Consider the following 72,089-nt stretch of genomic DNA (forward strand, 5'->3'; position numbering starts at 1 on the left):
GGTTCCATTCTACGTTTACGCCCATGAAACAATGTGTTAAGCGTCATTGAGCGATCAGTTTTAGATTTAGGTCATCATATAATCATAAATGTATAGCTATGTCATTGTAATGTTAGCTTTCATTTTTCTGGGTGTAGAGCAGCTAAAACCGCTCCCTTTCTAATATTTCGCAATATTATCAGCCTTAAATAGGCCATTTAGCAAATGTTTGTGTAAAATTTCTGTGATATACTGACGAGAGCTTTTGTTAAGAACTTATTATCATAAGGGATTTTTCTATTATAGCCATGCTGTGGTGGGGGGTAAATGAAGGGTATGGTTTTACAAATTAAAAAAAATGACAATCACTACGTCGATAAAAATAATCATGATAACTTTTTCAGGCACTTATATTTAGATGATTATTTATATTTTTCCCGTTAAAAAAATATTTCAGAATTGAGAGGTTAATTAGAAAAAACCCAAAGAGCCCCTGATGAGTAGTTCTATTTGTAACATCGCCAACCCAAATTTTAAACATACCAGCGATTATATCCCTGACTGTATTCAGGTATATCATTATGTGTATAGGAAACACATGAGGTATTGGTAACTTTAAATACCAGAATGAACCATACAGTTGGTCAGTCAACCTTGTAACATATGTCTGTCAGTTAACACATGTAAGTGTGCCAGATTAAAAGGACAAAATTATTTAATGGTATCATGATGGAGATTATTAAGATATAATCAATGAAATGAAATCCGTGCACCTAATAAAGTTTTGTGATCCTGTCTTTTAATAGGATGTTAAACTATTAAAAACAAAACTAAATCTAATTAATTCAAATTAATTTCATAATTCTCTAGAATCAGTTTAGCAAGAATATCTTCTCCGTGCCAAGTAATTAACTTAATAAGAACAGAAAGGTTTTTAAATTGATATATATATTATATATAATACTTATACATGCATGGAGACGGGAGGAGTTGTTTAATTGTACGATTCGTTGGTTTAATATTCGAATAAACAAAAATCCGACAAATCTCCATTAAGTTAAAAAACATAATACATTTTTTTCCTGCTTAGCTTTGCCTTATAAAAACTAAAAACGAATTTACGACAATAAGTTTTTACAAAATTTTGAACAATGCTTAAATTTGGTTTGAAAATGGTAAGGTATTGGTTTAAAATCAAATGGTTTTGACCGTGTCAGGCTAATGCACTTGATAAGGACTATGGTAGGTGTAAGAGGAATGCAAGACCACAACCACTCAGACACTGTTTGTATACTCCAAGGTTATCGTCTAAACAACGAGATTATCTTATTTGGTTCCATTCTACGTTTACGCCCATGAAACAATGTGTTAAGCGTCATTGAGCGATCAGTTTTAGATTTAGGTCATCATATAATCATAAATGTATAGCATGCTTTTTATTCTGGCAGTATATACACATAAAATTTTGTAAAATGATATGTTTATATTCAAATCTTCAACATATTCTACGAGTTTATCGATATTATATAATTCAACGAAGCTATCGACCCGGCTAAACAATGAAACGTTCTAAATATTTAACCCGTACACCTTGAATGAAGCGATTCCACTGTAGTAAGATAGTGTAAATCATAATCATGATCAGGACTACCTTAAATTCCAATAATATCAAAGAGAGATATGTTTATTGTACTATAACACTTCATGGCAGGTATGTAAACGAAGTATGTATACCTTAGTTGTGTACACCTAGCCATATACATATACATTAAAATAATGTAGGTCAATATCGATCGAGTTATGGGGCTAATTGGTATTATGCCTCTCTATATTTTCATCTGGGTATGACTCTTTCAAAGATTAAACTGATTTTCCTGACTTTATTCAGTATTTTTGTTTTGTTACGCAATATTTTACCAAATTATACAGAAAATGTAATTTACGTACCTTATTATCTCAATAGGAAGCGAAGTCCACTACTGAAATTCCACACGGGTTGTTGCTAAAACAGAAAAAACCGGACAGCGCTGGGAAGCAATGATGCGAAACGGTTGTATAAATAGATTATTGACAGGGAGAACGAGAACGCTTTTCTCGTCGACTGACCTGGATCATGAACTTTAAATGAATAGGCGTGGTTTTAATATTTGCCGTAAGTTCTCTTTGGTTGAACTGAAAATATACCATGTAATATGACGTTGTAATATAAAGTAGTAACTTGACACGGTTTGTCAAAGAGAAAATGGAACCTTCTATCGGGAGTCATTTTCATTGGACTTCTTGTCATAGAGATTGAATTATGAAGAGTAAAGGACCAGCCATTGTTGTTTATCTTTGAGATCACATTCTTTCTTATTTTGTTAAATGTTTTCATTTAAGTGAACAAATAAAAATAGTAGTAATCACTTCTCCATGGGTTAGAAGTGAATTCCCCTTCTACACAATGTAAATAAAGGTCTTTTCTTCATGTCCTTTCAATGGTGTCGACCGTTGAGAATGTACTTTGAACACCATACGGGTCGTTAGGCCAGATGAGTTTAAAAAGCTTTGCAAGGCCATTTTAAATATGATCATTTGAGCTCAGATAGAAATAGCCTGTTCTTTGTGCAGCAACATATACTTGGTATTGATCACCCTTGACTAGCCACCCGTATGCCGCGGACTGGGCATCGACAGCGGTCTGGGGCAGACGTTCATCATAAATGTGTGGATCAGTCCTGATTTATTATGACTTAGACCTTTTTTATCGATTTATCTATATAAGATCTTTTGAGAATCAAGCATGTTTAGTATATGCAGTAAATTGATGTTAAAAAAACACGCAATTACTGGAGAGATGTAATCCTAATACGCTGATTAGAGTAGGGTTGAATATATCCATGGTTGTACAGATTGCACAAGCATGGTGAATTATAAATAGACTTTGAATTATGTAGACTTACTAATTAGTCGCATGACAGTATAACTGGTTCTACCAGCTGGGTGAAGTCTAATGTCTGCTGGGTGGTGTAGTCGGTAGTTAGAGGTAAATGACTCTAAAAATGAGTGACAATCAAACCTCTGTTTTACTGCATGTCGTAATAGCACGATAAAACAACAACATCCTTTTATTTTCAACAGAACTGTTGATGAAAAAATGTGGAAGAAATTCTAAGATCACATAATCAGTATATTATCAAAATATAAAAGCTATTTATTCCATATTTGGAAAAATAGATTGTTCAATATATATGTACAAGACTAAATGGAATCATCATTGGAATAGTGCAAATACTCAATGACATACGGATTTTGCTACTTATATTCCACTAGTATAAAGAATTACTCGCTAAATGGCCAATGTTAATACATAAAAATGATACATAAGGAAACTTACAATATGTATCAAAGAATTACGTTTTTCAAGAATCTTGAAATTTCGCTGGGCCGTTTACAGAAGTGAACTTGTGGGGACCGCAATGCACCCTGGGAGAGATTGACGTTTAAATGTTCATAAATGGCTTTGTATTAGTATCTTTCACACGACCTCAATATTGATTATTCTCGACTACCCACCCGTAGGTTGGAAAACAAGTATCGGGACCGGCCGACAATCAATGTAAAATGCTAAAAGGTGTTTGTGTTAGCTCATTATGACATGGACTATGGTCAATATGCAGAGAATGTTACCAGAAGGAACCTTAGGTTTCATTGGTTACCATCAAAATTAACAAATTTTGCGATGAATTATCGACTCGTACCAATGAGATATGTTAGTACTCGATTCAATTGGCTTGGTTGGTTTGCTGTGTAGGTCATCCGATAGAACTAGCACACCGGAGGTCAATGGCTCTGATGGCGAAGACTGAATAAACACCCTAATGACAGTACCCGTCCTAACATTCTCCAAGAATACACTCGTCTCAAGTTACGGCGCCGATGTATTTGTATGACATTGCATTTTGTTGGAATAAATTCGTCCAAGGTTATGAATTATATGTATTGGAATGACCTTACATTTTATTCCAATACACTCGTCCAAGTTTATGGCTACAATGTATTGGAATGACCTTACATTTTAATTTAAATAAAATTTAAACTCCTAACATTCCTATATTTTCTTATTCTTCTATATGTTACACCCAGCAAATATATTTATTTGATTATTTGTTGCATAGTGTGTGCATGTATCGAAATGAAGAAAATTTAAACTAAAAATATTTAGATCAAGTAGTCACCCCATGGTGTCTTTTTCCACTGGGTCATTTTTCATAGCTTTATACCCTGATCATGAGGACATATATTATAAATCATCATCTTGTGTTAAAAACTTCTTTCTTCGTGATATCTATATCGGTCTAGTTACAACACTGGTCTAGCAGGTTTTCCTTTGGTGTTGTCATATCAACCTGAACGTTATGTAGAGAGCAGGAGCAGGCATACATTTTTTTCGTCCTGGTTCATGTTGACGAGTGGGAAATCTGATACTACTTTCACGCCGATGGAAAATCAAGCACATTTTGCTTAGTTTAAATAACATTATCTCAATAAAGATATATGTCAAAGTAGGCTAATATGTTTGTAAACCTGACGGTACTGTATTAAGAAAAGGTATGATACTTGAAACAATGATTATTAATAAAATCTTGATGAAAATCTGAACATGTTTCCTTCGTCATCACTAGTTTCACATCCATGTTTATATAACTCTAGTGTTGTTGTTTTAGTATAGATTGAGGATTGGTTCACACATAACGTAAACAACTCCATAGTCACACATAACGTAAACAACTCCATAGCTAATAAACCAAGAAATAAACAAATTAATTGGTCCACACATAATGTAAACAACTCCATAGCATATAAACCAAGAAATAAACAAATTAATTGGTCCACACATAATGTAAACAACTCCATAGCATATAAACCAAGAAATAAACAAATTAATTGGTTCACACATAACGTAAACAACTCCATAGCATTTAAACCAAGAAATAAACAAATTAATTGGTCCACACATAACGTAAACAACTCCATAGCAAATAAACCAAGAAATAAACAAATTAATTGGTCAACATATAACGTAAACAACTCCATAGCATATAAACCAAGAAATAAACAAATTAATTGGTCCACACATAACGTAAACAACTCCATAGCATATAAACCAAGAAATAAACAAATTAATTGGTCCACACATAACGTAAACAACTCCATAGCATATAAACCAAGAAATAAACAAATTAATTGGTCAACACATAACGTAAACAACTCCATAGGATATAAACCAAGAAATAAACAAATTAATTGGTCAACGTATAACGTAAACAACTCCATAGCAAATAAACCAAGAAATAAACAAATTAATTGGTCCACATATAACGTAAAACAACTCCATAGCATATAAACCAAGAAATAAACAAATTAATTGGTCCACACATAACGTAAACAACTCCATAGCAAATAAACCAAGAAATAAACAAATTAATTGGTCCACACATAACGTAAACAACTCCAAGAGCATATAAACCAAGAAATAAACAAATAATTGGTCACACATAACGTAAACAACTCCATAGCAAATAAACCAAGAAATAAACAAATTAATTGGTCCACACATAACGTAAACAACTCCATAGCATATAAACCAAGAAATAAACAAATTAATTGGTCCACACATAACGTAAACAACTCCATAGCATATAAACCAAGAAATAAACAAATTAATTGGTCCACACATAACGTAAACAACTCCATAGCAAATAAACCAAGAAATAAAACAAATCAATGGGTCAACACATAACGTAAACAACTCCATAGGAAATAAACCAAGAAATAAAACAAATCAATGGGTCAACACATAACGTAAACAACTCCATAGCAAATAAACCAAGAAATAAAACAAATCAATGGGTCAACACATAACGTAAACAACTCCATAGGAAATAAACCAAGAAATAAAACAAATCAATGGGTCAACATATAACGTAAACAACTCCATAGGAAATAAACCAAGAAATAAACAAATTAATTGGTCAACACATAACGTAAACAACTCCATAGCAAATAAACAAAGAAATAAACAAATCAATCATAAATAGAGACGATAAAAAAATGAAGCGAAATTTACCGTAGACGATTACATATCTAGAATATCCTTGTTTAAGTATTCGACATTGGCTTTTGAAGTGGTAATTGATGGTCACATTTGTTCCCTGTTTAATTACCTAGGATTACAAAACGCTCCTGGTGTTCCAATATAACCAATGCGACCGATTCGTTTGGCACGTCCTCGTGTATAGGCTCGAAGTGGAACCAATACGGTCATCAGTAAACCAGTATTGCACTATATTAATGCGTGTTAATCTTCTTATGAATCCAAAGGAAGAAATAGTAATATTGGGCAAGAATGACACTCAAACCCAGAAAGTCAGAATCCTGAATGAGGAGATGTGATCCCAGCAATTTGAACTAAAGAAGCAGAGAAAGGAGATATCCTATCAAATTACCAAGTTTGAATATAACACCAGATCAGAGTCAGAGTGAACATAGAGACACGTCAACTAGACAGTACTCCCCGTGGAATACCCTAAGCATGGACGTACAATCTTTTTAGGCTTTGTCTGGTCGTTAGAGAGAAAAAAGTACTTGTAATGTATAAAATATCATCAGAGACCTCAGGACAATACTCATCATGACACTGAATTTTTTTTTGGCCACAACGTGCAGTTAGTTAGCCTAATACGTAATGACAGGAAGCATCTTAATCTGTTGATGAACCTGGAAGCAGGTTTTGCAATATGCTGCAATACAACAATATGTAAATTAGTGTTGTGAACATCTAAAATCATCACATGGAAACGAACCTGTTGCAGTGGTGGTCCAGGGGGAAATAATCCAAGACAAAGCCAACAGCAGAACAAATATTTGAACAATTAGAGTCAGTAGTGCGCGGATGTAGAACCACGTGCACTATCTTGGTAGGAAATCTGGAATTAACTTCGATAACAACCACAGTTTCTTCTTCTTTGGCGTGTAGAGGACATGTACTGTACTGCACATGTAAACAACATCAACAAATCCCCTGTATTTCCAACATTTGACAATCGTTAGACTGTCCTTATGTGTATAGACCTCAATCCTACAACATACAGTTCCTATTCCATGGCCTTAGCACAAGGCCAACGGCACCACATTATAGTCCCAACGGAACTAGCAAATATAACGGAAATAAAACAGGCCCCAAGGTCACGAAACATCCTTATACGTCCAGACTTAGGTTTAGACTTACAAAAAGGCACGTCATTTTTGATTGACTATGTGCAAAATGAACCCCATGATTGTTTAATGATCCCGGATCCAGAACACCAACTGTTTTTGCAACATTTGGTATTGTAATATTCGAGATTCGTGGTTTTTTCCCACATTATCACATGTACATATATAGCCATAATGTATGATAACCATATGTTACAAGTGTAAATTAAAATGGGCAAGAAATGGAATTGTAATGATCCAACTTTATACAGATTACATTACAAATACGACAGTAAGTAACTTCGCTCTCGGAATGCCAGGGAATCGCTAGAGAAAGGATTAATACTATTCATAATTTGCAGGGAGGAGGTAACTTGGTTCGGCAGGAAATCGGTAGGGAATACGATATGGTACCGATTGTACATTTAATTTAATGTAATTGAAAAATTATGGACATAGGCTGATAGCCTCTATGTCCATATCATAGGCCATTACACAGATTATATGTTGTGAATGATAAGTACATTTGCGGTTTGCCCTGCAGGTAGGGCGTTAGAATTGTACCTGCTGCCCCTATTGCATGATCGTAAAAGGCGACTAAATTTAGGATCTTATCTTTTCTCTTCTTCCTTACTGACTTTATCTTTCCTAATGCCGCCCTTGACACCGCCTCACTTTTGGCCTTGAGTTGAGCGTTCGCCCCTGTGAGGAAGGCTTTTGGTTCTGTCCCCTGGCCGAGACACACCAAAGTCTATAAAAGTGGTAGTTTCTTCTCCTGCTTAGCGCTCAGCATACAGGGAGTGGGACGACTGGTTCCCTCGTTGTTAGTATAATGTGACCGGGTGGGTTGTGTTTTGGTGTCTTCGGCGGCATGCTTCAGTGATATAGCACTATAAAAAGGGCAACAGTTCCACTATACAAGAAGACAAAACACGAATATACCGCAGTCTCCCCAAACACGCACCTCGCACAACATACACGCAACACACCGCATACATGGGAGACCGTCCTTACATGACTATAGCTGTTAATAGGACGTTAATTAATCAATCAAACAAACAAAACATTTGAGGTCCAAAAAAACATCACTCATTACTATACTTGTTGTCTTTAGATGGTTTTCCAGCAGGATAGAGAGGTCTTTCGTGGTTTCTGCGTTCACGACCTATTCTGGCAAACCGTTCCAGACATTACCAATAACATTCATCATCCCTGTTGTTGGTGGATGTTGGTGTCTTTTTAAATTGTTTTATCATCTTTACTATCACTGATGTATATTTCACTAAATTTAGACTTCTATCCGATGTTACATGTGTCTACATTGTATATGCAATGCTGTTTGGTGTTGATATGTTTCTGCTTGAAACAGATAAAGATGAAGACATCATATATAAGTACAAGAAAATATTATATATCGTCATTGTAACAAGACAAACTGTCAAAGACATCCACTGTCGCCGCTATCGGTGATGTCGTAGATGAGAGGTTGAGTCTGGGGAACTCGCTCTGCATTTTAGTGATAGAAACGTCTTTTTATCTACCCTCCAACTATGTCTCTTATTATAAGAGATTTACAATAAAGGGGAATAACTCGTATAAGTTAGAATTACAATTATCTCCCTTACAATATACCAAGTAATCTACTTTCACCCATATAATCATATGTATACATAACATCCCCACCCACAAAATAAAATTGGGCTCACACAATTTTACCATGGGTTTAGTAGATTACAATAGAAAATGAAGTGGTATTTAGAAATAATGAAATTAAAATTTTACAATGCCATAAAACTTATAATAGAGAATTTGTTACGTTTTGTTGTAGTACAAAATCATTTTCATACAATGCAATTCTATATACCAAACACTCATGCTTACACTTTCCATGGAGCTCAAGATGGATCATACATACACCATACAGACAAAATAGTAACTTTAGATGAAAGAGATTTAAGACACACAGAATATATAGTCATAACTAGTTAAACCAGAGATACCTTGGATCGAGCTCGAGATTTTTTAAGACATCGATAGGAAAGATAGACTAGTACATATATTTATCATTAAGACACAGTCTAGCAATCCTTACTTTTTGTTTTTACTCTTACCTGCATTGGTGAGAGCAGAGGAGCTCCGAAAAGTGTCAAGGTCGCTGGCGACCCAAATCAAAATGGCACGAAATGAGCAATGCACGTCCCGATTAAAGTAGTATTACAACTTGTAGAGAAAAGGAGACGTGTGAACACTGGTATGGATGAAAAGATTGAACCTTTATGAAGATATCTTTATATATATACATATACAGTTGGTAGTAGACTAAAGGTTACACCCTTGTGCACACGGAGTGCACTACGTTTAGACTACAGGTAGACACGGAGTGCACTACGTTTAGACTACAGGTAGACACGGAGTGCACAAGATTTAGACTACAGGTAGACACGGAGTGCACAAGATTTAGACTACAGGTAGACACGGAGTGCACTACGTGTGAACACGGTGTCCACTACAGGTGGACATCGTGTCCAGGTACTTTCAGACCTAGACAGACAAGAATTATGGTGATGTGTTACAGCAAGGACGTATATGAATATACTTATAAATCCTTGGTTACAGTTAGGGATCGGGGAAGAATACGTTCTTCAATTTTTTTTTAATTACAACATCTACAATTTAATATACAGTATGTATAACTATATAATACGATATTTTTTAGTATACATGAATAAAACCTTCTCACTGCAAAAGTTTAAGTATATATCTATTTAATTTTATATCAGTAGTTTCCATTTCATATCTTAAATAGTCTATATTACGTTTTCAAAAGTCAATGTTTTATGGGTAGATTGCATTAAAATATATATATATATATCATTTACATGAAATAGTAAATACAAGCATTTTCACAAGTCAAAAACAACTTTGAGTTGCAGCAAAAACCAGTCCTATTGTGCTTTTGAGACACTTTTTCTTTTATAATAAGCTATCAGTAATACGATCATATACTTGGTAATACATAGCTTTTAAATAAAAAGATTTGGTGCCTATCAATCCGTTGTCTAGCGATACCCTTGTAGATCGTCTTGCATTAAAATACATACACTTTTATAATACTTTTCTTTGCTATTTTAAGTTCTAAAAGTATTGTACGTAAAAATAGCTCAATTACATATCCTTTATTAAAAACTGAACGTCTTTAAAAGATCATGCAGAAATTTGAATTAAATCGTCTTCAAACGACACTTATTGTTGGCTAGTCTACCTACAAGTACTCAATTCATTTTGTTTTTATTCTTAATTGCCTGTAAACACAATATGTTTATGATCCCACCCCGCAAGTTATCTTGACCGTATATTGCGTAATGGTCCAATAATTATAACGTGTCACACATACAGGTAATCCACAGTATAATCCAGCTATAGGTGACCATCGATAGATGGCCAGAGGGCAGAATCGTTGCCTTCTGTGTTTGCTCGGCTTTATGAGAATGGGGGCAGTATCATTGTACATGTGATAATAAACTTAGGACCTACCGAACGTATAAAAATAATCTTGCTCCGGAACCATATGTGACGTTAATAATGAACTATAAACATCGACAAACCTTAGCCAAATTTCGTTGTGGGAACTTGAAACTTAAAGTAGAGATGGGACGGTATTCTCATCCTGTTATACCTTTACAGGAGAGAAAATGTACTTTGTGCAATTCAGGCTCTATAGAAGATTAGACTCATTTTCTGATTGATTGTGACTTTTATTCAGATTCTAAAATTTTCTCTATACAACAAAGCATCTTTTTATTTACCAAACTTCATAAACCTTGATTCTTCTCTTAAATTACAATTTCTTATAAAGAATACGAACCTACAATCCACGTTAGCGTCCACATTATATAACATGTACAGACGAAGATTATGTTTTGATTTTGTTTAATAATAATATTTACTAGTACATGCTTTTAAGAATCCCAACCTAGATAATAATACTGATCATGTATCTCATTACCGATATACGATATAACTGATACCATTTTACGATTTTAGATAAGTGAAGCTATGCTCTTAACCCGTGACGAATTTTTTAACTGGATAATTTGATACTTTTTAAAGGGACAATTCAGTCTAAGAGAACATTAAAATTTGTATATATATCAGATAAAACAACTTCTAATGGAAATTACATCAGTCAGTTTTACTGTGATATGCCTGAAACGCCTATGGTGGTGACACGTGTGTGAAATATTCAAACTTGCTCGCTGTCCGCCATTACACACTGTGGTCGAACTTCTTGTATGCCGAACCCTGTCCCTTGCTCGTAAAGTAATGCAACTTATGGCTAGAACTGCTCAAATCGCTCTGACAGTAGTGTGTTTACCTTATTAGGTGAATTGTCTTGCCTAAAAATCATTTTATCACCTTCTCAGTGGTTATGTAGTTCATTTGTTTAACGTGCGTGACTTTGGCTCGGGTATGGGTACAGAGTTAATATTGTACCTGCTTAATCGTATTGATCAACGATTTGATATTTCAACGATATTAATTAAAATACTTAACAATGTTGTGGAATTTGTCAATGTTTTACGTTATATGTTTCATAAGAAATTTAGAACAATACATTTATGCTATAGTTTGCTTATTGGTTATGTAAAAGAATTTGCCTGAGTGAATTGTCTCTTTAAATATATACTGTATATATATATATATTTATTAAGTGTCTCGTAAGTCGGATCTGGCTTGGCATTTTTACTCTAATTGGTAAATTATTTATCATGGCTGTTTTTACCCTGTTGTAAAAAATGTGTGACACTCTAATAAATAAAATATTGTATTGTATTGTGATTTTAGAATTGTTTCAATGGAAGTTTGTTAAGACACATAAATACCATTCTTATTAGATACATGTACATGCATGTTGCAGAGCCTGGGTAAACATGTACACCGTTTCCCGGGCGTAAATCAAGCATGTCTGTCACAACCTTGAATTTACCAATAATACATGTATATATTATAATCAAAATTAATTTAGATTAGGTACTTATTCAACATTGTAATACGGTATTTTATATACATAGTCATGATAATCAGGTTTCTGATATATGTAAAAAGCCAGTGTACAAAATAAATAAATTCATGAAAAGATATTGGATGAAATATGATTAATAAATCATATAATAAATCAATAAATGTTTTAGTTAATTATACATTTGGTATTTTGATTATTTTTAATTTTAATATATAAAGCTTCATTATCAAATAAATTAAAATGCACTACCAGTTAAAATACATATCCCTATTGACTAGCATTGTTGTATAACTGTACGTATTTGTGTGATGAGTACAATGTATGTATATATGTAGAGAGGCTGCCACCTGCGTACAGCATGCTATAAATGGACCTCCTGGGGTTGGGACAAGGTACTACATGTATACAGGTGTTGTTAGCTGTGATACACTTGACTGAACATATTGAAGGATGCAAAAAGAAGGCCCCAGGCCCCTGGCCCCACTCTGAACAATGTTAGGTAATTTAGATTATCATACCCGTGTGGTTGATGGAACAGTATGAAGTCCAAGTGACCATGGCAACTGCAGTCCTAGCCTAGGGGGTCTACCTTTCGAGCAGTCAAATTTAAAGTGTACAATATATATACTACATGAATGGATCATACATTGTTATCACGTAATTCACGCGGTTTGTAAAAGAAGGTCAGAATAGGATATTGTCAAATTATCAGAGTTTCTAGAATTAAAATAATTGTGACAAATTCAGAATCTAATCAACAACTATGAATCTACATGGGTAGAAGTTGGATTTATTATCAGGCATGTGACCTACATTTTAGCGATTAGTCCTTTGAACAGTGTTGATATATATATATGCCCGATACTAAATTTTTGCTGCTTACAGGTTCCTCAATCGGTTGACACAAAAAAATGTAATTTCTAATGCCGACTTTTAACATCTATGGACGATTTCTCATATTTCCAATGCTTTGCAACGCGCCAGGTTCCATAAAGCAAATTATGCATACATTGTACGTATTATATATTTGACAGGGTTAAAACTATTTCCCGCACCTTGCCGTTTAGAAAACTACTATATTACATACATACATAGTTAAACATTTTTTGAAGAATTTCATTTGTTTATGTTTATATGTCCTTGCTTTTATTATTCCCATCAATATATCCTTTTTAATCAAAATATTTTGCCGATCAAAATATCTCTTGGGCGACGATCTGCCAACACACTGGAATTCTTACTCCACGCAAGGTTCATCAGTTTATGTGTTCGAAAAAGAATAAAACAGCTTTTAAGTTAAGATACAGGTAAGAATTAATTGGAAGGTTTATTTTTCACTAAGGTTTCATTTAGAATTTTTCCAAGCGTAACTTGTTTGTAACAGAAACATATATACATAGAGATTGGCAACTTCGCCAATTTTACGATAGGCAGATGTACCTCTCTATGTCCCTAGGGGCTTTTAGATAAACTCTTAAATAGTTAAATACAGCAGAATAACTTTGATATGTTATAAAAGTTAAGTAATTTTCAGATGGTTTGAGTACGATTTTGGAAAGAAAAAATAATATTTTAACTTATATGTTAATAAAACAAAATGCACTTCCGGTTTTGAATGCCTGATTTTCGAAAAACCAGGTAAAATTGCTCATTTTCATACTTTCAAAAATCATATTAAATAACATCAATTGGGAAAACTGATCACATCAAACCATGATATAATGTTTAAACTTTGTGTTGATGCAAAAGTATCATGTTTAAAAGAATACACTTAAATGTAGTTAGCCAAGGGAAAATGCCTATAAACTGGAGGTCCCTCTGCCTGTCAACATAGACAAAGAAGGAGTTTCCAATCTCTATGTATATATATTTCTGTTTGTAATCACGAGAGAGTGTGATTTTGTAATCACCCGAGATAGACTGGTTTCCGCCTCAGTTACCTCCCTTGCGTACGCTTCACTGAGGACCGGTAGCGAGTAGACATCGTACGGTAAATAGACTGGTTCCCTTCCCTTAGTTCTCTACTCTCCGCCACGGCTGACGGTCCGCTCACTAGGGTAGACTGGTTCCCGCCTCAGTTACCTCCCTTGCGTACGCTTCACTGAGGACCGGTAGCGGGTAGCCATCTTGAGTGGGAATTCCAACTCCAGAGTAGTGCGCATCATTTCTGCGCATGATATGTCATCATGGAGACGGCTACTTCCGTTAAGAGAAAATAACGTCATTAACGTCGTTCCTATGAACACTCTAAACTCTGTTAGCACGAAATGATTTCAAAACTTAAGATCTTATTTACTTTTGTTTATATATCGTTCAAATAAATTATTTATTCTTTACGTTAAGATCCGTCGCTTCGTGCGTAAAGGGGTTTCCCACGCCTAAAAAAAAAGTGATGCAGGCGAACCGGATATGTAGATTGACCAATCAAAAAAATCATCATGGTTACCCGCTACCGGTCCCTAGTGAGCGGAGCGCAGCCTGGCGGAGAGTAGAGAACTAAGGGAAGGGAACCAGTCTAACTAGGGACCGGTAGCGGGTAACCATGATGATTTTTTTGATTGGTCAATCTACATATCCGGTTCGCTGGTATCACTTTTTTTAGACGTGGGAAACCCCTTTACGCACGAAGCGACGGATCTTAACGTAAAGAATAAATAATTTATTTGAACGATATATAAACAAAATTAAATAAGATCTTAAGTTTTGAAATCATTTCGTGCTAACAGAGTTTAGTGTGTTCATAGGAACGACGTTAATGACGTTATTTTCTCTTAACGGAAGTAGCCGTCTCCATGATGACATATCATGCGCAGAAATGATGCGCACTACTCTGGAGTTGGAATTCTCACTCAAGATGGCTACTCGCTACCGGTCCGCATACGCAAGGGAGGTAACTGAGGCGGGAACCAGTCTAATCTTGAGTGAGAATTCCAATTCCTATGAACACACTAAACTCTGTTAGCACGAAATGATTTCAAAACTTATGATCTTATTTAATTTTGTTTATATATCGTTCAAATAAATTATTTATTCTTTTACGTTAAGATCCGTCGCTTCGTGCGTAAAGGGGTTTCCCACGTCTAAAAAAATGATACCAGCGAACCGGATATGTGGATTGACTAATCAAAAAAATCATCATGGTTACCCGCTACCGGTCCCTAGTGAGCGGAGCGCAGCCTGGCGGAGAGTAGAGAACTGTGATTTTGTAATCACCCGAGAGTGTGACTTTGGATACTGCCTTGCGCGATGCTGCATCTTGTGTTGACTTCCTGTTTCCGGTTTTTGAGAAAGTTTTCCTATTCTACATATCTTGGATGATTTACATAGAATAACGTTACCGAGACACCTCTATCACAAGAGTTCGCTTCGCGAACGGGCCGACGCTGCGCTCTCTAATATGACTGAAGGCAAGGCCTTAAAGGGCGCAGCCAGATGTTTTAATATGAATCTACTTGTTTATTTCATTTTCTATTTCATGTAGAAGACATAATTTAGAAATAAAAGGATTGTCTAGCATAAACTCAAAGAAATGAACTCAAAGATTCGGATTTTTCTGTGTCCATTCAAGGCCTGGAGTGCCGCGTATGTAAATCCTATGATTTTGCGCCATTTGTTGACGTAATGTGACGTCCTGATTCCTTGTGCTCATCTTCGCTATATCTTGACTACATTCTATAGCTTTTAATTTTCAAAGTGTTATTATTATTATTTAAAAAAATAATAAAAAAAAATGTTCAACAACCCCTGTTATACATTTGCATCAATTAGTTAAATATATATTTACTGGAGAGAGCAGTACCGGGTAAACGCACAACCTCCCCAAAATGGCGGCAACAAACTGAAGCTGTCAGTGTGTAGGATTGAATTTCGAAGATAGTGTTTTTTCATATATCCGTTACCTTAGAAGTGCTTTGCACTTCGTGCCCCTGAAGGGCTGCGCCCTTATAACAGTCATGGGATTTTTTTTTTCAGAAAATACGAGATTTGAAAAACATTATTAAAATATCAGGATATTTACTATAAAATAGATAGATATCCTGATCTTTTTAATAATTTTCAAATCTTGTATATTCTGAAAAAATCAAATGACTTCCGTATATTTATCAGTCCATCCACCAAATATGAAAGACTCATTTTCATTGAGTTGGCCCCCTTTGATGATAAATACAGTAAAAAAAAATAGTCATCATATACATTACATATCGTACGACTTCTCTCTCCCTTTTTAACTGTCCCTTTTTAACTGTCACCATCAGACAGCTATTAATCCCTTCTTGATGAGCTCACTTACCGATTCAGCATCATTTGCTAGGCTCACTTGTCAGCGCACCGCAGACTGGTCATTCACTCTAATACAAAAAACGGAACTCCAAAATCGCTGGATGGATCGCTGGTTGGCGTATCCTACGAGAAGTCACCTAACAATGTCATATTAGGGACCTCCGATCCGCTAAATAACGATGGATACAGAGAAACGTAGATGTATTGTAGTATAAGTACACTGTAACACTAGATACATTTGTATCAGGACAAACATACGGGAAGGCCAATCAGGGTTTAGGGGAGCTTTGATTACACCTTGGTACATTATGTACCTGTGTTTGAAAGAGGAACGAAACATACAACAAGAATTGAACTTCATTTTATATAGCAACGAAAATCGATCTTTCTAAATATCAATATTTTTAATACATATATCTTTGCACCTCTGTCCAAAATTAACCTATAACTATTTAACAGAACACCTCGAAGTACGTTTAGAACATTCATAAATTACTTGGATTTATATCGTCACATACACAAGTAGAGTTGTGATTTTATCGTTTTATATTGTGTCTGTGTGAATGCAATCTCGGTAACTCTGATTACTTTATATTAATAACTGCAAACCCTTGTGATACTTGTTATCGCCACCGATAGTGGCAACAATGGGTTAGACAGGTCCATGATAGTTTGGCTTGTTACAATGTGACATATTATAACATTTTCTTGTACTTATATACGATGTATTCAAAGCCTTATTTTACGTGTACAGTGTCATGAACTGTTTCAAAATGAAAAAATATCGACGAGATTAATGTACAAATCATTACAGATTAATGTTCAATATGTGTATACCAACAAGTATTGCATCACACATATGGCTGTATTTACTGAAATATGAATCAGTGATAGTAAAGATGATAAAACAATATGAAAAGACGCAAAATCCTACTGGAAAAACATCTAAAGGACACCATAATTACTGATACTTTTGGACCTCAAATGTACTTTAAACTACTCACAACATATAATCCGTACAGGGGGCCAAACTCAATAAAAATGGATGTTGTCATACATTTTTTTTTTGTATTTGGTGGATGTACTGATGAGTATCCATGACAGTCATGTGATTTTTTTCAGAAAACATGAGATTTGAAAAATTATTTAAAAAATCGTGATATTTACTACCAAGCTGTTTTATAGTAAATATCCCGATTTTTTAAATAATTTTTCAAATCTCATATTTTCTTAACAAAATCATATGACTGTAATGTATACTCATCAGTCCATCCACCAAATAACAAAAAATGTATGACAACATCGATTTTCATTGAGTTGGCCTATGTGATAATCTGTGTAATATGTCTTATGATATGGACCTAGAGGCTGTCAGCCTACGTCCATAATTTTCTAATTAAATGTACAGTCGGTACCATATCGTATTCCCTGCCGAATCCAGATACAACTCCCCACCCCTTCTATGTAATAATGTAAGAAAAAATCAACGAAGCTCGAGTGTGTGCAATATCAAATGTGTGCAAAACCAGTTGCATATAATTAATTACTAAGTGCAGTTATTTCGATTGACTACAATTGGATTTACAAGTATATAATGTCATAATAACGCTAACGTATGATATGCAATAGCATTTGGGCATATCTACATATAGTCCAGTGAAAATACGAAAAATAGAGGCCTAACCTCCAAATAATTGCAACAGAATTTGTTTTCTGCTTTTTGGGTTGGAGGATCTTAGCATTTTACCATGAAAAAAGTCGCCAAAAATCATATGTTCGGAAAGTCGTTATTTCAACACCCGAAAAATAAAAAATATATATAGAAATTACACTTTTGACCACTTTTAAAGTACAGTATCTGCTATTTGTGCAATACTTGAAATATAAAATCGGGTATATAGTAAGACAAACTTTAGGTTAGTACAAATAAGTTGAAATGATACAATAATTTCAGTCAATCCAAGAAATAAAGAAGGATGAAAACGGCTCAAAACCTTTTGAATTTAGCTAGCATTACCGTTTTTGTTCTTTTTAGATGCAAACATTTATAAAATCTTACCCTGAACTATATCAGTTTATGTTTTATGCCTTAAAGAATTACATTTTCTTTGATATTAATGCATGATCAATAAATTAATATTTTAAGTTTACTGATCGTGCCAATTTGAAGTGTTTTCTACTTAGATTTTTGACAAAACACCCATTTTGGTAGTTAATATTTCGGAAAATAAAAAAGCAAATGCTTCCAAATATGTTATATCCTTTTTTGTATATTTTTTACTTGTTATTTTGATCATTTGTTGTAAAAACGGTATAAATATGCACATTTTATTTAGTAGTAAAAACTTCCTATCACGTTAATTTGGCTGAATACCAAAATATGTCTTAAGTCCATAAATCTGCAATACAAAAATCTTAATTTTTCGAATATGCTTTATTCGTTTGTCATAAAATTTTGCCAGTAAATAAAACAGAACAGTGATGATGTTCAGCTATAAAATTGAACTTGAACTTTTGTTTTGATCCTTTATCTCATTGAAAATTATATAACCCCCATCCAGTTCCATTATGGAAAAATAAAAAACTGACCTATGCAAATATTTAATAAAAAAGAAACTTCAATCTCACTTTAGAAAGAGCGCCCCATTATGGTGGTAATCCCTGCCAAAGGATAGATATTCACATTTTTGACATTTCAACTTAAGGACTTAGCCGATTAGAGCAGTTTAGTCAAATTGGCACTAAATGAGGATTTGATCGACCTCACGTCTTTTATATTTGGGAATATCTTGATATAGTAGTCTCTTTTAGGTAAGTATAGCCTACATAGAATCTGAATTAATAACTATCTCAACACTTGAGACGGTACTTACTGAATAATTCTTGAATGAAAAAGACATATTCAATTTGGACTTCAAAATGTCCTTGGAAAAGGCCAAAAGACCAACTTTGAGCAACCATATTATCTCAGGTAGTGAAAGTAAAATGTTTCACTTTTAAAGCCTTTTATCAACAAGTTTTATTCAAAAAGATTCCACCAAAATGAGTATCAATGGTATTGTTGATAATAACAATATTTTTATCTTACAATCCAACAAAAGCATATTTGGCTGTTGCAAGGACATAGTTATGTAATTTTCATGCTGTCATACTTTTTCCCTGTGTTGATTTCAACTTATGTTTTTGGCAATCTGTGCTGTCCTTATAACGTTCTTGTCATACATTAATTTTCTAGTATTTCATGATAACCATGTAAGTTTTATATTTGGCTTCAAAGTTGGCAAATCATGTAAATATCCCTATTTTTCTGATTTTTTGGGGGTCAAGAAAAACACTTTCCCAAATTTTTATTTGTGGCGACTTTTTTTCTTGTATAAAACAATGTCAGATCTGTATGAAAAACAAAGAAAAAATTATTTTGCAATTATTTTGGGGTAACACCCTATCTTTACTGGACTAATATTATTTTTAATGATCTTAAGAATTTATTAACGGGGAAATATGCACCGTATACCCATCCTTTGGAGACATTTTTGCGATCGGCGTATACCTTTTTATGTATGACTGCCTTTGATATGATATATTAAGAATTCACAATACAATGGCACAATTATTTGCGATGCAAGTAAAAAGATTATTTCTCATAGATTTTGTGTGTAAGAACGTTATCCAGTTTTAACATGAAACTTATGTGGGTGCACTGGCCTGTGATTGGTCAGGTTTTTTCTCCTGAACTACCTCCAGTTTTACTATGAAATAGCCCAGAGGTGGATATAACGTCAGTGATAGTAACACGTTGAGTATCAAGGATGGGAAGTCAACAGTTCATATAATCGTGTTAATCTTCCTGTTAATCCGTCATACGCAACTACAAGGCAATCTCGTTCGACGGGAGGTAACTCGTACACGACTGAAATCAATATAGAAGGTTCTAAATGTCCTAGACAAATGACTAGTTCCTAATGATATAATGACATATTGTCCTCTGATCATGCAAGGTGATTATATGTGTTGTTCCGTGTCTTCGATAGTGTGCTTCAGTGAGATGGCTTTATAAACCCAGTAAGAGTCTCACTATCACAAGAAGACACAACACGATAGATACCGCGCGAAGTCTTTCAACGCACCACAATGTCATATGCTTGCGTGTGCTACAAATTGAAAATGGCCTTGTAATGCTAACAAACACCATAAGCTTATGACACATCAGGGCCAATTATATACAAAGGAAAAATAACCGATAAGACATCCTTTTTAAAAGCCCACTACCTTTCCGGAGTAAAATTTAAAGGTTTCTTAAAACATAAATAACATAAGAAAATACATATCGATGACTTAAGATGAGGTAATAACACCAAACATATGCAATATTCCCTTCGTAATATATAACTGTGGATACTCATTTCGCTGTATTGCCGTCTGGCGCAGCGATAGTCAACTACTGCGCGGTATTTAGGACGACGGTGGGAAACATAAGCCGACCCGCGTTATGAAAATTAATATTTCATTTATTTCAATTAAAATCTTCAGAAAAAAATGATGAGTGTAGTATAACGGTAAGTTAGTAACTTTTGCGACTCTACCAAATTATCGATCTCGTTTTACATTCCCATTTTAAAAATTAAAAACTGTTTCTGAAAGGTAGTGGGCCTGTAATTCCATACGGTTGTTGATTCCAATCAGAATTGTTTTAAATACAATTATGTTTACGTAGTTAACACAAACAATTGGAAACCAGATAGTTCAACCCGCCCCCATCATAATAACAGGACGGAGTAAATCGATAAAATAGAATAATAAGCCCCCTGGATACACACTTAATCACATATTATTGTATAAACTGCTGCCAAAAACGTCCATTTGCTTCCTTGGTTTAAGAAAACTGATATCTACATGGTTGGTTTTCCAATAGAGAATTGTTATGTTCTCGTAAGCGATCATAGAACAAAACCAACGAAATATTTAAGATGGCCTAGAGGGACTTGGCACGAAATTTCAAGCAATTACTGTATTGTTATACAGTATAAAATATAGTATAATGGATAGTTTTACAATATATAAATATAATGATAAATTGAGAATGATTATTACAGACGGAAATTGGTATTTAAAATGAAAAAAATGTACAATATCGTTGGTTGATGGTCGACTTTTGGCGTGAAAACACTGAGCGATGTACGGGGAGATAACTCGAACATCCTTCGGAAACTCTTACGCATTTTTTGTACCTGTCAAAGCGATGGCTTTGTGAGGAGCAAAGTGCTCATTGATTTACATACATAATTATTTTAAAAAAATACATTAAAAGAGTTTTTTAGGCAATAAACAGACACATGGAAGCTACGGTCTTCATTGGTGTGATCGGGAGGTGAAGCCACTCGCCTTTCACCGGCATGGACGTGAAAAGGTCTGGGGTCACCTACCCGATCACGTGGGTTTTCCTCCCACTCCTGGCATTTTCATCCGGTCATCGAAAGTGATTTGTATAAGATGTACATCTTGTTTCGCAATCGATGCAGTGGCGTAGCGCCCGTGCATGCTTGCATGCTCAAGGATGCAAAAATTAATCTGACTTACATTTTTGAACAGTCAGAAAAAACACAACATTTGAATACACGTGACGCTGCAGAATATAAATTATGTATAAATACATATGATATGCCCAACTGAATGCCTAACATAATTTTGTGCACATTTGAAGACTTGAAGATTGGCCATTCTGGAAATTTATTAGAATAGTCTATATATTTCCGGTTAACAAGTTGTTAAATATGTTTGAATTTTGTCGAAGACAATATTAGACTTAAACTAAAGAAGAAGACTTCTTCACCAAAATCCCTCAAGCAATTGTGGATTTTGAATCGGGAAACACTTACGAATACCAAAATAAACAACATCGCATGAAAAGAAATATTCTAAAAACATATAATTATCTTAAAAATGATAGCAAAACAACTTAATTAAATCAATTGCAACATGTTCTTGACCTTAGTAACGAAAAAGTGAATTGATCAAATTTGGTTCACTTCCCGCCCCGTTAAAACGCGTGTTAATCCGTGATTTCTGGTGTCACGAAATAGTTGACTTTTATTTTGTCGAATGTGAACAGATTTTTGATTTAGAAAAGAATTTTTGTTGTTGTAATTGTTAGAAATAGAACAGAACAAGTAGAAAAATAGGTCATTAATACAATTTTTTTTTATTGAGGTGGTCGAGGACTGGTCCCTTCTTACGCAATTTCCACCATTTTGACAGTGGTCTTTGACTCGCTGTCATAAACAAACTAACACGTAAACTTAATTATAATTTTGTTTAAAATAGTCTCCATAAGTTTTTCACTAGATAAAATAACTCAAAATTCTTCCATTACTTACTAATTTAATATTTACACCCAAATCCGTGTTTTTTGTTTGAGCACTTGTCACGGGAGTCTAGTATGTATACAATGTATATAGTTTTGCATGGTTATCACCTAAATATTGTGACTTCCATTTAACCATTGGTATATACGTTAAACGTTACCAAAGAAGTAAAATGGTTACTACATTGAAACAATTTCCCGTCAGCTTCTGGGGGGCTTCGCCCCCCATACCCCCTACTGGGGCTTCGCGAAAGCCCCCTGCACCCCAAGGCATGCAGGCCTATACAGAACTAGCTACGCCGCTGCGATGTAAAATGAATAAAGTTTATATCAATATAATATAACTGTCTTCATTTTCCTTGCTGTAGGCCGATGACTGTTTTTATATATTAAAATTTTAGTCGAACCAGTGCACTAGGAATCTGCAGCGCTGACATGTCAGGATCAGGTAGATTTGGTTATAGCTTTCATTGAATTATTGATAAGGTGTAATTTCATCATTTTCATGACTAACTGTACAACCCATCATTCAACAGATTACAACACGATGGTGTAGATATTAGAAATCATTAATTATCTACTTATTGCGTCCAGACATGCAGGCCGGCCACACCCACACTACGTGGGCGGGGCTCTCCTATACGTGCCCACTCAATATAAGATATCGAGACAAGTAAATCCAACTTTGTCAAATATTAAATCACTCTAGAAAAAAAGGATTTCATTAAAAGCCATTTTCACCTGCTCACTTAACATGCATATCTAATAAATTTATCACATGCCTATTGTATTTCGATTTTTAATGTAATCAAACTTTCCTAGCGGCAGTGGAATCTAACCAGACTTCGTGAACATGGCAAACTTGTTCTTTAAGCTTAATGACAAATGATGCAGGCTTGGGATACTTACTATTTAAACGTTTAAAAGTAAATGTTTGGATTCCAACTCCCTATCGCCCACTCGGCAGACGGATGAAGGGCTCTTATTAGCTCTTTAGGGGTCAGTGGGTGAGGCCTGTGTTTTCTGATGATAACGTTCCATATACTAACCGTATAATTATGAGTTTGTGGGAATGCCATTTTATTTGTACAATGTATACGAGACTGCTTTAATGTTTGTTCTGTGTCCAGCCCTTGTTACATTTGTATAGAGTCGATGTTGGACCGAGATATGTACCACACAGGTAAAATATATAAATCAACAGGTGAAAACATAGATAAACACAGCGAAACACCAATTTTAACCAGTTACAACTTTCCTATTACCGGCGAAAAACACACACATTATTATTTCGTCGCTTAAATTACAACTTGATTTGCGAGACAGCCTGTTTCTTTTTATAGATTACTCCCGATAAAACTGGTGTACGAGTTTGTAGTGTGACCCCCTAACTCTATATCTACATATTAAATTGCACCCCTCCCTCTAACTGTTAAAAATGACCAGGTATCGATGACAATTTGATGACGTTCCTTGTGGCGGTGATCGACAAATCTAGCCAAGTTGGTGTTACGAGACGAACAGATAACATTGAAGAAAGCAGAACAGCTGGAACCTGCTAACACCGATTTATCTTGGTAAGCTTTTGTGCAACAGACAGGACTTATTGTTATTTTTACACGTGGTTGAAAGAATTTGTTGAGTACCGGATCACACTAGCGATTATGAGGGTTCGGTTTTTCGATTAGCTTAACATTCTCGAAAACAGGAGAGAAAAATCTGTAGTATCTCCGAAATCTAGTTAATTTCGTGTTTCTAATCAACATTAAATGTTTTGATCGCAACCCAAATATTTGTCTAACAAGATAAGTATATTTTTGTAAACGTTAGTCCTAGGTTAGTTACATGTTTCACACGGAGTTAAAGCTGAGCGTGAGTCCATGTGTTTTTTCTGTTCACTAAGACAGTACCCCTAAAGACAAGCTCGCCGGCTGGTTGGGGCTAGCGCTAATGTACCAGGAACAAAAGAGATTGTCTATATTTCTTGGCTATTGACAGACTCGTATCTTATTGCTGGCCACGTATCACGCGAGGCAGATTCAACTCAGTAGCGAGATGGTCCCCTCGATCTCGGGCAGAGGTCTGCAAAGTCATTGATGCGTGAATTCCATAACAAGGAACCCGGCATTTGAACCGAAAAGGTTGAAGAGGGTGTGTGACAAAGGATTTATTTAGACAGGTACATTGGAGTTGAACAAATAGGTATACACGGGAGTTGTGTGTAAAACACCTTTAATTCTTATGTAGACATATACTGTGTGTAGAGTCTGGGACGTACGCCGTATTTGATATTCTCAAACAAGTTCATATCTTACATATTTCTGGATTACGTCACTTTCAGCACCACAGGTATAAATACCTGTGACTCAATAGTATAATCGTGGGATTACAAATGTAAGGTAGGTGTCTTTTCTCTTCAGTAGTGAATGAATGGTAGATTTAAATACCTTTCTGATCATATTGTGTGTGCCATGTAACTGTCGGTATACTCTGACCAGGGTGATGTACATGTATACATTTGTAGGTTGTCCTTGGATTTGACACGTAAATTCTATCATCAGACTATGACTTGATGTTTGTGCCACAATCCCAGTTAAAAAATGTAGTATATAATTTTAACAACAGTTAATACTATATGACGCCATCAAATACTTCTGGTTTAATCAAAAGATAAAAAAAATGTATTTGGTACCAAGGTTAGATTCCTCTAAATTAAATTGTCTCTTATTAGAATCCAAAAATTGACATCAAAATCCTGCATACGAAATAATTTGCCGGTTTTAGACGGTAAAATATCTAATACAAACATGTCATATTAGGAAATTACGTTACATCCAAAAATGTCTGGTTTTGCACGATATACAATATTATAAGGTCCCGAATTATCCTCAATCCATGCAAAGTGGTACTTGACACCGTGATGTCTTACATTAGACGCATGAGTGAAATATCTTGCTTAGACACATGCTATTGGTGTCGTTGACACGTGTCTTCAGGTACAGTTCATGAGTTCATTAGTTCCTAGCACTGCTGTCGGCGGTCGTCTAATACTCCATGAATTTATGAATGGAATTAACATGAAATGTAGGGTTATGCACCTGTGCGTGTATTATTAATCTCAGAAATATGTATATTGTATCAGTATTATACGTATATATCATATTTAACAACATCAACCAGATTCACCAGGTGTTGGTTGGAATTAATGGCATATGGAAGAATATTCCGATCTCTTGATTGTCACACGTAGAAAAGACATTTTATGTTGGCCTGTATGAAATGAGATCTTTTAAATCAATGTTTGAACTACAATGTGCATGATCAGCTCTGTCGGAATCTCAACCATCATAATTATGTATTCAGTTTCTGACTTTCATACCTAGTATAGTGACTCTCCTATTACGGAGTTACTACCCTTGGTTAAGAGTTACTGCCCTTGTTCCAAGAGTTATCGGCCTTTGTTAAAAGAGTCAAGACCCTTTGTGCCGGATCCTATCAACATAAATATCGAATCATACTACTTATGAATTATCTTACTACTATAAAATATCTTAGCAGAGTCTTTATGTTGATGAAGAATCGGTGTACGTGTGTTGTATCTGTTCACCATAAAAAAGATAATTCCAAAACTTCTGAAGATTCAGGCACATGGCAATGTCGTCACAAGGTTTTATCTAACTAAACTCGAACAGGGAAATTACTGATAAAGGTATGGTGTATATTGATGTGTTGGACAGATAAAATAGGTCTGCTGTGAGTGCTATTCATAGCATGACTTCTATATCACAGCCGGGTTTCTACAAATGTCAGTTTATCAGAAACTATTGACAGACGTACAGTCTAGTATATAGCTATCTTAATGTTCGACCAGACATACATTCGCCATCTTTAAAATTGTCGACCCCGCTGGGGTGTACTTTGTCCTCAAAACTCCACACATTCTATGTCAAGGTTATGGACATTTTATGTTCTATACAAATTTCTAGTGCCCATGTGTTTCCAGAAACATCCTAGTATTGAAAGTGAATCTGATTTAAGGTGATGTATGATAAATGATTCTTCAATTATTCCATGATGAAAAATACAATATTGTTATTTATCAAGTTACTCCAAATGATGTCTTTGAAATTCCCACTGATTTCGTATGTCTCTCAAGCTGTCAAAACTTTATGGCTTATTGGTGTAATCGGTTGGGCTGGTTACCAGACTATTAAAAAGTAAAATCTTCGTTTCATTTCGTCAGTAGACAGAATTTAAGTGATGTCACACTGAAATGACTGATATGTTGTATTGTCTTTAACTCCTTGTGGAATGATTGTACTCATTTTATATTTGTAGTAAACTATTGTTATCAAATTCATTCAATTACTTAATTACTGGAGTAATTGTCATTGAAATATCTTCAATTTAAAATAACAATTGATGACGAATTGTAGCCCTTAAACGCACGATCAATGACTTGACACCAACAACTTAAGACCCGCCGTCGGACATTTGTGTAACCTGTGTGAAAGTCTCTGTTGTCCTTATTTTAATCATGTATAAACATTGAGCACGTGAGGTTTGGTGCCGAAATTTAATTATACGTAAACATTTCACCAGAACTCAACAAAACAAATTCAAAACCGTATCTGATGCATTCAACGACTTTCTACATATATCTAAATGGAAGGTTTCTTTATCTCCGATTCACCTGCTAGTCTTTCACACCTGCCGCCAAAACCTCGCCGCGAACAAATTACTTACACACATTTTCCAATTACACGTAATTACGCCACCTATATTCCGGAGTATCTCTCCAGCCAACGGGTTCGGTTTTATTATTACACAATGTCTGAAGAAATCTTACTATGAATTTCTACGTCACTCGCTTGAAACCTAGATTTCAATTACACACATGTGCTGTTTGAGAGTCACGATTATAATTTTTTTTGAAAAATTGAAAAACGTCATGAGACTGCCATTTTGAAGTGTTTAGCGTTGATAGAAGGTTACCACTGATAATTTAGCGATGGGAAATGATAACGCGGAGTCTATTAGGTTCCCCTATCTGACCCTGCTCGGGAACATGTAGAACACAACTGATGGCAGACACTTCTACTGAAGCTTTGTTAGCTTGGGAAATTTAAACACATACACAACAGTCAGAAATGGTATATTTATAGATGAACCAGTCTATGATTTCTAAGAAGAAAAATTAACATACGTATTTTTAACACAAACTTCGAAAGATAATCCAATATTGAATAAACATTAACTTTTATTGATAAAATTAATTTTTTTGAATAAATCACTGAAATTTTAAAAAAGCTAACAATACATGAGTTCTTGGTCCGTTTGGGAGGGGGGGACCTACAAGTGCTTGTCTGGCGAATTAGCTCCCCCTCTTCGGAGTTTCCATCAAACGATCTCTGAGTCTCTCAAATGGGCCATATGGCTTCGCACCTTGTCCCTAGAGAAGATTCCTGCACCAATAAAAAGCATCTACCATAAATGTCTACATGTACGCCATTATTGATTTGGAAACATGGCGAGCAGTGCACTTATCTGATCACCGCACAAAAAACGCGGTTGTTCCCCTTGCGTAATTTATAATCCTGCTTTCAAGATCTTCGGGATTTCCCCACAAAATCCCGTTAAAAATATTTAAGATTCTAATCTTTCAATTGATTTATGGATGTGATGATAATATTCCACAAAATACAACCCTTTAGCTCTTAAAACATGACTTGTATCTCTGTTGTGTAGCCTACATAAACTGCACCAACACATCTTGTGGAATAAGCTCTCAGTTGGCTGATAGTTAGATATTGGAGTGTAAGAGCGATTGTTTTTTTTAAAGCCTGTGCCTCGCCCTTTTGAATTAAGTGCATTTACATTAATAAAAATCATCTTATAACTTCCTTGAAAGCTATTCAGTGTTAAACAATTTAAATACACATATAATGCTATGAAACATGACATATAAAACTGTAAAAATGCGAACGGATTGCGAGGAATTTGTAAAAAGACACCGACAGTAAGAGATATTCGGAGAACGGAATGTTCAGAGATAATAAAAGTACGTGCAGTGGCCTAGTGGTTTAGGTGTCTAACGCGCCATTATACACTAATCTCACAAATACGTCACTGCATCGCTCAGCCGATGGTTTTCTTGCGGAAACTTGGGTTTACTTCCACATTGAACTTTGTGCCCAGCTTCACAAGTAAGTCTAATCCCAATTTAGGGCAGACTCGTTTGATTTAGAACGCCATTACAAACTTTAGGATCAAGGGACTTGTTAGCGCACCTGTTACTGTACCCAGTAGTAAATCTACTAGTGTGTCAGGGATAGGAGACAGAACACATCAAACTTTACACTAAATAACCTACAGAGCATGTTGTCTGCCAGACATATAATATATACACGATAATCCAGGGTAATCAAGACGAGATCGGACATAAGGAGATCAACCTAACTCATTTGTTGTCTGTCTTCAACCATCCCCACAACTCCCACCCCGGTCTTTAAGAAGATATACTTTGATTGTTATGTTAATTACTGTGGTGATTTCAGTATAGGCGATACCATGCGATGTACTCCTGGGCCACGGTGGCCGTATGGTCAGCGTGTAGGATACTCAAACAGTGTTAGAGGTATAACACGACGAGACACTTTTGATCATTTCGTCGTGTCAGTTTTATTGGATTACGTGTCGGACACCCTTTCATTGCCTTCATCCTCTGTCCAAACCATGTGTAGGATAGTCTAGTAGATTACCGCATTTTTAATTTAAGAATGATAGCACTTTTGTTAGAATTCTGGCTTTTGCTTTCTCTACTACAAACAAATCCTAATGACACACGAAAAATTAAAGCCGGGAGTTCCGTAAACTTGATTGCAACGAAAGACAACTTTACATGGACTTTAAAATGATGAACAGTGTAAAACAATGTGATCTGCGTATATTGGGTGTTCAGTCACGCGAGCAAAACCTTTTGAATAGAGAGCCTAGACTAGCGGTTGTTGCACAATTGTTCGGATCGGGATTGCACATTCCAGAATAGCAGCCATGGCAGCAGGCAATGAGAATGGCGTAACCCCGGTAAACAGAGTAATTATCCCTTGGTCTCGAATCACCAATGATATGATGCAGGGGCCATTATCTCACATTACCTCTTACCAAATAGCCATTGACACGGTACTTAAGTCTGCACATGGATTCCCATGCGTTTGTATAAATGATATAGGTATTTATGTTAACTGCGTTACGCTGTGTACGTTTTTACATGTATATATGGGACAGGAGTCACGTGATTGCACTAGTCACGTTTTTACATAGTATTATGTGTAAAACAATATTGTCGTTAGATGCCATGTTTCTGTACTTAATTGCATTTGACCCTGAAGGTTATAGCCATTAGATATAGCCATATACAAAGCACGTAATGAATTATCATATTTTATAGTTTCTTTTACAATCAAAAAGATATGACAACATTTTTAGTGAACAGTTAGAATAATAAGAACGTGCAGTTTTGCTTGTTGCCTTTGTTTGCTAGATACATAAATTGTGAACATACCAGATTCCGCGTATATATAAAAAGTGCTTGATATATGCATTGCTGTAGGAAAGCGTAGTACTGTCCTTAAATGAACTCTTAACTGGTAGTAGCACGCGAGCAACTTAAAAAGAGTCCACAATATCATGATGTCACTCATCTACACGATATTTGGTCAGCTGTTTTAACAAGTTATTCGATACGATGACATTTAGGATAATAAACCTGCACTCACGTGACGTGCATGTTAGTGTTTTAAGTATACACTATATATATACGCCATGCATGACGGTCTAATAACATCGCTGAACCGCCTAACACACAATACCAGAAAGTAAATACTAACTAGTGTGCGTAGCAAAGATCCAATTTGGAGAGTTATTCCAATGCTAGCCTGTGTAAGCTGATAAATGAGGTATTGGGCGGTGGTGTAGCAGGGCCCACACTCAGTACGGAGTCAGTCCGAACAAAGTGTTGCTCTGTGATAGAACGTGAATTCATAACCATCATAGGATTATAAATGACCATAAATGAGTCACAACTCCGATAGCCTATGTGTGTGGACCCGAGGAAAGTAAAACTCCATGGCGGAATATCACAGCACGGCAGTGTTGTTTAGGATTTATTGGTAAAAACGGTATGTATTACATGTATGTATGGACAATTCGTGTCGTTAATAAAAGGACAGATTTGATAGATTTAATACATGATTCATGCTGGAATACTGTGGAAACTATATATGTGCGGAAAACCTGTATTAACTATAATATTAGGATGTATATGATATTAAAACAGGGCATTTGCTTCTAATTTGAGTAGTTTAGTCGCGGGGATCTGAGAATTAGTTACAGTTTATATCAATATGGACCCCCAGAGTGTCCATAGACTATTTTAGACGTTTTAGGGGATCTAGACCCGTAAGTTCTCGGATACATTTCAGCCTGAACTAGCCTGGGACCATAGGAAGTTTTATTATAATTTGTTAGTGTTTCGGACACTTGCCCCGAACTAAAATTATCATTATTAATATACAGATATATAAACTGCTACATTCTTTATTTGTATTATAGCAAAATACGATATTAAGGATTCACGTCAAGATTTTTGACTTTATGTACCCCAAGTTTTCCCTGGCCTTATACATCTCTATACACCTCTCAAAAGTCTTTTATTTCCATGCTGTAAAAGACATCCCCCTCCTCATTCCTCCCTACCCGCACATCCCCAAATCACACAGACACTGAACACAGGTCGGAGAGACATGCTGTCATAATTTATGTTTCCGCTACCAGCCTGTAAATGTTAAAAATTCCCCAGTCCTCATGTGATGCCTCTAACAGCTTCAGGTACTAAATCAACCACACTCACATTTAGAACATTTAGAATGTCTGCTAGCATATGGAACTTCCCCTTCAGTCATCGTCGGACATTTATCAGACGTACTGCCAGGTCTGGGAAATAGAGAGAGAAAAAAACATAAATGGATGTATTTTTGGCATAGCTGTCCCGAATAGTCTCGATGTGTATGCATACGTTAGGATTAAAAGTGAAAATGATTGTATTATCTGAAACTTTGGTCTCACATTTCTGGGCTATGTACACATTTTACCTGAGTTCTAAATACGAGCTGACGGGAGTACAACAACTCTACTCTACAAAACCTATATTTATATATCCCCATTAAAGTTCGTGTGTTGATACATATATTGTAGGTAATTTATGGTGGCAGTAAATTGGTTTTTCTCTGTGATATTCTGATATGTTATCAATTTATCTGTCCCGTATACAGTAACACTGAGAATGGGGTTCGTTTTAACATTTTAAAAGCGAGAGACACGCCAGAAGGTGTATGTAAATTTCAATTAAAAACTTTTTGTATCTATAAAAGCCGGAAGACGACAAACCTAAAATTAAACGTGTTCACTTGCCAGTCTTACCCATTTTCTCAAATGCTTTAAAGTATATTGACGGACGTTTCCATGAATATTACCCCTTATTCATTACAATAACCTAAGGATGTGTGTTGAAAATAAGTTCCAAATGAAGTTGATGGACTGTAAATAGGATGTTTATTGTGAACAACTAGTCATATTCCGGGTGATATTACATCACAAACATTTTACTTACACACAAAGGACTAGGTATGGTAAGGGTCTTTTGTGGCCCCCAAATCCGCTACATGTATTTTTCAAAGCCTGTTATTTTAAGATGTGAATCTTGCATTTCAAACCTGGCTGACTCCCAGGGGTCAGTGGGACAGGGCCAAAATGGGTCAAAAAGACTAAAAATTTCTAATTTTTTCTCCTGAACAATACTCTTCATAGATTAAAAGGTTAAGTTGATAAAATAACAGACTGACTTCAAGAGCCTGATGGGTGCAATGGACAAATATATAATAGTTTTTATATATCTTTGTTTCATTCTGTATCAGAACTTACAGGTCAGGTGACCGTAAAGCCCCTTGGGTCTCTTGTTACACTAGCAAAGCCCATTTCTAACGATGTTTCTAATGACTCGATGCATTGAGTAATCAAGGCACAGGCGATTGGCTATATAGACATTTTTCTCTCTATATGTGTGCAATACTGACACATATCTATAGAGAGAAAATAATTATAGAGCCAAACGCCTGTGATCCAGGTGAACCATCCCCATGGAAATGAAACGTTGCCAATGTCGTCGATGAGTGAGTATTGTTTTGATCGATCTATAAAGGTCATTCCTGTTATATCAGTATGAACTCTAAATGAATTTAGGAGTCTATGGTTTTGTCAGTAATGGGCGTACAGGAACATCCCTGTGTACTTTTGGGACCCACTAACCAGTGGGGGTCTACAGGATCTCTGTGTACTCTTGGGGCCCACTAACCAGTGGGGGTCTACAGGGAAGGTCCTCTGTGCCAATTACAACATTCTGTAGACTGTATTCCACCAACTTTAACACGCTAATGACGGTGTAGCAGATTCCGATTTTTGTCTGAAAACTATGAAATGTAAACAGTAAATTGGAACAGTATGTAGGTAACAAGCAGTGCCCTTCAACAATGGAAGCGAAATGCCTTAATGTAAACCGTCTGACTCTCCCGCCGCCTTTGTGGCCGTCATTTCTAAACAGACCTATAGACTTCTACAATGGAGGAAGATTTTCGGTTTTTATGCATAATTTTGGATGAACAGACTTTTGGCTGCCCGTCATTAAACAAAATTAGCTGCTCTTGATACAACCACAGTATAAAAACCAAAGCCCGAACTGTTGACTTATGAAATATTTGGGTCTATGGTCACGCGTTTATGTGACGTAGAACGACAAAATACCTAATTGTAACGATGTGTGCCTGTGTGTATTTAGATTGTATTATTGATACTTTCGAGGTTCATCTAGCTAATCTAGAACATATTGGCAGTGTTGAATATTAGTATATACTGTTCCCACCCTCGCTCTATCTGTCGATAACCTTACAAATAGGGCACATGGACCTGGGAATTAGTCTTGTATATCGTCAGTCCGTTAATGTTAACTTATAGATCATTCCTATACATTTTGGTGGCCTAACTATCTAGAATTCACAAAAAAATGTTTTATTCTCTATTAGGACGTGTATATGTATAAATAAAGGTAGTCTAATTAAAATAGATCTTCTAGGCGCTCCTCAAAGTGTTCTCCTACGGGGAGCGACATGGAAGATCTAACTTTTAAGTAGACTGAAATAAAGGTATACATGTATTTTAAAGGATTTTCGTTGTCCTGTTTTGTTACTAAACTTCATAAAAATTCCTACGTTTTAACTCGAGGCATAGCACAATTGACATATATTTCCTTTTTCACCTGTCAGTGTAAATCTTTTATGTCCTGCTGCAGGCGATGTGTACTTCCATTCATAAATTGTATTTCATACCTATGCTATACTCAGGTACAATCACAAACGTGTATGTCGCTCCCTGAGCAGACGTGCAACGTGTCATAACTAACACATCATTGGCGCCAACATATCCGATACATGTATTTCCGGAATTCTCCTTTGACCTTGAAATATGACCTTAACATTTTATTGTCAGTCATATTACAATCCATACAACGAGTAGTCCCATATAAGCAACACTAAGAATGTTAAATGACAAGTTTGTTGAACACGATTACACGTGAAATCCGTGTGTTTAGGTAGGGATTCTGTGTCTTTATTTTTTTGTGTTCAGAACTTGTTTTTCCATTCAAACACCTGTGATTGCATTGCTTTACATACATAATTCTACACGGTGTACATCTCTACACAATTATTGACACATCCTCGATACTCCAGAGGTTACTATTACTCGATACCCCATGGGTTACTATTACTGCATCCTCGATACCCCAGGGGTTACTATTACTCAATACCCCAGGGGTTACTTTTACTCAATACCCCAGGGGTTACTATTACTGCATCCTCGATACTCCAGGGGTTACTATTCACAATGATGATGTGGCGAAGTGGTAAATGGCGCAGCTATGTTGGGCTAGGCGAATGGGTGCCGTAGATCGTGAGTTCGAGGCCCGGATAGGGCACGAGTCAATCGATGTCATGCTTTGTTAAATTGTGTTTCTTTGATATATAATATTCACAATGATAGTAATAGTAACGCTTGGAGTTTGAAAAGGCACAGGTGTTAGGTACATCTCTGTGTAATAATATCAATGAAATTTTGTATAATGCTTAGGCATATCGATATAACAATGATACGCCCTGCAGGTAGGGCGTTAGAATTGCACCTGCTGCCCCTATTGCATGATCGTAAAAGGCGACTAAATTTAGGATCTTATCTTTTCTCTTCTTCCTAACTGACTTAATGTTTCCTAATGCCACCCTCTCACCGCCTCACTTTTGGCCTTGAGTTAAGCGTTCGCCCCTGTGAGGAAGGCTTTGGGTTCTGTCCCTTGGCCGAGACACACCAAAGTCTATAATAGTGGTAGTTTGTGCTCCTGCTTAGCGCTCAGCGAACAGGGAGTCGGACGACTGGTTCGCCCGTTGTCAGTATAATGTGACCGGGTGGGGTGTGTTGCTTGGTGTCTTCGGCGGCATGCTTCAGTGATATAGCACTGTAAAAAGGGCAACATTTCCACTATACAAGAAGACACATCACGACCATACCGCAGTCTCCCAAAACACACACCTCGCAGTTCATACACGCTACCCACTGCATACATGGGAGGCCGTCCTTACATGACCCTGGCTGTTAATATGACGTTAAAATAATCAAACAAACAAACAAATAACAATGATTCACATGGGTTTGGCATATAGTGATACACAGGGGGTTGAAACGTTTATGTAATAATACACAGGGGTTTGGCATATCTCTTTATACGATTGGGAATTCGTTTAAAGCTCCTTATGGACCCTAAATCCTATATTGCCACACACTCTCCAATCCTTATTAACTTTTCCCTCCTCCCTCTCACTACCGTTCTGATTTAATATTTTCTACGGTTCTAAAATATATTCCAGATGATCAGTTGTCGGCCTTGAGATTAAGTAAGACCTAAAGACCTATCGTGTTACTTTATTTGTTATGGTTATAATTTGTCTAGTCCTTTCAGAAACGTAGTGTTGGAATTTGGGAGTATACCACCAGGATATTGTATTACAAAACACTGTCGATGAGTGTCAGAGAATTTCTGTATTCTCACAGCCTCTTTCCCTGTTGTATTCCCGACATCTGGTTCTGTGTTTTGATGTCTGTGTTAACGTATTCGTGTTTACGAAATTCTTCGCTGGATTAGTCGCGTTAGCAATTGTATGGACAAGCTTTGATAACCGAACGGATGACAGAAGACTAAATTACGTACATCGTAGGAAGTGGATAACCGGAGTAACAGCTTGTATACAACTCCGCTATCCAAGGGTATCCTTGTATTATACTGCTTTGGTCTGGGGGTTTCCCCCCGCGGTCAATAAATTGATTGTATTTTCCTAATTTTTATATGTTTAGTAGAAGTGGATTCCGTTCCATGCGGAAATTGTGTAAACAATATTGTCTGAAGGAGATTCGCTACGAACGGAAACGGTGTAAAGAGTCGATATGTGTATCCTAAAACCTCACATTTCCGACAGGAAATATGTGCTCCCGGTGTTGGATGCGTCGAGTTCCGAGTTACGATGCTAAGCCCTGATAAACGTTACGTAGTGAACCACTAGCGTGTCACAGCGTTCCGCTGGCAGTGTTCCCGCTGTACACTGGGTGGCTGTGACCCTGACACGAACTGTGGGGAAAGCACATGGTATGACTGTCAATGTCATATTTGTTGTAAATAATAAATCTGGCAGCATGTGCGGCCTTTGCGGGGTATTGTGCTCTATATGGCCAACTTTTACGCTGATTTTGATGAATGCACATCGCACAGTGCGTGTCTTGATGCGATATTGTGGTTTTGTATATGAAGTGTTGTAAGTTATGACATGTAAGTACGACATTGGTTCACTGTAGTAATACCGCAATGGACTGTCTTATTGAATTTATTCTGGTCTTCTTTAATTTATCGACTTGGCATGAATATCAAGACAAACTCGTGATATTGCTGAATCATCTACAGACAAGGCGTGGTGTCACTTAATCAGTCCATTTTGAGCTCAATGGTCACGGGTTCAAATATGCATTTTGACGCTTAAAAGGACAATTCAGATTAAGAGTACATTTAAATTTGCACAAATATCGAAAAAAAAAGTTCTTATGAAAGACAGATTAGTTGGTTTTACTGTGATCTGCTAGAAATAGAGCCCACTGTGGTGAAATGTATGTGAAATGTTCAAACTCGCTTGCTGTCCACCATTACACATTGTAGTCGGATGTTTTGTATGCTGAACTCTGACCTTTACTAGTGGAGTTAAGCAACTTTTGTTTAGAACTACTCAAATCGCTTTTATAATATTGAGTTTACCGTCTAAAAACAATATTGTATCAACTCCTCGATGGTGATGTATTGCATTTGTTTAGCTTTCACGACATTGGCTCGGGTATGAGTACAGCGTACATATTGTGATTTGGAATTCCAAAGGTTTCAATTAAAATACTCCACAATGACGTGGATTTTTTTCAATATTTTGTGTGTATATGTTTCATAAGAATTGCAGAACAATATATTCATACCTTACAGACTATAGTCATTAGAAGAAAACATGTTTTGTTCTCAACATCAATATCCTTAATTAGGCTAATATTCAGAAAGTTCTTGTTTTTTTTCTTTTTCTCATAGGTCTATGTAACATAATTATTACATTGCAGTATTTTTTGGGCGTAACAAATCACAGGAAATCTGATAAATTCATCGGGAATATCACATGATTAAGCCCTTTGAAGAATTTCGAAACATTATGTGATTTTGAAATTACAAATGTCTGACCTTTGGTGTAATCGGTTTCAACTTTTGCCCTACTCGTCTCGTTAAAGGTACACGCGTGTTTGTGTGTTACTAAATCGGTCTGAGCAGAGATATTACGTTTCGTCTGAATATCAACGGCATTGATATCAGTAACAAAAACTTTAGATGAGAAATCGCGATATAACCTTCATAACCGGCATATAGCTGTATGAGAAAACCTACGAAGCTACGTCTTGAAGGTCTCGCCAGGGTGCATTCGTATAGCATTTGGGATATGAGCAGGTTAAGAAATATATAGGAAATGTCACGCACACAAGTAGTGTGGTCTGGTGGGTTTTATGGGCCAAGTTGTTGTACTCGCACAGCTGTATTGTTGAATCAAGATAAATTATCGTCTCAAGAGCTTTAATTCTAAAAAGACAGAACCTATTTACCGAGAGAAAACAACGCGAACGCTCCCGTTAACATAACTCGGATTATAATTCCGCAGAAACCATTATACTAGTACTCAAGTAGATATTTTAAAGGTAAAATGGAGATCGCTCTTCAAATAAAAGCATTCATTCATTCGCATGGAATTGGATCCGTTGATTCAAAAAAGATTTATCAAACATAATTTGTTTTTATAACTTCAATTGACGTATCTGGACAATTACTTAAAGAGATTATCACAAAGGTAAATGTAAAAGTAAGCAAATTATCTTATTACGAGCAATATTGGTTATAACAAAATTTTAACAAAACATCATCCAAAATATGTTTTCTGACATCGACTTACAGTCAGAAATCCTGTTTGTTCATGGAATTAAATTTTGAAGACGTCGATGTTGTCTGCCGTATTGTTTTCTCGTGGCGCACCCCTGTGAAATAGAACACCTGTATCGCATTGGTCGATTCAAGCTCACTTAACTCTAATGGCGTTACACCGAATGTCTAAAGTCATATAGTACAATATAAACCGCTTGTGGTAAAATAAAACTGCCAAGTTTGTTTCTGGTTTGTAAAATTCTCACCATAGACTTCACAACGCGGAAATACTCATTTCTAAGCTCATCACCTTCCAGTGTAAATATTTGCTTCCTATACAGAGAGACCAAGCATAAAGATGATATTTTTATTCATCAGCTCAACATTTTTAAAAAGATTGGTTGCAGTGTTATGGTCGTCATGGCAACGTTAGATTTTGGCGTCAGGATGTTTCTCAAGTGTTATGTACAAAACCAAGTATGTTTACAAAAAAGTTCTGTCAACTTATCGACGTAATGTAAAAGTATACGTACCTTTTGGTTTTAACAGTAGCTTGAATTAGTTTAGTTTAAAAGGAGTTTTGGCACAAGTTTTAAAACGTTGGTGTATGTTTCCAGCGTTCATCGACACTTTTAATTAGTATGGACCCTGAGGATGTATTATATAATTAATGTCTAATGCATTCAAATCAAAATTTAATTAATGATGTTTTCCATTTCTCTCTTTCAATTAGAGTAATCGTTTGTTACATTTCTTTAGTACTATATAATAACATTTTATTGTTTTTAATAATCGAAGACGAAGATTAACAATGTAACATCAATGACCGATGCATTATGTCATTGTGTCGTCACTGAAAGATTTGAAAATAATCATAATTTACGCAAGATTGAATTATCTAAAGTAAATGTATCTTTTAACATAACGATAGCAATCGAATAAAACCGAAATAATTACGTACAATGTAGCCGTCAAGCTTGCTCGACTTTGCGCGATCTGTTCGCTTTTGTCTGCAGTGTTTAGGTAATGCACGTCTGCGAATTGAAAGATACATATCGCGTTTACAGAAACTTCATCAAATACCTCATGGATGACAGCTGATAATTTTCACATTATCATAAAGACACAATTTCATAGGCTTTAAAATACGACTCCTCAAAAATAAAGATGTTTATAATCATATAACACTGTAGCGGTTACCAACTAAAAAACACATGCTGCGTCTCATCAGTGATCGGCTTCTTTCGCTACCTTCCGCTATTTTTTTCGTTGATTTTCGCTAACGTTCGGTTCGTTCCGTTTGATGCCGATTTTCGGATGCTCAGTGATTATGGCCTATTTGCTTATTTTAAGTAAAAAAACATAACACGGCAATGTCATTATAACTTCACGACCAAATATTCGCCAACACGGTCGTCTTATATGGTAATTATGGTAACTTCTTTTCATGTTGCTAAGCAACAATGCATTTCCCCAGTGAATGTAAATTTATGATTTCAGCATCGATATTGACATGTTTTAATTGCATTAGGAAGAATTATTTTATGCAGACATGCTTTAGATTGGAGACTAGGCACATGAAATAAATCTCTCGTGCTTCTGTGCCACAGGTGTAAAAATTCACTGCCGCCACTTACCGTGTGGTGCAAGCACTGTCACCCAACAACCAACATACGTTACTTGCTTAATTCTATTGAAGTTGTCCACGAACAGATGGTCCAGTGTATAGATCTGACCATGACTCCCGTTTAATGTTCGTTGTTTAAGTTGGCTGCCTTTTAAAGACAGGTGCCCTTTATAGTGCGTGTCACGTTTTTAAAATTGATGCGCACTTTGGCTGCCATGGCGTGGCGTGACATCACAGCAAGCTTGTCAGGTCTCCCATTTTTGTTGACGCGTATTATAGAATTATGACAACCCTACCCAGTTAAATAAACACCGAAGTCTGTCGTGGTATGACGGGAATTTAGTTTGTTTGTGTGATCTGTTCATTCGACGAGGCGGGCGTGTAACCATACCCAATATGTACATTACATCGCCACCACTGTTCATTTCTGTGTTGTGTCACCATCGCTTTAACCATCATAAACAAATATTTGTTTTATTTTCAGAAACAAAATATAATATGCTGAAATTGCTGCGTCAGAATGTGTTATTTCTATTTGCGCAAATATACAGGGCCTAGTGACTGACTTCAGAACCCCGTTATTAGCCTTTCATCTGCGAATTTTATTCATCGGGAAATTGACCCAGTCCCCTCTATGAATACCCATCTAGATAGAAATCGTGACAAATTGATTTCACATAATAATTTCACAACGATTTAATGGTTTAGGGCCCAGGCGTAAAAACTCTGTAATCGATAAGATATCCTAGTTTTATATAGTATTTACCTATTAACGAGAAACGGATTCCGGCGCGGAGTAGTCGCTGACTGGCACCGATCATTGTAAGCCGAGATCATTCTATATGTAATTCATTTAAACACGTGATAGTTATTCCTAATATTCCACTTCCGTTTTTCTTCTTTCTAACGAAGTATATATAGCTGTAAAGCAAGGCATTTTGACCAGCTTTGGAATGCTTATTTTTACCGTGTGTTCCTTTATTTGCAGTGTTTCTACAATGAACCAGAGATGAAATTCACTACGGTTTGGCACCGGAATTGACGTCACACCTTGCCCAACTGAAGACCGCGGGCGCGTCCTCTGCTTCGCCGGATGTTGGAGGGAGGGCCATGTTTTTGCCATGTGTGTTGGTGTTCAGTTTACTGTTCACTGCCTGTCTAGCAGTCTCCTCGGAAAGTAAGTCGTTTGTCTTTCTTGAATCCGACACCTGACGAATAAAATACCCTGTACATCCTGACTTGGAGATTATTGCTACTTCCGGTTTTAAGTAGGTCAATGTGCTGAGGGAGAAATTACAATACAATCATCATTATGCTAGATATGTTACTTCCGGTTGAATTGGGTCAAGGTTGACAGAGAGTAGAATTGGACGTTGATTATCGTACTTGTAATATATACACCTGTTGCTTGGTTCCGGATATCATTATAAAAATTGACCGCCTTTGTCCTTGTAAAAATTGTAAAATTGTATTCCAAAGTTGTTTTTATTTTTGTACCAGATAAAATGGCCATCACTCTTATGATAAAACAAATATGGTCATGCTTAAATTTATCGATAAATAACAACTTGTGTTATCCGATTCAAGAACGACAGCACATTTATCACATCGAATCTATCCGTCGTCCAGTTGTGGTAGAACACTAAATAGTCACTAGTTCAAATCCTGGCAATATCTTTATTAAGAATTTCTCACATGTTCTATGTTACGTTAGAGTACATGTAGTTTCCAAAACGTGATATGAACACGGAATAAAGTACCGAAATGGCAGCTCCGTTTGTATACTAGAGCTCCATTGCGTTGGCTTGATGCGAAATGCCAACTAACGAAGGATTATTAGCGTAATTAGAGCACTGCATATGGACAATATTGTGACTTTATTATTGCTTTACAAGAAAACAACTCCGAAAAATGTCATTTAATAGAGCGGACATTTCAAAAAGATCTCAGCAATTGAGGTCATCAGCACAAGAAAATAAATTACTATTTATTCAATATATAAAAAAAACATACATCAGGAATTTTTTATATTTCTTATAGGAGAAATTGGGGGTTACTACCAATGCAAAATATCGATACAAAATATTTATCTTTTGAATATGATAACAAAACGTGATTTGCAACTACATTTGCAGATTCAGACAGACAATACCCTTTCAAGTGAACACTGTGCAGTCTGGCGTGTTACAAACATATCCCCTAGTCTGGTGTTTCTATTATGTATTGTCTGAGGTTTGGTCAAACTCATTGTGATAATAAGGACAGACGTCCTTATGTATTAATTAATGATAATACTTCTGCTACCTCTCATGTAAATTAGTAAACAAATACTTCATGCTAGACATTTCCGGTATGTCACCAAAACAACGGAAATGACAAACCGCTGAATGTAAACATTATACTCCTATTGTTATTCTAGACCGTTGTTTGATAAACTGTTGTTCATACTTGTAGCATTGAAATAAAAACTGATCTAAAATGACAAAATGATAAATGACCTTTTTTTTCTCTCTGACCCGCAGTCGTTCTAGATCACACCAATTGTCTATTGCGGCAGACGTACCAGGTGGACAAAATGGGCGTAATGGCCACGTGGAGAGGGGCGCGTCTCGAAAACTGTCTCATCAAATTAGCACGTGACAAAACCAAGAGCGAGGCTATATGTGTGGATGTGATGACTTTGAACATCAGTAAAGGTCAATGCCCGCCTGATATACAAATGTTCTCCGGATATTCCGGAACACCTTTCCAGGTAATTTATCCTTTTGTTGTACATATTATGATGACATATTTCGATAATTCAGAAATCCATCTTCAGATGTCACATTTGGTTGTCTTTCAAAATTAAATGCAAAATTTTCACAAAGCGACATGCTTGCAAGGATTTACAGTTGAGATTCTCCCTTATAAATCTTTGACGATGCACATGTACATAGATATATTGTACACAACAAATAACATGCTAAGCATTTTAATTTACAGTACGTTGTTACAGGAAGCTGCACAAGAACACGTACATTGCATTCTAAAGTACAATGTATATCAGGATTTTAATGCATGTATATATCGCAATACAAAATCATTTATAATTCGATATATGCCCAAAGCTTCAAATATTGCAATACAATGAAAATAGTACGCAAAGCTATAGAAAGGTCCACGTACATATGTTGGTGCACATTGTACAATATGTAGTAACATATCATTATGTATGGATATCTGTAATGCATTTTATACAAAGTTGATTAATCATTAGATACAAGGTTGATTATTGTACCGAACCATGCATGTATTGTAATGCATTGCACAAAGATATTAGATATTGTAATTTGGAATACATTGCACTCTAAGGTGGATGTAGTTTTGTTAGAATTGCGGTCATACTATATATAAAACTACATCTAAAGTACACAATTCCGTAACAAACGCAGCTACGTTTGTCTTGTGGTATAGTTCATACAGACCCATGTTTTATTTGTAGTTAATTTGGTAGTTTTTTTCCATCTAGCGGCGTACAGTCATTTGAGGTCAAATTGCGATCGTTTTATTTGAAATATTAGGCTTAGATTGAGGCATACGATCCCCATTTATACGCCGATACAATCTTTTAGAAAACTGATATCACTAGTCATTTGACTTAATACTATTATTCACTCTTAAATGGCGATATCCAAAAGCTTTGTTAACTTAACCAACTGTATATGCGAGTCTGGTGCTCTTTGGTGCAAAATATACTTAACGTCTATAACTTAGATCAATGCTGGTGTTTTATCAATAACCCACGCATTAAGCGTATAATAAACCCGTCAAAGCGGTAGGAAGTTTAAACAAGAAAATATCCAGCCCTAACCCCCGACTTCAGTAGTTGTATCTGATAGCGCTGGCGGCTTCTTAGAGCAAAACCTCCCGACGATTATAGGAATGGTTATAGAATGTCTATAAAGGGGTAGTATAACAAACGTATCATTCTTTGTTTGTGTGTACACAATACCACTGACCGCAAACAAAGCCGACTTTGAAGGAACATCGAGCGCTCCAATAACAATACATTTTTCATTTTTCATTGTGTGGGATTGCCTCCCCTGGTTACGGGTCGGCTTACGTCACGGCAGACGGACAGTGTGGTATTTGAAATATTATAGCCAATCTTTCTTCATCTAGCCGACATAGTCCAATATTGTAAAGTAAATAATGCCATGCTTTTCCAAGACACCAATATTTAAGTAAGCGATACATTATTGATTTACTTCTGCTATAGATTACAAAATGATCGCCTTCCAGATAAAGATATCGAAGTTAGTATGGGTCCAGTTTTTTTGGTGGCATTATAGAAGACATCTGGGGTTTCCGGAGTAAAACAACCGCTCTATGCCTTTAACATATAACAACTATTCATATGGATCAAGGCGACTCAATCTGATCTGCCAAAGTTAATTACTTTCCTTTGTTTTACTCCGTAAGTACAGACGGAATTAAACAAAGGGGGATAACTCTGATATATCACAATAGCCGACGTAGACAGGAAGTACTACACAGTGCTGGACATCTTAATTTAAGTTTTGGATCAAATTAACAGTTCTTATTTTTAAAAGGCTTTGGCCGCCATGTCGTCTCATTTGTTTGTTTTGGGCAATATCAAGTAACACATTTCCGAATGGGTCTGTTTCTCCTTCCAGGTGTCGAGCTGTGATATGAGTCCCGTGAGGAAATGTATGACGTCAGAGTTTGCCTCACTCAAACTGGAGGCCAATGAATCCACGTCCGTCCTGGCTGTCCGTATATCCACAGACATTGACTTCCGGTCAGTGCAGCCAACACAATCTCCAGGTACATGTATATACGATTTCAAGATAATGGCATAGAAAAGTAGTACCCCTCGTTTTGCATGAAGTTTGAAGATATATATTGCTTCTCTTTAATTTACTAAGAATAACAGTAAAAAGATATTATAATTCTCTCAATATTCTTCAGTCTAGTAATGTAGTATTATGGACAGAAAATAACTAAAAGAGGCTTGTAATCGTATCATTACATTGGATCATTATCCAAAACTATTTTACCTGTAAGCTCCATATACATGTACTGTAGAGTACATATGTACGTCTATCCGTTCCTTTTTGAAATCTATAGTTGCAATATTACAATGAAGTCATGCCATGAATGAAGGTATAAGATATCACATAGCTAAAATGTAGCTTATTTGAGGGAGCAGCAAGATCGACGAGTTCAAAGAATCATGACTTCTAAATTTAACCTTTATCTTCATTTCTCTCTTCTCTTTGTTATCCTTCCACATACATTGTCTAACCAGAACTCTATTTGCCTTTTACCAGCCGATCCTACAGTGACCAGTGGGCTTCCTCTTAGTGCCATCATCGGAATCATGATAGGAGTATTCATTCCAGTTATCATCGTTGTCATCGTCGTTGCTGTTATCTGTATTAGACGCACTAATAAACCATTAGATGATGACAGTATTGTTTACCATCCACCAAAAATACAGGAGCCTGCCTCCGAACTTACAAATGGCTCCACGGACATTGGTACGTAGGCTAACAAAAAGTTCATTCTTGACATGTTTACCATAAAGAAATATGACTAGAGTCAGATGTAGAACTTCCTGATAAGACAAAACAATGAGCCATTCAGTTAGCGTAAACATGTTATTATAAATATAAATTTGGACCTTTGTTGAAGTCCATATGGTGTTGTATCGCCCTCGTATATTAAATTATGACCGAGGGCTTAAAGGCCCTTTTTTCATACTAGATATGTCGTTTTTAACAAATGTCAAAAACTATTTCTAATGTGTATATTAATTACAAGAAAAGCATTGGTCATAAAACGCCACCCTGAAGAATGCTATCTATTGAACGGCACACGTTACCACGTAAGCCAATGAAAGATACATTGATATTGTCTCATACGTGGCATCTTTGCTATATACACCGAATGATTTGATGTAATTACATTAGGTATCATCGTATACATCTTGTGATTGGTTATATAATTCACCAAAACATGGTGATTATGTGTGTACCATGCTGTGCCGCACCAATTGGTCACGCATCAATAATAACTAGCCTTGTTTTATTCCACAGATCCGTCCCACTTACTTCACAGTCCTCCCACGATCACAGATGATGATGACATTAGTCAGGAAATATCACAATCCATGCGTTTGTCAGCCGTAGTATGACCTTCACCTTGATAGTGTTATACGCCTTGACCTTGACCTTTGGTATGGAAAGTGCTACGTTATGGTGATTATATTCCTTCGAGGATGAAGAGTGCTGTATAGTTAGTAAGCAATCAGGGCAATTTGATTTGAAATTCTGGAGCATTCAAACGGAATATAATTTCTAATTGTTGGTAAAAGTTTGAAAAACTGGAAGAGCGTAAGCCAAAGTGGTAGAAGCGACAATCGGCTTCAGCCATAAAATGCATTGCTCATAAAGGTCAAATAAACCGAAAGTGTGGATGGAATACAGGAACCCGATGTTGCGTTTTATAAATATGGAAACAGTAGTCTAACAATGGATATATTTAACAAAACTTACCCTACCAGACATGTAACATGCTCATTATGAGATTGATGAAATGTTGTTTGAATGTGATTGTGACATGTTGGTGGAGTGAGTGTTGTAGTGGATGGCAGCCATATCAGTCAGTGCCTTCAGTCTGTGTAGACGTCATTCATCTATGAAATTATGTTTTATACTTGGAATTGGAAGATAAAATGTCATAATATATTGATCATTAATTGTGGTTATATCGTTACTGTATGTTGGATTAACTAAAACCATTGTTTTGTCATTGTGATCAGTTATTCATACTTTCGGTTAAGTATGGTTATTGTGTATCAACTGAAAATTGTAATCTGAAGAACTCCATTAATATGGTAATCATGAATACGACTGAGAGTCGGAGCATGAATGCCACGGAGTGTTGGAGTTAGCCGAAACAAGCAATATCAGCATATCCCAGCGGAGTTAGCCGAAATAAGCAATATCAGCATATCCCAGCAATGGCAACGTCTGGGAGAAATGTCCGGCAATCTTCAGAAAATTGTCTATCCCAGTACTCCGTTGCGGAACTAACCGAGATTTGCCGATCGGAACTAATCGAGGTTTGCCGATTTAGTTTAGTTTTTAACGATTTACAGAGTCCGATTCAACATCAGCCGGTTGCTTCCTTCTTCATATTCTATTTCTTTTTTATTTTTCATATTTATCACACAAGTGTCTAGGAAAACTTTAAATATTGACTGTCTTTATTTCCCTTGCTCTAAAGCTTCGAGATTAATATTCTTATGCATTTATGTTCACATCATTACTTCACTGCATAATATCATACATAAATCTGATACACACCTTTTCACTAACGAATAATTAATATCACTGAATGGGATGAGTGATGCCGCTTTATCAAATTTCTCACCTGTTGAATGAGTCATATCAAACGTGGGAATGTGTAATGGAAATAAAGCACAGTTCATACACACACGTATAGAAGGTGTAGATGCATTTTAGATTATTTAAAGTGTTTTTTGTTGATTAATTCTTATTGATAGTTCAACTTGTTCACTTAAATTTCCTCATGATAGTCATTTGGAGACATACATGTACATCCCGAAGAATTGTCTTAGGATAGGAATCAAGATTCAGAGGCTACATATAGCAATGTCATAACGATTGAACACTTAATTGAGCCATGTTTTGTTTTTTATATGATGCATAAAAAATCTTCCGCTGTAAGACGTATTTGACTCTTTCAAAAATAGAGGCTAGAGTTCAGGCAATCGGAACAACTAGCCCACTTCTACGACCATCTGTTTAATTTCGAAGAAAATGACAGGTAATTCGATTGAGATTTCAGACACGTAGATTATATCTCCTTTTATAACGGTGTTTTAGATTACTGGCACATGTATTCACTCCCTTGTCAATAATGGATTGTTTGTTTCATGGCCTTTTGTTTTATCAACTGTTATGCATCATGTGTTAAGGAAAAGTGGCGTTTATTATCTCCCTTGTCTTATAAATTGAACAATGGGGAACCTTTGGCACTTTCCGTAAACGAAATTTCTCCAAACGCGACCTCTCGGAGTAATTTACGTCAATATTCGGAAATATTTTCGAAGTTTACCGGAAATTCTCCGAGGGGATCCGATTGGAAATTTCTCAATTTCGGAAAGTGCCGAAGATTTCCGATTGGTGAATTAAATTAACTGGAGATCTATTATCTCCCTTGTAATGTATCGGCATGTTTTTGATTATCGTCAGGTAATGCGTTTTCATTACAAGGAAGTTTATTTTCCCTTATCAGGTGTCATAAGTTCATTGCAGGGAAATTATTAGTAGCGTGGATTATCTTCCTCGTGTGGAATCCAGTTCATTGATACACTTATGATTAAATCAACATTTCTTTGTAGCAAGTTAGATTGGTAGACCATTATAGATCACGTACATGTACAGACTAATTTTATTTTAATGTAACTTGTAAATATCGTTAATGTATTTGTACAGAATCGTACTCAAATGACTTATTGTGTTCACATAATTTGTGTAAGAAAAATGAAATAATTCATGAAAAAAACATGTGTTCATCGTTTGTTCTTCTTTTATGAGAAATGTATTAATTCGACTTGTACATAACATGCTTGGCGTTCTCAAACATTGGTGTAGACGTTATTACGACTCATAGTCCCTACACTACTAATTGACAAAAGTACTCTGTAATATGCAAAGACTTTTTTCGCGGGTACTAAATTTTACGATTTCCGTTTCAAAAAATGTTCGCAGAGATTAAGTTTCGCTTAATTAAAATTGAATGGAAACAAATGTATATTTAATTTTCAATTGTACAAGAATTGTGGAAGATAACAATCAGCGGAGATGAACTTTCGCGAATTTACCTGTATCGCGAAATTCGCGGAAACAACCAGTCGCACGCGAAAGAAAGTCCCATGCGAATTAAGGAAACATTAGTTCTGATTTTCCGCGAGCCTTTCTGTTCACTTTCATCAAATTATAATAAGTACCAGTTAACTTTGTTATCACTTTATCATAAGACAATGTCACCGTAACACAATGGATGTGTAATAGTAATTATAAGTCAACCTGATAGATCATCCTTTGTTCGCCAGACATTTCAATGTATATATAATGACACAATAAATGTTCCGATATTGGTCCCCGTGGCGTTTTACTGCAATAGGTGTATGCTTCCATATTAGCGTTGGTCTGTGCAGCTGTTGAATGGATTGCGGATGTTATGTTTTTACTTGTTCACCCAAACACTAAAGCAACGTTGTCAAAACATTACGGCAGCTGTTAATGCACAAACATCTACACCATGATGTCCAAACTAGCTCAATTAAAATCGTAAGAGGGGTACTTGGTGTTTGAGATCATCTGCACCACAGAGCGAGGACCGCCTATCTGAAGTGTATTATAAACAGTTTTGAAATAAGTTTCTCATGTAGTGATATTGATAACATCGTAAACTGTAAACCAGCATGCATCACGGTGACTTAATGCATTGCTAATTACTCCTTTGCTAGTGATTCCATCGCTCGACTCTACCTTAACGGTGTCATACTGACCAAGCTAGGTTTCCCAGGTGACTCTGCGTTTCCCAATGACTATTCCATATACATTCAGTATATAGATTTCTTTGAAACGATTTTAGTAGTCTCGTAATGTTGAATCATAGCTAGTTTCCATTTGCGACATAGGGTCGAATATGATTTTGGTTCCTTGTAAACAATACAGAAACCCTTTAGTTATATGAAATATGTTTTATTGACTCCTCAGGATTCGTTCCATTATCATAAGTAGTTTCCTTCGAAACCGAAAACTATATCTTCAGAACCACGATTTCTTTTGCGATACGAATGGTTTCTCTTATATTACCAAGTTTTCATGACCGTTTTTCCTTAACTATAAATTGGTTTCTTGGGTTTTGTAGTTCCAATAGTAATCATACGAGTGGTTTCTCTTGATTCACATTTCCCCTAGCAACAATTCCGTGTATTATAGACCAACATTTCTTTTGCGATATGGCAGATTTCTTTACATTTGTAGTTACTATAGTAACCATATATACCGGGTCTCTAAAGCCATGAGATTTCCTTTCTCATACAACTGTGGTATCTTAGCTGGTAGTTCCCTAGTACCCATATTAGTTCTTCCCTTCGCTAGTAACCATACCAGTTCTTCCCTAGTAACCATACCAGTTCTTCCCTAGAAACCATACCAGTTCTTCCATAATAACCATACCAGTTTTTCCCTAGTAACCAACCAATTCTTCATATACCTACAGTTCTTCCATAGTTACCATACCAGTTCTTCTTCCATAGTAACCATATATATCAATTCTTCCCTATTAACCATATACTAGTTCTTCCCTAGTAACCATACTAGTTCTTCCCTATTAACCATACCAATTCCTTCCCTAGTAACCATACTAGTTCTTCCCTAGTAACCAACCAATTTTTCCCTAGTAACCATACCAATTCTTTCATAGTAACCATACCAGTTCTTCCTTGTAACCATATATATCAATTCTTCCCTAGTAACCATACTAGTTCTTCCCTCGTAACCATACCAGTTCTTCCCTAGTAACCATACCAATTCTTCCCTAGTAACCATACTAGTTCTTCCCTAGTAACCAAACCAATTTTCCCTAGTAACCATACCAATTCTTTCCTATTAACCATATCAGTTCTTCCCTAGTAACCTAGTAACCATACCAGTTCTTCCATAGTACTATACCAGTTCTTCCATAGTAACCATACTAGTTATTCCATAGTAACCATACCAGTTATTCTAAAAGTAACCATACCAGTTCTTCCCTAGTAACCATACCAGTTATTCCATAGTAACCATACCAGTTCTTCCATAGTAACCATACCAGTTCTTCCATAGTAACCATATAAGTTATTCCATAGTAACCATACCAGTTATTCCATAGTAACCATACCAGTTCTTCCCTAGTACCCAAATGAGTTATTCCATAGTAAACATGCCAGTTCTTTCCTAGTAGCCTTACCAGTTCTTCCATAGTAACCATACCAGTTATTTCCTAGTAACCATACCAGTTCTTCCCTAGTAACCATATCAGTTCTTCCCTGGTAACCATACCAGTTCTTCCATAGTAACCATACCAGTTTATTCCCTAGTAACCATACCAGTTCTTCCCTAGTAACCATACAGTTATTCCATAGTAAACATGCCAGTTCTTTCCTAGTAACCATACCAGTAATTCCATAGTAACCATACCAGTTCTTCCCTGGTAACCATACCAGTTATTCCATAGTAACCATACCAGTTCTTCCCTAGTAACCATACCAGTTATTCCATAGTAACCATATATATATATATCAGTTCTTCCCTAATAACCATACCAGTTATTCCATAGTAACCATACCAGTTCTTCCATAGTAACCACATATATATATCAGTTCTTCCATAGTAACCATACTATTTCTTCCCTAGTTACCATGCCAGTTATTCCATAATAACCATACCAGTTCTTCCCTAGTAACCATACCAGTTCTTCCCTAGTAACTTTACAAGTTCTTCCATAGTAACCATATATATATATATCAGTTCTTCCCTAATAACCATACCAGTTCTTCCCTTGTTACCATACCAGTTTTTCCCTAGTAAACATACTAGTTCCTCCCTTATAGCATAAGTTGGCCTATCGACAGTAATATCGGGTTCTTAATTCTGAATACGGTCACTTATTTTGAAGGAAATGTTAAGATGTGGGAAGTAGTTGGTAGGAAACCATAGTACCTAGTGAAAACGACTTATTCGGGGATACGGATGTTTTCTTGCCGTTTGTACGTGTAGTCCCCTAGCTTTAGTACATGTAACTATTCCTGTGGTTGCTATAAAACTGGTTTCTCGACGTTTCAGTCCCCCTAGTAATCATTGGTTATTATGGTAACAGGTTTCTTATTAGTCTATAAGTTCACCTTGTAAGTTGTAACTATATTGACGGTCGTGACTTCGTAAGTTGTACAACTTGTGTATTTGGTGATGCGAATGGGCTTCCCTAGTTAATTCCTTAGGCTCCGATTGAGTCTGGAGGTGCAAAACATCTGTTGCCTTAACATCTAATTTATCAAACCTTTTTGTTGGTAATAGATTTTCTACAGAAAAAAACCAGACTCGGTATCTCCCTTTACGAAATCGGTTCGTCCTCTGGAGTTCGCGTCCTAGTAATTGCCTGTTTCCCGTCATAGTTTAATGCGTTCAAAACCTGATCTGTTTAAAATGAAACAGTGATGCACTTGTAATAAGATAGGAAAATTGCAATTAATTTTAATATATACGTTTTCGTCGCCTTAATTAAATGAGATTGGTGTAAATTAGCATAATAGAAGTGTCAGCTTGATAGGAATACTGCAAAGAATGTTTCGATAATCTGATAATCAGGTAATATAGAAAGTAGGGCCTGATTTTAACTTCACCACAATTTAATTAATTATCTAAAAATACACACAATATCCCGATTGATCAGTTTATATCCCGGACATAAACTTAAACAAAATATTCACCTATAACTGCAAAGTGCTACACAGCCGACGGATGGTGATTTTTTATATTTATAACAGGAGTTCTCATTTCATTTCAATATAAAGGTATTTAAAATAAACAATTACATAAAAAAAAACACCCATAACACTACTGTATGCCGTATGGAATGAGGTACTGATTGCGCAAACAAAAGCAAGCCAATTATTTTAAATGTATTTTTGTGCTAATCACACATGTAAACTGTATATATACACGATAAAACACCAATCGTTGTCCAAATGATCAATATTATCAATGTATGTCCACAACATCGCATTTAAATTAAGTGGTATTACAAATTAGTGTTAATTTACATCAAATGGTGATATCTCAACAATTAGTGACTAATCGATGGTATAAATGTTTTAGTTGATTCAGTTTTAGCCTAAGTTAATTTACCGGGAAACGTCGAAAACATTTTTCTAATTATTGACATGACTTATAAATACTAATAGAAAGGAAATATTTACGATAACATTCAGCATATCAGGACATAAAAGCTTTTTCGTTACCCTGATTCGAAATAGGATTAAAATGCAGTGTGCTGTGTTTCAATCAAAAAGTGTATTTAAAGGGAGATAACACTTCTGAATAAATGTATGCAGTGTGCCGTGTTTTGGGAGACTGCAGTGTGCTGTGTTTTGGGAGACTGCAGTATGTTGTGTTTTGGGAGACTGCAGTGTGCTGTGTTTTGGAAGACTGCAGTATGCTGTGTTTTGGTAGACTGCAGTGTGCTGTGTTTTGGGAGACTGCAGTGTGCTGTGTTTTGGGAGACTGCAGTGTGCTGTGTTTTGGGAGACTGCAGTATAATGTGTTTTGGGAGACTGCAGTGTGCTGTGTTTTGGGAGACTGCAGTGTGCTGTGTTTTGGGAGACTGCAGTGTGCTGTGTTTTGGGAGACTGCAGTGTGCTGTGTTTTGGGAGACTGCAGTATGTTGTGTTTTGGGAGACTGCAGTGTGCTGTGTTTTGGGAGACTGCAGTATGCTGTGTTTTGGGAGACTGCAGTGTGCTGTGTTTTGGGAGACTGCAGTGTGCTGTGTTTTGGGAGACTGCAGTGTAATGTGTTTTGGGAGACTGCAGTGTGCTGTGTTTTGGGAGACTGCAGTGTGCTGTGTTTTGGGAGACTGCAGTATGCTGTGTTTTGGGAGACTGCAGTGTGTTGTGTTTTGGGAGACTGCAGTTGTGTGTTTTGGGAGACTGCAGTGTGCTGTGTTTTGGGAGACTGCATGTGCTGTGTTTTGGGAGACTGCAGTGTGCTGTGTTTTGGGAGACTGCAGTGTGCTGTGTTTTGGGAGACTGCAGTGTGCTGTGTTTTGGGAGACTGCAGTGTGCTGTGTTTTGGGAGACTGCAGTGTGCTGTGTTTTGGGAGACTGCAGTGTGCTGTGTTTTGGGAGACTGCAGTGTGTGTGTTTTGGGAGACTGCAGTTGCTGTGTTTGGGAGACTGCAGTGTGTGTGTTTTGGGAGACTGCAGTGTGCTGTGTTTTGGGAGACTGCAGTGTGCTGTGTTTTGGGAGACTGCAGTGTGCTGTGTTTTGGGAGACTGCAGTGTGTTGTGTTTTGGGAGACTGCAGTGTGCTGTGTTTTGGGAGACTGCAGTGTGGTGTGTTTTGGGAGACTGCAGTATGTTGTGTTTTGGGAGACTGCAGTGTGCTGTGTTTTGGGAGACTGCAGTGTGCTGTGTTTTGGGAGACTGCAGTGTGCTGTGTTTTGGGAGACTGCAGTGTGCTGTGTTTTGGGAGACTGCAGTGTGCTGTGTTTTGGGAGACTGCAGTGTGCTGTGTTTTGGGAGACTGCAGTGTGCTGTGTTTTGGGAGACTGCAGTGTGCTGTGTTTTGGGAGACTGCAGTGTGCTGTGTTTTGGGAGACTGCAGTGTGTGGTTGTGTTTTGGGAGACTGCAGTGTGTGTGTGTTTTGGAGACTGCAGTTGTGTGTTTTGGGAGACTGCAGTGTGGTGTTTTGGAGACTGCAGTGTGTGTGTGTTTTGGGAGACTGCAGTGTGTGTGTTTTGGGAGACTGCAGTGTGCTGTGTTTTGGGAGACTGCAGTTGTGTGTTTTGGGAGACTGCAGTGTGTGTGTTTTGGAGACTGCAGTGTGCTGTGTTTTGGGAGACTGCAGTGTGTGTGTTTTGGGAGACTGCAGTTGTGTGTTTTGGAGATGCAGTTTGTGTTTTGGGAGACTGCAGTTTGTTTTGGACTAGTGTTGTTTTGGGAGACTGCAGTGTGTGTGTTTTGGAGACTGCAGTGTGTGTGTTTTGGGAGACTGCAGTGTGTGTGTTTTGGGTGAGACTGCAGTTGTGTGTTTTGGGAGACTGGAGACTGCGTGTGTGTGTTTTGGGGAGACTGCAGTGTGTTGAGTGTTTGTTTGGGAGACTGCAGTGTGTGTGTTTTGGGAGACTGCAGTGTGTGTGTTTTGGGAGACAGTTGTGTGTTTGGGAATGCTTGGTTGTTTTGGGAGACTGCAGTGTGTGTGTTTGGGAGACTGCATATGTTGTGGGACTGGTGTGTTGTTTTGGGAGACTGCAGTTGTTGTGTTTTGGGGAGACTGCAGTGTGCTGTGTTTTGGGAGACTGCAGTGTGCTGTGTTTTGGGAGACTGCAGTGTGCTGTGTTTTGGGAGACTGCAGTGTAATGTGTTTTGGGAGACTGTAGTGTGCTGTGTTTTGGGAGACTGCAGTGTGATGTGTTTTGGGAGACTGCAGTGTGTTGTGTTTTTGGAGACTGCAGTGTGTTGTGTTTTGGGAGACTGTAATGTGCTGTGTTTTGGGAGACTGCAGTGGGGTGTGTTTTGGGAAACTGCAGTGTGTTGTGTTTTTGGAGACTGTAGTGTGCTGTGTTTTGGGAGACTGCAGTGTTTTTGTTTTGTAGTGGACTCGTACATCTGCCAGTAAGACTTGTCCTTGGAATCTTAGGGATGAGAACCTTTGTCAGTTAGAATAAACTGGTGTCGTTTTGTTGTATGGTGTCGTTTGTTGTAAATGGTCCACAAAAGACACATGTTCTTTTCACTTTATAGTTCGCTATATTCAAATGATATAGAATATCGTACAAATGACAGATATCCATAGTTTTCGTCATCATTTTTTATTGGCCTGACGTCCATTATGTATGTGTATACATGTGTTTGCATCAGATAACATGATTCAAGTCGTCTCACAAAGGCTGATACAGTTAATGACCGTCTTACTAGTTAAACTAGTCCTACTACAAAAAATATTTCGTTTATAAATGAGTAACATAATACAGTATTTAACAATCTCATACAATCAACAGTATTTCTAAAAGTGCACAAAATTATTCTAAATATGGTACATGTACAAATGAGAAAACTAAAACTTATGGTTTCTATGTGTATTTCGCAATAGTAAAATTGGTTATAAAATTGATTTTTCATAAAAACTCTTATAACTTCTGGGCATATTTTTATCTTGTATAATCTTGAATGTAAAGACATATGTTCTTTAAGTAAATATATTTTACTGCCTATATGACTCTGCTGTTTCAAGTAACTACCTAAGTCAGTGTTCTGTCGGTGTGAAAATATGGAAATCTCTCTATCTTAGATAAAACATTATGTACTAAGTCAATACAAATCAGATCACAGTCTGTCCTGTTGGGGGTCCTCAGAATAAAAATCATATTTATTTGCAACCATATCTAGGGTAATGTATCTGATGTAAGAGTAAAATTATGATATATTGTTAGTTATAATTTGTTCCCTCTGTAACAAGCCTTTCTTGTCTATAGTGGAAATTTTATATTTCTTTAATATTCTTTATACATGTTCAACTCAGTATTGATATACAAGAACAGCTGGTGTATACTTGAGACATACTTAGAAAGACTTGTATATATACATAATTGTTTTGAATGCCTACCAGTAAGTATAAACATTTCAAGTAATTACTATGTATATCTATTTTGAATACCACATGGCAATTAAGTATGCCCAATACAAAAAAAGAAAACTTATACAGTATATATTAAGGGAGATAACTCGTACAAAGGCAAGATAAAAGCAAACAAGAGATCTACAAATAAGAGAGATTGTCACTAATGTAAGAAGTTTTAAAGGAATAAAAAAAAGACAAGTAATAAAAAAGCTATTTACAAACTAGCTACGCGAATATGGACATTAGGCGTATATTTAAGCATAAAATAAATTAAACTAAAAACCAAAAAGATTATGGACATACAAATTACAGTGTGTTTTGTTATTAATATTGCACATCAAACTACATACCTAATTATACCGTCCCATACTGTAATATCACTCTCAAATATAAAAACAATGACTAATCTCATATAATTACTAACTAAACAAATCTCGAGTAATATACATTTTGTTTTTTTATTATCATAGATTTAAGATACCACACCATCGATGAATGGTTTTTTTTCTCCATCAAAAACAGGAGCAGATGAATCAGTATTTTTCTTCAGTTACAAAAGTTACTTACCACCAGTAAAAAAATTATTGGGCCAGAACAAAAAATCCATGGCACCAAAATGCCCTATATGGAATGAATTACTGAATGCGAATCCACTAAAAGCAAAACAAGTAATTTTATATTAATTTTTTTTTTGTGTTAATTAGACACATATTTACATGAGTAAACACAATTACTGTTAAAATGATGAGTATCATTTATGCTCTGTTTGCGATGGAGCATCTTTATTTTTTTAAATAAATAATTATTGTTTCTAATATTAAAACACAATATAAAGTCTAGATTTTGCATTGATTTTCAGCAGCTATTTGATAGAAATATATTCTAGGCTTTAGATTATTTAAAAGTTGTTCAGGAGACAGTCGCAACATTTTGATTTGTTGGGTTTCAACACATCAAATACAAACCTCCAGAAGAAATTTGAAAACATACCTAGTTACATTATACAATGTTTATAGTCTTGTCTAAAATCTAATGAGATCTACATTCCCCTGTCACAAGCACAGAGCATCAATTAAAACTGTTAAAAAGATGTACATGTACCTTCCTCAAATTATACATTTCAGCTGTTCTATTTCAAAAAGTGGACAACGTCATTGTTTATTTTAAAGGTTGCATAGTAAAAACCAATTTTTTTTTCTAATTCTACATGCTTTGAATGAATCCAGCCAATAATACTGTATTTACTGTGTATTTTATAAACATGTTAGTGACATATAAACATAAATTTGGCTTGAGTGGAAAAAATATGCAAAATTCCCTTTTTACCTTTACAAGTTCACAATAATGAATTATGCAGGAAGCTGCTCTACAGATGCATGAATATTCACACAAAATACCGTGTGATAATAATACTAGGTATAGTTTGTGTTCCTGATAAACAAAGATACATTTATATAATGTAGACAAAACATGAGCTAATGTGGAGATCTGCACTTGGGACTTTATCTAATGAGTCTTACTTTTGTTTAATGCCCCCATCCTCGGCACTCTAGGGGTTACTATTAAATACTGATGTTTAAACGACATTTATAGTAACCCCTGGAGTAGCGAGGATGTAATACACCATACTTTGACCTGTCAAGGCTGTGCAAGGTTATAACCAAGCATGCTACAAAAGTTCGTATTTAAATAGTTCAAATAGATTAGGAGTTCTATATTGTAGTTGGTTCAATCTAATTAAAATTAGACTTGTAATTCCGCTCCACTACGATGTTCTACATTACGCTCCAATACAAGATCTAACAATGCCCTGTTTGGGGTCACCTCAGCATGACCCCTGTGGTTAGCCAATCAGCGTCTCGCCTACGGAATCTTCACTGTAATTGATTCATTCGGAAATATAAATGACTAACAGTACGTACCGAGATGTTCCGATTCTAGGCCATGGGTCATGCTGAGGTGACCCGAACACGACAGTGTTAGATCTTGCATTGGAGCCTAACGTAGAGCATCATAGTGGGCGGAATTACAAGTCTTATTTTGATTAGATTGTAGTTGGTTAGGCCGATTGTGAGTGTGTATGAAGGTTCCTCAGTTTACCTATCAAAGTACTGATAGTACAGCAATGCTCCTACGTTACATACAGTGCTGTTTGGATCACTGGGTCTGGTGCCTGGCAAGAAATACATTGCTAACTATACAACACAATGAGCGTGTATATAATCAAACTATTACCAATCATCATGATTAGTTTTTCATTTTATGTGTTGAGAACAATTATAAAATGTGACGGGAGACCATTAAAATACAGGACATCTAGTTAAACAAATTCACCAGTACTAGTAAACCCTTCTTGAAATAGTAAAAGTTATCATATATTATGCAACGATATTTAAATTACATTACAAATTCACTTTTTCATTGAAAAATAGTACAGTCCAACCCACTTAATACAAACTCTGATAGTACTTTAGATGAATACAGAATCCTGTTTTATACAAATTAATTTGTGTAAAATTAACAATTGATATTCGATCAATGCTGTGTGTCATATTATGCACTCCAATAACATATGTATACAGTGAATAATCCACATTCAGGGGGTGAACAGATTTCAATAAAACAATAGTATATTTTTGTCCTAAGTCTCACTTTGTTTTATTTCTGTGTCATCACACATGCTATATACACTAGGGAGACTCCTTAGAAACATGTGAACAAACTTTTTCTTTGGACGACTTGTTTAATATCATCAGTGCTGTTGATTGGAAAGAAAAATCAAAGAGTGAAATTGTCAACCAGTTTGATATCAAACCAAGTACTTTATCAGCAATTCTGAAACAATGGGAACAAATTCTTAGTGGTCATAAGCAGGAAGATTTTTTTTCTGAAGGGAAAACGAATTATTCAGATATTGGGGCCTGTTTATAGGTGGACTAGTATATTGTTTATGTTGTAATAGGCAATGGTTTGTACAAATATTAACCCCCTTAGTACTAAACCTGAATAATACAAAAGGATCTGAAGGGTCCCCAGAAATTTGTAATGACAAGGTTGGACTGTACATATTAACAAACACCATGTTTTTGGCATATCATTACAATATAACAAAGTCATATAAAAGTTATCTTAAGTCACGCATAGAAAATAAAATCACCAAAACATCTCAGTTAATTTCTGTAAAAACTCATCAAATTCTTTTCAGCAGAAGAATATTACTATATTTGTATAAAATATCTCTCTAAAATAAAATTCTTCTGATATTTTAGTGAATTGGACATGCTGAAAAAAAATATGATGCTGAAAAAAAATATGAGTACATTGTACTCCTAATGTTTTTTTTCATGTAAAAATATAACTCAAATCATTAAACATTAAAAAGTGTGTTTTTAAATTATAAGATAAATGTTTTGTTCTTCACGTACGGTAAGTTATTCGATGTACTGCCTTGTGATTTTGATTATAGATTACAGTGAGTATTAGTGCTATGTAGAATTATCTTCTCTTGTGAGTGGGTTTCGATCCTAAAGTTATTACACTTTTTTGTGTAAAATAAAGATCATACACATTCAATGAATTGCCCGACCTAAAAATGGCATAACAACGGATACTTATTCCCAAGAACAATATCTCCCAGCTAGAGTTCACTGTGGTACCCATGTACACATTCACCTCTGTAAACCGCCCACAGAAATTTCAAGATTCTTGAAAATCATTTCAGGCACATAATTAATTCTGTCATATATCATACAATTATTTCAATAGAGATGCCAACAAATATTTGAATACAGACATTTGTTTTGATATTTATGCATTAAGCATACAGGATTCACAAGGCTATTAGAGTAATGTTACTATTACTAATGTCTCATGATAATTTCTATATCTAAAATGAATACTTGAATATGGAAAGGGTTTGTATCAACGACTGCTAGTTATAAATGATTTGATCATTAAATATTAAACAAAACAATATATATTATGACGTGGATATAAGGGCCCGGCACCGTAAAACTTTCTCTGACAAACTTTTACTCAAGTGTATGTAAAATCATATACTTTTTAATGAGTTAAAATCTGTCTGAGAATCTTTATGGTGTCAGGCCCAGATTTACTTATAGGTAAAATAGTTACGATTTGCATACTGTGTCTGCCTTTTCAAAGACAAGGGTTGTGACATAATATCAATCTACAGTGTAGTGTAATATAACAAATGTCTTTAAATAATATTCTGTTACCCGAGGTCAACAGACCACCTGTTAAGAGAGGTGAATATTAGTACTAATAGCAATGAACAATTAGAGATATTGGCTCAAGAGAAGACAATTCTTCATAACTTCATATATCAAGTACAAGAACAATCAACTAAATATATATTATGCATTTAAAAGTTCAATCACTAAGAAATAAACAATTAGCTAAAAGTGAAATATTAATATCATGTTCCCCTAAATATCGTGCAGTAAATAAACTAACTAAATATATATTATGCATTTAAAAGTTCAATCACTAAGAAATAAACAATTAGCTAAAAGTGAAATATTAATATCATGTTCCCCTAAAATTATATTCCTCAAATTATACATTTCAGCTGTTCTATTTCAAAAAGTGGACAACGTCATTGTTTATTTTAAAGGTTGCATAGTAAAAACCAAATTTTGTTTTTCTAATTCTACATGCTATGAATGAATCCAGCCAATAATACTGTATTTACTGTGTATTTTATAAACATGTTAGTGACATATAAACATAAATTTGGCTTGAGTGAAAAAAATATGCAAAATTCCCTTTTTACCTTTACAAGTTCACAATAATGAATTATGAAGGAAGCTGCTCTACAGATACATGAATATTCACACAAAATACCGTGTGATAATAATACTGAGTATAGTTTGTGTTCCTGATAAACAAAGATACATCTATATAATGTAGACAAAACATGAGCTAATGTGGAGATCTGCACTTGGGACTTTATCTAATGAAATTTGTTTAATGCCCCCATCCTCAGCACTCTAGGGGTTACTATTAAATACTGATGTTTAAACGACATTTATAGTAACCCCTGGAGTAGCGAGGATGTAATACACCATACTTTGACCTGTCAAGGCTGTGCAAGGTTATAACCAAGCATGCTACAAAAGTTCGTATTTAAATAGTTCAAATAGATTAGGAGTTCTATATTGTAGTTGGTTCAATCTAATTAAAATTAGACTTGTAATTCTGCTCCACTACGATGTTCTACATTATGCTCCAGTACAAGATCTAACAATGCCCTGTTTGGGGTCACCTCAGCATGACCCCTGTGGTTAGCCAATCAGCGTCTCGCCTACGGAATCTTCGGTGTGATTGATTCATTCGGAAATATAAATGACTAACAGTACGCCCCGAGATGTTCCAATTCTAGGCCATGGGTCATGCTGAGGTGACCCGAACACGACAGTGTTGGATCTTGTATTGGAGCGTAACGTAGAGCATCGTAGTTGGGCGGAATTACAAGTCTTATTTTGATTAGATTGTAGTTGGTTAGGCCGATTGTGAGTGTGTATGAAGGTTCCTCAGTTTACATATCAAAGTACTGATAGTACAGCAATGCTCCTATGTTACATACAGTGCTGTTTGGATCACTGGGTCTGGTGCCTGGCAAGAAATACATTGCTAACTATACAACACAATGAGCGTGTATATAATCAAACTATTACCAATCATCATGATTAGTTTTTCATTTTCTGTGTTGAGAACAATTATAAAATGTGATGGGAGACCATTAAAATACAGGACATCTAGTTAAACAAATTCACCAGTACTAATAAACCCTTCTTGAAATAGTAAAAGTTATCATATATTATGCAGCGATATTTAAATTACATTACAAATTCACTTTTTCATTGAAAAATAGTACAGTCCAACCCACTTAATACAAACTCTGATAGTACTTTAGATGAATACAGAATCCTGTTTTATACAAATAAATTTGTGTAAAATTAACAATTGATATTCGATCAATGCTGTGTGTCATATTATGCACTCCAATAACAAATGTATACAGTGAATAATCCACATAGAGGGGGTGAACAGATTTCAATAAAACAATAGTATATTTTTGTCTTAAGTCTCACTTTGTTTTCTTTCTGTGTTATCACACATGCTATATACACTAGGGAGACTCCTTAGAAACATGTGAACAAACTTTTTCTTTGGACTACTTGTGTGATATCATCAGCGCTGTTGATTGGAGAGAAAAATCAAAGAGTGAAATTGTCTACCAGTTTGATATCAAACCAAGTACTTTATCAGCAATTCTGAAACAATGGGAACAAATTCTTAGTGGTCATAAGCAGAAAGATTTTTTTTCTGAAGGGAAAACGAATTATTCAGATATTGCGGCCTGTTTATAGGTGGACTAGTATATTGTTTATGTTGTAATAGGCAATGGTTTGTACAAATATTAACCCCCTTAGTACTAAACCTGAATAATACAAAAGGATCTGAAGGGTCCCCAGAAATTTGTAGTGACAAGGTTGGACTGTACATATTAACAAACACCATGTGCTAGTTTTTGGCATATCATTACAATATAACAAAGTCATATAAAAGTTATCTTAAGTCACGCATAGAAAATAAAATCACCAAAACATCTCAGTTAATTTCTGTAAAAACTCATCAAATTCTTTTCAGCAGAAGAATATTACTATTTTTGTATAAAATATCTCTCTAAAATAAAATTCTTTTGATATTTTAGTGAATTGGACATGCTGAAAAAAAATATGAGTACATTGTACTCCTAATGTTTTTTTTCATGTAAAAATATAACTCAAATCATTAAACATTAAAAAGTGTGTTTTTAAATTATAAGATAAATGTTTTGTTCTTCACGTACGGTAAGTTATTCGATGTACTGCCTTGTGATTTTGATTATAGATTACAGTGAGTATTAGTGCTATGTAGAATTATCTTCTCTTGTGAGTGGGTTTCCATCCTAAAGTTATTACACTTTTTTGTGTAAAATAAAGATCATACACATTCAATGAATTGCCCGACCTAAAAATGGCATAACAACGGATACTTATTCCCAAGAACAATATCTCCCAGCTAGAGTTCACTGTGGTACCCATGTACACATTCACCTCTGTAAACCGCCCACAGAAATTTCAAGATTCTTGAAAATCATTTCAGGCACATAATTAATTCTGGCATATATATCATACAATTATTTCAATAGAGATGCCAACAAATATTTGAATACAGACATTTGTTTTGATATTTATGCATTAAGCATACAGGATTCACAAGGCTATTAGAGTAATGTTGCTATTACTAATGTCTCATGATAATTTCTATATCTAAAATGAATACTTGAATATGGAAAGGGTTTGTATCAACGACTGCTAGTTATAAATGATTTGATCATTAAATATTAAACAAAACAATATATATTATGACGTGGATATAAGGGCCCGGCACCATAAAACTTTCTCTGACAAACTTTTACTCAAGTGTATGTAAAATCATATACTTTTTAATGAGTTAAAATCTGTCTGAGAATCTTTATGGTGTCAGGCCCAGATTTACTTATAGGTAAAATAGTTACGATTTGCATACTGTGTCTGCCTTTTCAAAGACAAGAGTTGTGACATAATATCAATCTACAGTGTAGTGTAATATAACAAATGTCTTTAAATAATATTCTGTTACCCGAGGTCAACAGACCACCTGTTAACAGAGGTGAATATTGGTACTAGTAGCAATGAACAATTAGAGATATTGGCTCAAGAGAAGACAATTTTTCATAACTTCATATGTCAAGTACAAGAACAATCAACTAAATATATATTATGCATTTAAAAGTTCAATCACTAAGAAATAAACAATTAGCTAAAAGTGAAATATTAATATCATGTTCCCCTAAATATCGTGCAGTAAAAAATATTGCATTCAGATCAGTTCGTAACACAAGATCAATCACAGATACCTTTTAATGGCCCTGACTGTAGAGGATCATTTCAAACTTTCTTCTTATTCAAAGACTTAAAATGAGGAGAGCAGGTTCTACTTCTAAGACCAACTCTATTTGCCCTTTTCTACATCTGGAATATAACTTCCTATCACTAATTTTGTAGCTCTTCTGCTTCTGGATGTTCTTCCATCTATAAGCTGGAAGATTCAACAATTTGTGCTGTTCTAAGAAGAGAAATCTTCTCAGAACATCTTTCAGGTGATAGAGTTTCTAGAAGCAGAAAAGATACAAATCGAGTGATCGAAAGTTATATTCTAGAAGTAGAAGACTTTGGCTCTGATTTCCAATAGGCTATATATGCACGATATATGGTTTATAGTTTATACAGAGTTTAATTCCCTTCTCTAGAGGATATGTCAGAGCAAATTTGGTAACAATTCATTAAGCCCTTCATGACTAGTAGCGATTTAATGGAATTTTCAAAGCTCACTGGCTCTGTGGATCTGGTAAGCAAATTGAAATCATTTGAAGGGTGCACGTGGTGGTTTTTCCCCCAAAAATACATAAATCTCAAAAATCAATGAAATCCTACTCCAAAAAGAATGAAATCTTCAACAAATTAAATTGATAGCATTAATTTGCAATATTCCTCTAGAATCAGGGCATTATCAATATATGACAATTCTTTCACTTAATTTCTAAAATCTTGCCATATTCATATCCAGATCATTTCTCTGAGTATGGGGGTGGTTGAACCATTCCTCCATATGGCTGTGGGCCTGTAGGGTAGGTCTGTCCCTGGGGTGGGGGATAAACCTGTCCCTGGGGTGGAGGGTAGTACGGCATATCTTGCATCACTGGAGCAGATGGGGCAGGTGGTGCTGAAATAGACAGGAATACAAACCTATAGATCCCAATACACCAACTGGAGTTCAAATATATCCTGTGCATTGTCTCCACAGGACCTATGGTCTATTTATGTACAAAATTTCCAATAAATTCTTTTAGATTAATTATAATCAATCCTGATGTTCTTCCAGGATTAATTTTATCAAACTTGTTAAACACAGACAAACCTGTCAATAAAGACCATCCAAAGAACAGAGATAATTATGCGGTCATTATATAGGGGTAATATTGTGTGGAATTTAGTAATTACAGACAGTACAATGTAATCTTATTCAGTAGATGGTCTCTATATAAATATGGTCGCTTTTAAGGCAGGCTTTACCGAACAAGTATTAAAATAAGTAATTAAGGTATCATTAATCCACTTTCCAATAACAATAAGTTAGAATGATCTTATTAGACATGGGAGACATGAGTTCAGATCATTGAGGGTTCACTTTATAAAGCTGTTTTCACATATGTAATCATGTGTATCTAGTTTTTACATTGATTTCGTCGTAATCATTTCATTTATTTGTAACCAATTAATACTAATTAAAGGTAGATATTCTGTATTTGTATATTACAGAGTTATTGCAGTTAGGTACTGATTGTTACGAACTGGTTTAGCTTAAAGTGTACACGGAATGGTTTGGCATATATGGCTTGATAAACGCGTTATTGGATACAATTTAGAAAGGAGAAAGTTCGAGCTTCATAGCGGTTACGGTATTAGAGATAATGCGACTATTCTCTAGAACACACCTGAAGCCCCAAGCCATTGACCCCGATTCGGTACCCCTGACCTGTGACGTCACGAGGACAACGGGCCCTACTCTACTCGCATATGATAGAGTGGCGATTTTCGGTGTCTGCCATCTAATAAAAACTATCTGTTGGTAAATATCGATTTTAAATACACAAATACCAGTGTTCATGTCCGATACCTAATAAATATTATCCTCAATCACAGATATGAGTTTAGAATACGCTTGAAAATAGGGATTTATACCATGCATATATTGATGTACCTCTCGTAGATAAATGAACATCTCTGCGCGATTACTGCATAATTATACGCAATAAAATGTACATAATAATCCACGTACGTTGTAGAAACCACATATACATCATTATTATACCAAGGATTATCCAAAACCCGTCTCGTGTCGTTGAATGTCTACTTGTCAAACTCGCTTTATAAATTTCTGACTTTTTCATATAACCTAGGCCTGTCAATACGAATTATGATGGTATGATTCTAAACAGATTTTTTTTGCATATATGTAAATGCATCTTTTAACTGCGTTATAACTGAAATCGATCCATTTTTTTAACGAAATACATTCAGCTTTCATATAATACAGCATATCCGACGACTTGTTGATATTTTGCTCAAGTTCAATCATTAGTGTCTTTAATTGAAAAATAAATCATGCACGGGTCAGACGAAAAAAACGAGATTGAAGATGTCTATGTCTTATCCGAATATCTAGTATCAAAATCAAAATACTTCCGAATTGCCAATGTCGTGCTGCGTAAATCTCTATACCTGTATACTGCAGTAACTAAAACGCGTGGTCAACCGAGACTAATGAGGGGGCTAACCAGATTACGTAAGAAAGGTGTTTAGTGACCTGTCACGCGTTGTTGATTAGCTCTCGTCAGGTGTCAAAAGTAAGATCACAGGTAAGTTAGCGATGGACCATCATGTAATTGTTGTATAATGTCATATTTGTTTACACTTATAAATCCTTGGTTTACAGTAAAATATACCGTCCGTACATAACATGTAACAAGTGTATCAATCACTAGATGTATATATTTCAGAAAGACTCATGCATATACATTTGTCTTGTATATATGTTTCTGGTTACATGTATATGTATTGTAATAACAGAAACTACAAAATTATTTACATATGGCATGTCGAGAAAGAACAATGCAAATATAATGCCCAATGTCAGAATTTTGATATTTCTGATAGTTGCTAGATTTCGGATATGCAATTCTTAGTGAATTTGGTCAATATCGATCATTATTGAATACCAATAATGATAATCTATATGACAAAAAAATGTACCGTTGAAGATTGTTAAAATAACACATGTCGGTATACAGGTACTTGTAGCTTTAAAAGGAAGAGAGACTTGTTACAGCTATATATGAATTATATATCATAAATTCAATCTCTCAAGTGGTTTCCTTTTTTTAATATTGTTTAACCCCCCCCCCCAATTTATGTCTATGATATTTACGTGTATTGAACTATGAAATACATTTCACACATTTTCTATTCGTCATGCTGATTCTTGAAATCCATAGGCCTAGTGAATTTTTATTTATACAGAAACATATTCAAATGGATAATTATATGGCCATCATTTTTCGAATTCGTCTGTTAGATCACATAATGCAAATTGAATATTCTCGAGGTCTGTTAATTTAGTAAGCTGTTAAAACAGACATAAGATTTCTAGTTAAAAGTTTGTATACAAGCTTAAGGTCCACCTGGCTTATACCAGAACATATATAACTTATACATGTTTCCTCTAATCTACTTATGTATTTAGCCTGATTTCGGTTGCAATATTTCCTATTTTATATATAATTAAAACGTCATCTTAACTGTATACTGTATATATATTTGTAAAATTCTCGTAACCCCATTTCAGGAATACATATATGTCCACCTTTGTGCTATAACCACTACCAAACACCTCACTGCCGTTGTCCCCGTGACGTCACATCCGGTTATTCCCCAAATCAGCGTGAGCGGCCGATTCCCTGATTAGCAGTCAATATACATGTAAAAATCGAGCACTTCAGAGGGCGGTATCTCTGTACTGAAATGGCCGATTTTGATGCGGTTTTCAACATTCTTGTCAGGAGATCAAAGAGAATAACATATCTATATATTATTTTCCGTTCCGTGTACACTTTAAGGAACGATCTTATATGTCTTTCAATATCAGGACATCACAATCAATACCTTCATGCAAGGGAGATTACTATGCAATAGGCAAAGACAGAATATAGATATACCATGGTATACAGACATACATCTAAGTCTATTATTTACCTGAAGGTTCAGGCTTGTCCTGAAGAGGATAAGCAGGGGGCATGTTCTGTGGGGGATAACCTGGTGATGTCCCTTGATGAGGAGGTGCCATCTGCATTGCAGGTGGCGCTGGCTGGTATCCTTGGTAACCACCTGTAGTTTGAGCAGGATATTGGGGTGGAGGCTGATTTTGCTGTTGCTGAGTGACAACAGTGGTAGTCGTGGTAACCGCTGTAGGTCGGTATACATGACCTTGCGTCCTTCGACCTTTACAGCAGCAGCAACAAATGATGATAGTTATTATGATGATTCCCCCGATGATTAGAGCGATGATTATCCCAACAATAACAGTGATGGATACAGCTGTTTCTTGAATACTTTCAGATGTTTCACTGAAGAAATCATCATGGTCGTCATCATCTAAAAATGTAAGAACAATATCAAGTCAGTAAATGAGTTTTATTTTAGCATTAATAAAAAAGACTGCTGTAGCATTAGAAGAGACCATAAATCAAACTCAAGATCAGTCGGTGAATTATGTTTATAAAATACAAAACTAAGCTTTAATGATTATTGTGATCAGCCACGTCAGACTAAAAGTCAGATAAGCTGTCTAATTTTTTTTAAAAAGCAGTAACTCATACTTGCATGTATAAACATATTTACTTATTGTGAACATGTGTCTTCAGTCAAACTTTCTTATCTATATACATACCTGTATCAAAGGAGTGGACGAAAATGGTGTTGAGGAGGAAAATTAAAGTGAGAAAAACTCGGTAATAGTGCAAGAAAGCCATACTGTCAAGGACTCAGGTAACACCCAAATTGACAACACAACGGTTGTATGTGTATTCACAGCCCAGCAATAGTGAGTTGTATAGGAATATGTCAGAAGTACAGGTCTGTGGATGTAAACCTCTTCTCTTTAATCTGTGAAATATATGATCAATAACATAATTTGTAAGTAATGCAGCTATAAAAGTATAATGTTATAATGGTGAAATTGTAAGAGTTATATTATAAGCATGGTTCTGATTAATAAAAACAAGATGCTTATATATGGCCTGTATCATTCATTTGGCTTGTTGATGCGAAGAATTTTAATTTCATAATCATGAGTATTTCCTGAGTACAGGTTATATATGATTAAGTGTTCATTTCATGAAGGATTATATATAATTAAAGATTTACGTCAAACTTTGCACCTTCTCCAAGGGATGTATCTGGTCCAATTTGGTTATAATTAAAACCCAATCATTTTTACTATCGATGATTCAAAGGCATTACCTCTACTTAAAACCCAGTACTGGACCCTGCAACAGCGGGGTCAGAGCCAAAATTTGTAAAAAAGTTACCCTGTTCCCCTTTCCCTTTTTAAGTGATCATCTCCTAAAGTTACCAAAATTTTGAGAATTACAGTGCATATGTTTTGATTTTACAGAGTCAAAGAGCTCAAAAAGAATATTGGCAGTACTTGCGAATCATCAGTATAAATGAGATATTTATATCTTCATGTAAAATGAGTCCAAATTAAGAAGCATAGTTGTGGTCTAGGTGTTACTATATAGTGATGAAATAGTAACACCACCAAAACAATTTATTGATAACACCACAGACATAAAACAGTCGTACGAAAATAAATTTAAGAAACCATGTCATTAAATTGTTATAATATATGATGTATATATATATCATTCATATTTATAAATCAATTTCAGAATAATAAATCACAAACACAACCGGCAACAAGTAATTCAAACTTAGTCTTGATAACACTATGGACAAACAGCCACAGACAATTAAGACTTTGCAACACAAAGAAATTCTGCTTTTTTAAAACTTTTTTTTTTGTAAATGTTAAATGTATTTGAAACTCTTTGATATCAAAATATTTAGTTTATGTATTCCATTCTAAAACTCTAAAGAATGCCTTTATGACGATCAAGAACCGTACTGCATGGTTTTGTACTATTACAAAACTTTTCAATGCAGATACATAGCACTGTCTGTTGTGTTACCTTTGTCCGCAGTATTCAATCAATGTCCTTAGTGGGTACCAGGACAAAAATATTGCAAAATGATAAGTTTAAGATAAAATAGAGCATGTTGACATTGAAATCATTTTCAGATTATTGAATGATCAAAATAAAATCTTTGTCGCAAAAGAATATTTTTGAGTCATTTCATATAACAGAATGAAAAATACCTGTATGCTATATATATGTGTATTTTATTTGTGAATCTACATGGTTATATATACAGTATATATATATAAAATTATATATACCTATATCACCCCATGGTCAGTCAATTCATGTGTCTATTACCGTGGTACACATATACATAGCTTTCTGATGAATCACCACCAAGTACATGGTCCTTATAATCACTTCAAATCCTTGTTGCTCGAGTCATTATCATGATCGACATGCAATATATTGCAAACTGATTTGATTATGTACACTAATTATATATAAGTTGGAAAATATAAGACATATAAAATGTATAAGATTCACGACCTCACCAAAAATACCACGAAAGGACTAATTGATGTATATATATATATATATACCTTATAGATTTATATACATGTATATTGTTATCTGTGTTAATTAAGTTGTATAAGCAGACCAATTATCCTGGTACATAAGTACACAATTTATATAAAAAATTTGTATATCATTTAGGACAAAAACTTACATATATATAAGCTTACATACCATTATGTTTCTAATTCGAAGAAGTAGTAGTGGCCAAACTGGGGTTTAATTTTGAACCCAGGACCTCTGAACGCTAGCTCAGCTGGATGCTCTACAAATTGAGCTGCTTGTATAAATTTGTGTTATGTTTCAATTAAATAAATGCTTATTGTAAAACACTATTTGAGAAGAATTATTTTAGTAACAACCCATATACCAAATGGGCTATAATTATATATAAAAGAACAGTATTGTAACTACATCGTGTAGTTTGGATTAGTTTAATATATGTTACATATACATATACGATATATAACATGGAATTTGAACTTCATAAATTGCTAGGGCTCTGATCAGGCTTTAATCCTACATCCTATTTATCTCCGCCCACACCAATACAGTTTCATTTTTATGATATCGTTGTCAGCAAAAACCCTTGATGTAGGCATATAGGCTCGTTGCCCGCGCGTTAGTCATTACTGAAAAAAAGCATTACATATACATATAGGCCTATTTAACCTTTATAAAATCACAACGGAAAACGAATTCTGTGGCCATGTTAACCAGCTGTTTTAGGCCTAGATGAAAATGTACACTGACGAAGTCTTGTATTCGTAAACTTACAGTATGCCTTGTGACTCATGATCATTTGCTTACATTCAAGGGTTATAATTTCGTCTAATCAAAATTAAATCGCCGACTTAATAAAGAAAAAACTCTCGGTGTCGGGATAAAGATTTGATATACCAATCAAATACTTACATAAACTCATAAATTTGGTTCTTTGGTTCTTTTTCGCTTTTCTTGTTTACTAATCTGCGACTGCCAGTCCCTAACTGTCTCGGTAAAACGCT

At 35.6% G+C, this 72,089-nt stretch overlaps 2 protein-coding genes across 4 annotated transcripts in view; one reads left to right on the plus strand and one right to left on the minus strand.

Moving 5' to 3' along the window:
• LOC138336194 (transmembrane protein 272-like) overlaps positions 1-2,169 on the minus strand; it is a 13,377-nt gene extending 11,208 nt beyond the window's left edge. Inside the window, exon 1 of the mRNA XM_069285542.1 lies at positions 1,927-2,169. The gene's annotated coding sequence lies outside the window, so the exon portion shown is untranslated. The remainder of the gene's footprint in view (positions 1-1,926) is intronic.
• A 22,162-nt stretch (positions 2,170-24,331) lies between these two features.
• On the plus strand, positions 24,332-48,752 carry LOC138304742 (uncharacterized). Of its 3 annotated transcripts, none has more exons than XM_069244991.1 (6): positions 24,332-24,457; positions 41,139-41,327; positions 42,673-42,902; positions 44,827-44,977; positions 45,484-45,693; positions 46,252-48,752. In XM_069244991.1, the coding sequence occupies exons 2-6, from the start codon at positions 41,261-41,263 to the stop codon at positions 46,347-46,349; spliced, it is 756 nt and encodes a 251-aa protein (XP_069101092.1). In that variant the 5' UTR covers positions 24,332-24,457; positions 41,139-41,260; the 3' UTR covers positions 46,350-48,752. The 3 variants fall into 3 exon arrangements, with proteins under 3 accessions (XP_069101092.1, XP_069101090.1, XP_069101091.1); XM_069244989.1 differs by lacking the exon at positions 24,332-24,457 and adding an exon at positions 24,810-25,279; XM_069244990.1 differs by lacking the exon at positions 24,332-24,457 and adding an exon at positions 30,719-31,060.
• The last annotated feature ends 23,337 nt before the right edge of the window (positions 48,753-72,089 follow it).

The sequence above is a fragment of the Argopecten irradians genome, chromosome 12, assembly GCF_041381155.1.
Source record: "Argopecten irradians isolate NY chromosome 12, Ai_NY, whole genome shotgun sequence".
NCBI classification, from domain to species: domain Eukaryota; kingdom Metazoa; phylum Mollusca; class Bivalvia; order Pectinida; family Pectinidae; genus Argopecten; species Argopecten irradians.

Coding starts and splice junctions, on each gene's coding strand:
- LOC138304742 (XM_069244991.1), top strand. CDS start 41,261: ATGTTTTTGCCATGTGTGTTGGTGTTCAGTTTACTGTTCACTGCCTGT. Junction 41,328..42,672: donor TCTAGCAGTCTCCTCGGAAA/GTAAGTCGTTTG, acceptor TCTGACCCGCAG/TCGTTCTAGATCACACCAAT. Junction 44,978..45,483: donor GCAGCCAACACAATCTCCAG/GTACATGTATAT, acceptor GCCTTTTACCAG/CCGATCCTACAGTGACCAGT.